Here is a 72,089-nt window from a genome sequence, read left to right as displayed (position 1 = left end):
GACCATGACAAACCTATGAACTATGAAGAAGCGATGGTGAGCCCAGATTCCGCAAAATGGTTTGAGGCCATGAAATCTGAGATGGGATCCATATATGAGAACAAAGTGTGGACTTTGGTTGACTTGCCCGATGACCGGCAAGCCATAGAAAATAAATGGATCTTCAAGAGGAAGACGGACGTTGATAGTAGTGTTACTATCTACAAAGCTAGAATTGTCGCAAAAGGTTTTCGACAAGTTCAAGGTGTTGACTATGATGAGAGTTTCTCTCTCGTATCTATGCTTAAGTCTGTCCGAATCATGTTAGCAATTGCCGCATTTTATGAAATCTGGCAAATGGATAAACAAAACTGCATTCCTTAATGAATTTATTAAAGAAGAGTTGTATATGATGCAACCAGAAGGTTTTGTCAATCCTAAAGGTGCTAACAAAATATGCAAGCTCCAGCGATCCATCTATGGACTGGTGCAAGCATCTCGGAGTTGGAATACACGCTTTGATAAGTTGATCAAAGCATATAGTTTTATACAGACTTGCGGTGAAGCCTGTATTTACAAGAAAGTGAGTGGAAGCACTACAACATTTCTGATAAGTATATGTGAATGACATACTGTTGATCGGAAATAATGTAGAATTATTCTGCAAAGCATAAAGGAGTGTTTGAAAGGAGTTTTTTAAAGAAAGACCTCGGTGAAGCTGCTTACATATTGAGCATCAAGATCTATAGAGATAGATCAAAACGCTTGATAAGTTTTTTCAATGAGTACATACCTTGACAAGATTTTGAAGTAGTTCAAAATGGAACAGTCAAAGAAAGAGTTCTTGCCTGTTTTACAAGGTGTGAAATTGAGTAAGACTCAAAGCCCCACCACGGCAGAAGATAGAAAGAGAATGAAAGTCATTCCCTATGCCTCAGCCATAGATTCTATAAAGTATGTCATGCTGTGTACCAGATCTATTGTATACCCTGCACTATGTTAAGAAAGGGAGTACAATAGTGATCTAGGAAGTAGATCACTGGACAACGGTCAAAATTATCCTTAGTGGAATAAGGATATGTTTCTCGATTATGGAGGTGACAAAAAGGTTCACCGTAAAGGGTTACGTCGATGCAAGTTTTTACACTGATCTGGATGACTCTAAGTCTCAATCTAGATACATATTGAAAGTGGGAGCAATTAGTTAGAGTAGCTCCGTGCAGAGCATTGTTGACATAGAAATTTGCAAAATACTTATGGATCTGAAGGTGACAGACCCGTTGACTAAAATTATCCCACAAGCAAAACATGATCACACCTTAGTACTCTTTGGGTATTAATCACATAGCGATGTGAACTAGATTACTGACTCTAGTAAACCCTTTGGGTGTTGATCACATATCGATGTGAACTATGGGTGTTAATCACATGGTGATGTGAACTATTGCTGTTAAATCACATGGAGATGTGAACTAGATTATTGACTCTAGTGCAAGTGGGAGACTGAAGGAAATATGCCCTAGAGGCAATAATAAAGTTATAATTTATTTCCTTATTTCATGATAAATTTTTATATTCATGCTAGAATTGTATTAACTGGAAACATAATACATGTGTGAATACATAGACAAACAGAGTGTCACTAGTATGCCTCTACTTGACTAGCTCATTGATCAAAGATGGTTAAGTTTCCTAGCCATAGACATGAGTTGTCATTTGATTAACGGGATCACATCATTAGGAGAATGATGTGATTGACATGACCCATTCCGTTAGCTTAGCACTCGATCGTTTAGTATGTTGCTATTGCTTTCTTCATGACTTATACATGTTCCTATGACTATGAGATTATGTAACTCCCGTGTGCCAGAGGAACACTTTGTGTGCTACCAAACGTCACAACGTAACTGGGTGATTATAAAGGTGCTCTACAGGTGTCTCCAAAGGTACATGTTGGGTTGACGTATTTCAAGATTAGGATTTGTCACTCCGATCGTCGGAGAGGTATCTCTGGGCCCTCTCGGTAATGCACATCACTTAAGCCTTGCAAGCATTGCAACTAATGAGTTAGTTGCGGGATGATGTATTACGGAACGAGTAAAGAGACTTGCCGGTAACGAGATTGAACTAGGTATTGGATACCGAAGATCGAATCTCGGGCAAGTAACATACCGATGACAAAGGGAACAACGTATGTTGTTATGCGGTCTGACCGATAAAGATCTTCGTAGAATATGTAGGAGCCAATATGGGCATCCAGGTCCCGCTACTGGTTATTGACCGGAGACGTATCTCGGTCATGTCTACATTGTTCTCGAACCCGTAGGGTCCGCATGCTTAAGGTTTCGATGACAGTTATATTATGAGTTTATACGTTTTGATGTACCGAAAGTTGTTCGGAGTCCCGGATGTGATCACGGACATGACGAGGAGTCTCGAAATGGTCGAGACATAAAGATTGATATATTGGAAGCCTATGTTTGGATATCGAAAGTGTTCCGGGTGAAATTGGGATTTTACCGGAGTACCGGGAGGTTACCGGAACCCCCCGGGAGCTATATGGGCCTTAGTGGGCCTTAGTGGAAAAGAGAAGAGGCAGCCAGAGATGGGCCGCGCGCCCCTCCCCTTCCTTGGTCCGAATAGGACAAGGAGAGGGGGCCGGCCCCCTTCCTCTTTTCCCCCCTCCGCGAATCCTATTCCAACTAGGAAAGGGGGGGGAGTCCTACTCCCAGAGGGAGTAGGACTCCTCCTGGCGCGCCTCTCCTGGCCGGCCGCACCCCCCCCCTTTGAGCCTTTATATACGGAGGCAGGGGCACCCCCTAGAGACACAAGTTGATCCACATGATCATATTCTTAGCCGTGTGCGGTGCCCCCTTCCACCATAGTCCTCGATAATATTGTAGCAGTGCTTAGGTGAAGCCCTACGACATTAGTACATCAAGATCGTCACCACGCCGTCGTGCTGACGGAACTCTTCCCCGACACTTTGCTGGATCGGAGTCCGGGGATCGTCATCGAGCTGAACGTGTGCTAGAACTCGGAGGTGCCGTAGTTTCGGTGCTTGATCGGTCGGGCCGTGAAGATGTACGACTACATCAACCAAGTTAATGCTTCCGTTGTCGATCTACAAGGGTACGTAGATCACACTCTCCCCTCGTTGTTATGCACCACCATGATCTTGCGTGTGCATAGGAATTTTTTTGAAATTACTACTTTCGAGAGAAACTCCTTCTCTAGAAAGGATCCATTCTTAGAAACGAATGTCTTTCCTTCGGATCTGTGATAGAAGGTGTACCCAACAGTCTCCTTTGGGTATCCTATGAAGACACATTTCTCCGATTTGGGTTCGAGCTTATTAGGTTGAAGCTTTTTCACATAAGCATCGCAGCCCCAAACTTTAAGAAAACGACAACTTTGGTTTCTTGCCAAACCATAGTTCATAAGGCGTCGTCTCAACGGATTTTGATGGTGCCCTATTTAACGTGAATGCAGCCGTCTCTAAAGCATAACCCCAAAACGATAGCGGTAAATCAGTAAGAGACATCATGGATCGTAGCATATCTAGTAAAGTACGATTACGACGTTCGGACACACCATTACGCTGTGGTGTTCCGGGTGGCGTGAGTTGCGAAACTATTCCGCATTGCTTCAAATGTACACCAAACTCGTAACTCAAATATTCTCCTCCACGATCAGATCGTAGAAACTTTATTTTCTTGTTACGATGATTTTCAACTTCACTCTGAAATTCTTTGAACTTTTCAAATGTTTCAGACTTATGTTTCATTAAGTAGATATACCCATATCTGCTTAAGTCATCTGTGAAGGTGAGAAAATAACGATATCCGCCACGAGCCTCAATATTCATCGGACCACATACAACTGTATGTATGATTTCCAACAAATTTGTTGCTCTCTCCATAGTGCCGGAGAATGGTGTTTTAGTCATCTTGCCCATGAGGCATGGTTCGCAAGTACCAAGTGATTCATAATCAAGTGGTTCCAAAAGCCCATCAGTATGGAGTTTCTTCATGCGCTTTATACCGATATGACCTAAACGGCAGCGCCACAAATAAGTTGCACTATCATTATCAACTCTGCATCTTTTGGCTTCAACATTATGAATATGTGTGTTACTACTATCGAGATTCATCAAAAATAGACCACTCTTCAGAGGTGCATGACCATAAAAGATATTACTCATATAAATAGAACAACCATTATTCTCTGATTTAAATGAATAACCGTCTCGCATTAAACAAGATCCAGATATAATGTTCATGCTCAACGCTGGCACCAAATAACAATTATTTAGGTATAATATTAATCCCGAAGGTAGATGTAGAGGTAGCGTGCCGACCGCGATCACATCGACTTTGGAACCGTTTCCCACGCGCATCGTCACCTCGTCCTTTGCCAGTGTTCGCTTAATCCGTAGTCCCTGTTTCGAGTTGCAAATATTAGCAACAGAACCAGTATCAAATACCCAGGTGCTACTGCGAGCTATAGTAAGGTACACATCAATAACATGTATATCACATATACCTTTGTTCACCTTGCCATCCTTCTTATCCGCCAAATACTTGGGGCAGTTCCGCTTCCAGTGACCAGTCTGCTTGCAGTAGAAGCACTCAGTTTCAGGCTTAGGTCCAGACTTGTGTTTCTTCTCTTGAGCAGCAACTTGCTTGCTGTTCTTCTTGAAGTTCCCCTTCTTCTTCCATTTACCTTTTTTATTGAAACTAGTGGTCTTGTTGACCATCAACACTTGATGCTCCTTCTTGATTTCTACCTCCGCAGCTTTCAGCATTGCAAAGAGCTCGGGAATAGTCTTGTTCATCCCTTGCATATTATAGTTCATCACGAAGCTCTTGTAGCTTGGCGGAAGTGATTGAACAATTCTGTCAATGACGCAATCATCTGGAAGATTAACTCCCATCTGAATCAAGTGATTATTATACCCAGACATTTTGAGTATATGCTCACTGACAGAACTGTTCTCCTCCATCTTGCAGCTATAGAACTTATTGGAGACTTCATATCTCTAAATCCGGGCATTTGCTTGAAATATTAACTTCAACTCCTGGAACATCTCATATGCTCCATGATGTTCAAAACGTCGTTGAAGTCTCGTTTCTAAGCCGTAAAGCATGGCACACTGAACTATCGAGTAGTCATCAGCTTTGCTCTGCCAGACGTTCATAACATCTGGTGTTGCTCCAGCAGCAGGCCTGGCACCCAGCGGTGCTTCCAGGACATAATTCTTCTGTGCAGCAATGAGGATAATCCTCAAGTTACGGACCCAGTCTGTGTAATTGCTACCATCATCTTTCAACTTTGCTTTCTCAAGGAACGCATTAAAATTCAACGGAACAACAGCACGGGCCATCTATCTACAATCAAACATACATAAGCAAGATACTATCAGGTACTAAGTTCATGACAAATTTAAGTTCAATTAATCATATTACTTAAGAACTCACACTTAGAAAGACATCCCTCTAATCTTCTAAGTGATCACGTGATCCAAATCAACTAAACCATAACTGATCATCACGTGAAATGGAGTAGTTTTCAATGGTGAACATCACTATGTTGATCATATCTACTATATGACTCACGCTCGATCTTTCGATCTCAGTGTTCCGAGGCCATATCTGCATATGCTAGGCTCGTCAAGTTTAACCTGAGTATTCTGCGTGTGCAAAACTGGCTTGCACCCGTTGTAGATAGACGTAGAGCTTATCACACCCTATCATCACGTGGTGTCTGGGCACGACGAACTTTGGCAACGGTGCATACTCAGGGAGAACACTTTTATCTTGATAATTTAGTGAGAGATCATCTTATAATGCTACCGTCAATCAAAGCAAGATAAGATGCATAAAAGATAAACATCACATGCAATCAATATAAGTGATATGATATGGCCATCATCATCTTGTGCTTGTGATCTCCATCTCCGAAGCACCGTGTGATCACCATCGTCACCGGCACGACACCTTGATCTCCATCGTAGCATCGTTGTTGTCTCGCCAATCTTATGCTTCCACGACTATCGCTACCACTTAGTGATAAAGTAAAGCATTACAGCGCGGTTGCATTGCATACAATAAAGCGACAACCATATGGCTCCTGCCGGTTGCCGATAACTCGGTTAAAAAACATGATCATCTCATACAAGAAAATTTAGCACCATGTCTTGACCATATCACATCACAACATGCCCTGCAAAAACAAGTTAGACGTCCTCTACTTTGTTGTTGCAAGTTTTACGTGGCTGCTACGGGCTTAAGCAAGAACCAATCTTACCTACGCATCAAAACCACAACGATAGTTTGTCAAGTTGGTGCTGTTTTAACCTTCGCAAGGACCGGGCGTAGCCACACTCGGTTCAACTAAAGTTGGAGAAACTGTCACACGCAAGCCACCTATGTGCAAAGCACGTCGGGAGAACTGGTCTCGCGTAAGCGTACGCGTAATGTCGGTCCGGGCCGCTTCGTCCAACAATACCGCCGAACCAAAGTATGACATGCTGGTCAGCAGTATGACTTATATCGCCCACAACTCACTTGTGTTCTACTCGTGCATATAACATCAACATATAAAACCTAGGCTCGGATGCCACTGATGGGGAACGTAGTAATTTCAAAAAAAATTCTACGCACACGCAAGATCATGGCGATGCATAGCAACGAGAGGGGAGAGTGTGATCTACGTACCCTTGTAGGTCGACAATGGAAGCGTTTGGTTGATGTAGTCGTACGTCTCCACGGCCCGACCGGTCAAGCACCGAAACTACGGCACCTCCGAGTTCTAGCACACGTTCAGCTCGATGACGATCCCCGGACTCCGATCCAGCAAAGTGTCGGGGAAGAGTTCCGTCAGCATGACGGCGTGGTGACGATCTTGATGTACTACTCTCGCAGGGCTTCGCCTAAGCACCGCTACAATATTATCGAGGACTATGGTGGAAGGGGGCACCGCACACGGCTAAGGATATGATCACGTGGATCAACTTGTGTCTCTAGGGGGTGCCCCTGCCTCCGTATATAAAGGTTCAAAGGGGGGGTGCGGCCGGCCTAGAGGTGGCGCGCCAGGAGGAGTCCTACTCCCTCCGGGAGTAGGACTCCCCCCCCCAATCCTAGTTGGAATAGGATTCGTGAGGTGGAAAAGAGGGAGAGAGAAGGAGGGGGCGCCGGCCCCCTCTCTCCTTGTCCTATTCGGACTAGGGGGGAGGGGCGCGCGGCCCAGCCCTGGCCGCCTCTCCTCTTCTTCCACTATGGCCCACTAAGGCCCATATAGCTCCCGGGGGGTTCCGGTAACCTCCCGGTACTCCGGTAAAATCCTGATTTCACCCGGAACACTTCCGATATCCAAATATAGGCTTCCAATATATCAATATTTATGTCTGGACCATTTCGAGACTCCTCGTCATGTCCATGATCTCATCCGGGACTCCGAACAACCTTCGGTACATCAAAATGCATAAACTCATAATATAACTGTCATCGTAACCTCAAGCGTGCGGACCCTACGGGTTCGAGAACAATGTAGACATGACCGAGACATGTCTCCGGTAAATAACCAATAGCGGAACCTGGATGCTCATATTGGTTCCTACATATTCTACGAAGATCTTTTATCGGTCAGACCGCATAACAACATACGTTGTTCCCTTTGTCATTGGTATGTTACTTGCCCGAGATTCGATCATCGGTATCCAATACCTTGTTCAATCTCGTTACCGGCAAGTCTCTTTACTCGTTCTGTAATACATCATCCTGCAACTAACTCATTAGTTGCAATGCTTGCAAGGCTTAAGTGATGTGCATTACCGAGAGGGCCCAGAGATACCTCTCCGACGATCGGAGTGACAAATCCTAATCTCGAAATACGTCAACCCAACATGTACCTTTGGAGACACCTGTAGAGCACCTTTATAATCACCCAGTTACGTTGTGACGTTTGGTAGCACACAAAGTGTTCCTCCGGCATACGGGTTACATAATCTCATAGTTATAGGAACATGTATAAGTCATGAAGAAAGCAATAGCAACATACTAAACGATCAGATGCTAAGCTAAGGAATGGGTCATGTCAATCAGATCATTCAACTAATGATGTGATCCCGTTAATCAAATGACAAGTCTTTGTCTATGGTTAGGAAACATAACCATCTTTGATTAACGAGCTAGTCAAGTAGAGGCATACTAGTGACACTTTGTTTGTCTATGTATTCACACATGTATTATGTTTCCGGTTAATACAATTCTAGCATGAATAATAAACTTTTATCATGATATAAGGAAATAAATAATAACTTTATTATTGCCTCTAGGGCATATTTCTTTCAGTCACACCGATCACACGACCAAGGGGATACTTAAAATAGAAGCAGCAGAAGATAATTCAGCCATGTATTCTAACTGTGTTTCCGCTTTACAAATAACCCGCACATTATTAAATTATTCAGCTGTCTGTGAGGCTCTTACCATGTCCTATCATCAAACCAGTTCCAGAACTCGTAGATTCCATTCTTGACAGAAACTGCACAAGTAGGGGTAATTCAGAACCAATATAGTACATAACTGCATCAAGCCAGCTTTTAAGTTCCTAATGTAAGCACTTGTTTGCTACATACTTCCACTAATCATCCATAGTAAGCATGAACTACCAATCACCCTCGTCACTAACCTTGGTGCAGAACCACACGGGGGCTAAATCCTCTCCCAATGTTGCGACTGTGTGGAAGGAGGGAGACAACCTCCGTCGCTCCACGCCCTTGAAGACGGGCAGATCGGGAAACTTTGCGTTGAGATCGCCATCACCCATGGCTCGCCGTCGAGTGGAACGCTCGCCATCCTTCTGCCTACCCCTCTCCTCGAGGTGGATTTCGGCAGCCCCTCCATCCCTAGCGGATGAGAGAGAGTGGAGATGAGAGCTGCGTCCCCGATGGTGACACGTTTACATATTAAATTCAGAAAACCATGATACTTTAGTACAACAAGTAGATGCTAAAAAAATCTATCGTTAAATAAAGTGGCTGGTGCTATAATTCTTTGCTATGGTCTTACAAAAACTATTAAGCTGGTCCAGAAATTATTAGTATGACTAACATACGACAAATTCAAAGTCCAAGCTGTCAATCTTTTCAAGAAAACAATATGTGTTTGCTTCTTTAATAAAAGAAAAGAATTAGGAACTCTCACAAAATATTCTGCAAACAATTATAACTCAAGAAACAAAGAAACATGGCCTGAAGTAGATCAACAACATAAAACTTGACAACCTATATCACTCCTAGGACTAAATTAGGAGACCAAAAAACCCTTGCAGAATTTACATGCCAACAGAGAACAAATTGATGACCAAACAAGACTTAGTTCTGGAGTACTAATAAGAAAGATAGATAAATGGATGATGGTTAAGCGTCATAGATAACTTAGTAGATAAATGGATGATGGATAACTCGTCAGGCCTATGGAGCTATCATAGCATGGATAACTCGTCAGGCATAACATAGCTGCAACCAACACAAGAGAGGTGTTCTACATAGATAGATACATAGGTAGACAGAGATATGAATCAAATAGGGGATCCCATGCACTTACCTAGAATTTGTCTTCAGAAGGTTTGTGCATGGCTGCTGAAGGTTGCGGCTGATGGGGCTATCCACGGCTGCGACTACGGGGCAGGCGGATGGGGTAGGGGGCAGCAGACGGATGGAGCTCGGGGCGGTGGACGGCCGAAGCTCGCTGTCGGGGCCGGCGGATGGATGTCCAGCTGCTACTTGCGGCTCGGCGACTCAGATCTTTGGCTTGGCATCGCCGGAGCCAACGATCAGAAGCCACGCCAGTCCCTTACTGTGCGGTCCCCAGAGACCTCGCCGGCGCACCCGACACCGCGGTGGCTGCCCGGGCCCGAGCCTCCATGCCGGCGTCATCGTGGCGCGGACGGGAGGCCCTGCCCCGCGAGACGGAGGGATCTGACGTTGCCACCACTCGGGGACTTCCTCCCGTGTGCTCCCGAGATCCAAATCGAGAAAATCAGGGGATATGAGGCTGGAGGAGGTGGAGCTCGGGACGGGAGATGAAGAGGGCACGGGCACTGGCGGCGGCACGCAGTGTATTTGTGGAGAAAGAGGCGGCAACGGAGCAGCAGGGAAGAGGCGGGGGTTGGAGGAGAGGAAAGGAAAGAGAGACAGAGGGATCACGTGTGTTGGAAACCTTCATGGGGAAGGAAACGAGAGATATTTTCCTCTCCAGGCTCGATCCCAATTGGCCTCCCAAATAGTGCGAGTGATGAGGTGTCCATCTCCACCGATTGCCATTTGCGCCACCGTTAAAGAGTTGTATTAGCACTGATGCCAAAAGTAAAAAATATCCGACTTTTGCTACAATTTTGCCCCATCAATTTATGCAATGTCCTATAAAAAAGGAAACAGTAACGCCCACACGTGTGGGCGTTTGCATCTCGCCCACACGCGTGGATCCGCGTCCGTTTGTAGGTGCACGAATCTTGGCATGTTTGTGGTGCCACGTAGGACTGGACCGGTGTGTGGGCATTCATCCAGTCGCCCACACGTTCGTTTCACCACACGGAGGGGCCGGTGTGTGGGCGTTTAGCAATTCGCCCACACACCAGTTTTCACTCACACACAAGGGCTGGTGTGTGGGCATTTGCCATCTCACCCACACGCCCGTCTTTCTCTCCCACACCCAAGCTGCCAGTTTGTCAAGACCCCGATTCCAAGTCACATCGATCTAGCCGGTAACACCTCATATCACTTTGCGGCCTCACGCATGGTATTCCCACAGGTGTCGCCTTACCATGGTCCGGGACCGTTTGCGCCTTTTGGCTCACGTATATGATAGTGTCGCTAGCATCCATATGACAGAGAACCTGGACCGACATGGCTAGTCGTGAACCCAAAGCGGCACTAACCTATGGGGACAAGCATACATGAATCACATCGAGCGTGTCAGTCAGCAGCGTGTGAATCCGGGCTGTAGCACTGGGCTAACAGGACTTCGGGAACCCGGGCTGTAGCAGGCTAGGCAGGACTCTGGATGTCACCGCGTGACATTTCCCCGAAGGGACAAACACAGGAACGAAGTGAAACACATGCCGGCCAGTCAAGTGTCCTGAGCAGTAGTGCTGGGCTAACAGGACTCCGGTGAACCGGGCTGTAGCGGACTACTATGGCTCATGGAAGCACTAGACTAGATTTCCCCATAAGAGAGACTTCCAAGGATAAACAACTAGATTGTCGGATCCCACACATACCAAGCATTTCAATCATACACACAATATGCTCGATATGTGTAAATACAACATGGCATCACAACATAACTCTACAACTCAAGTATTTATTCATAAGGCTCCGAGGAGCGAGATATTACAAACATGGGTCTCATGACCCAACAATCATAGCATACAAGTCAAGCACATGCGGAAGCTTAACATGTCTGAGAACAGACATCTACAAATGAAAAAGGCTAAGAAGCCTAACTATCTACCAGATCCTGCCGAGGGCACAAGATCGTAGCTGAGGTATCAAGCTAAACGTCGAAGTCCACGCGGAACTACTAGCGAGACTGAAATCTCTCTACAAAACATAAATTAAGCAAACGTGAGTACAAAGGTACTTAGCAAGACTTACATCAGAACTAAACTACATATGCATCGGTATCAACAAGGGGGGTGGTGGAGTTTAACTGCAGCAAGCCAGCTTTGACTCAGTGGCTAACCTGAACTATGATTGCAAGCAACTCTTTTGAGGTGGCACACACGAGTCCACATATTCACCATTCAATACACCACCATGGATCCGCCCCCGTCTCCCTACGAGAAGGCCATCCATAGCACTCACGCTTATCTTGCGAGTTTTAGAGTATCCACTTTCACTTGTCTATGAACTGTTATAGGCAACCCAGAAGTCCATTACCGCGGACACGGCTATTCGAATAGATGATGTTAACCCTGCAGGGGTGTACTTCTTCACACACGCTCTCACCACTTACCGCCGTTTACATGACATGTACTCGGCAACCTTCAAGCGGAAGCCCAACGAGGGTATCGTCCACGGCCTACCTAAACACTCAAGTCTCTAGTCCAGGTTTATCACCTATCCAGGTTCCATCCGCAGGGAGTCCGGACGAGGTTTCCACATACGGCCCCGGACGATGTGTACAGGGTTCCGAGACACCAAACGGGCGCCCAGCATGCCCGGCCACGGTGTATCTACCGCATCATAGCCTTGTGGTAGGGCATCATTGCCTTGAGGACATGGCCTTTGACGAATGACGGAGGACATGGCCTTGTGGTAGGGCATCATTGCCTTGAGGAATTTGCACTTGATCCAATTGTCATCCGTGTCCTTGCTCCCGTGATCTCGTAGTGAGACTGCGAGTTTGGTTACTCTCCGATAAAGCTCATGAGGTTCTTCATCTTCTTTCATAGCAAACTCATCGGCCTCATCTTGCACCACTTCATAGTTGGAGCGTTGAATGCTTGCGCTTCCCCGGTAGAGAGAGACAACACAATGCCATGCATCTTTGGCCAAGGCGAAGGGACGAAGATGAGGTAGGTCTTCGGGTGGAATTGCATCTTGAATGATGAAGAGAGCATTCTCATTGAATTGATTATCCACAGCTTCTCGAGGAGTGAAGTTGCTTGGATCATGCGGATAAAAACCTTCTTCAATGATTCTCCAAAGGTTAGTGTTCACATGATTTAAATGACGTTTAAAGTGGTAAACCCAAGAATCAAAGTCCTCATTTTTCACAATCTTAGGGGGAGGACCGGCATGATTCAAATGAGTAGAAGGAACCGGTCCACCATAAACAAGTGGTGGTTCCAGATGAGCAAAGATGCCGGTGCCATTTTTACCACTAGAAGATGGAGCCTTTTCACTACTAGCTTCCCCCTTGTCGGGGATAACATCCGTCACCTTGTTGGTGGGATCACCCACTTTCAACGGTGCGGTGGAAAGTTTAAGCCCCTCAAGAAATTTAGTAAACATGCTTTCAACCTCGGTCGTCATGGAGGTCTTGAATGTCTCTAAGGCCACATTGAATTCCTCACGAGAGACCGAGGTTCCCCCATCGCCCGTGGACGAGATCGGATTCACACCGGAGTGTTCCTCCACACCGTCTACGGTATCAACCATACTCTTTGGACGGCAAAGTCCTTAATAAAGAGACGAGGCTCTGATACCAATTGAAAGGATCGATATGGTTGACTAGAGGGGGGTGAATAGGCAACTACCAATTTTTAACTTTTCTTTATCAACTTAAACTTTGCATCAAAGTAGGTTGTCTAGATGTGCAACTATGTGAGCAACCTATATGATGCAATACCAACAAGCAAACAAGCAAGCAAGAGAAGTAACACTAAAGAGCTTGCACAAGTAAAGGTAAGAGATAACCAAGAGTGGATCCGGTGAAGACGAGGATGTGTTACCGAAGTTCCTTCCCTTTGAGGGGAAGTACGTCTCTGTTGGAGCGGTGTGGAGGCACCATGCTCCCCAAGAAGCCACTAGGGCCACCGTATTCTCCTCACGCCCTCACACAATGCCAGATGCCGTGATTCCACTAATGGTGCCCTTGAAGGCGGCGACCGAACCTTTACAAACAAGGTTGGGGCAATCTCCACAACTTAATCGGAGGCTCCCAACAAAACCATGAAGCTTCACCAAAATGGACTATGGCTCCATGGTGACCTCAACCGTCTAGGGTGCTCAAACACCCAAGAGTAACAAGATCCGCTAGGGATGAGTGGGGGAATCGAAAATCCCTTGGTGGAAGTGTAGATCGGGGCCTTCTCAACCACTCCCGAGCAAATCAACAAGTTTGATTGGCTAGAGAGATAGATCGGGCGAAAATGGAGCTTGGAGCATTTAATGGAGCTTGAGCAATAAATGGAGTTTGGGGGAGGAAGAGGTGAGTCAAAGAGAAGAAGGGGACTCCCTATTATAGTGGGGGCAACAATCCAACCGTTGCCCCCCACCAACCAGCCCCGCACAGGGCGGTACTACCGCTAAGAGGGGGCGGTACTACCGCTAGGTCAGCGGTACTACCGCACCAGCCAGCGGCACTGCCGCGCAGAGGAGACTAGTAGGGAAAAGGACCCAACGCGGTACTACAGCGGTGGTAGGGGCGGTACTACCGCTTCTGAAATGGTACTACCGCCTCTACAACCACAACTAGTGCCGCAAAACCCGACACGAGAAAAACACCCCTCGAGTCGAGGCGGTAGGAGCCAGACAGCCCAGCGGTACTACGGCAGCAGGGTCACGGGCGGTACTACCGCTGTGGAGCGGTACCGCCGCTTGTGACCCTTCGGCCGTACTACCGCTGGTAGTGCGGTACTACTGCTGGGACACTGAAGAGAGAGAGAGAGAGAGAATCTCTCCAATGAGGCTGAGGACGAGGCGGTGGTGCCAGGCACCCCAGCGGTACTACTGCTGTGGAGACAAGGGCGGTACTACCGCTGTGGAGCGGTACTGCCGCTTGTGTCTCCTCAGCGGTACTACGGCTGGATTGCGCGGTACTACCGTTGGGACCCAGACAGGACATGGAAAAGTGGAGAGACCTCTTCAAAGAAATGGACAAGCTCGAAGGGTGAGAAGCTGATGTGTACGTGTTGATTCCACCCATGCAAAACCCCAACGGACCCCCTCTTGATAGTACGGTGCCCTCTATGCAACTAGTCCACCGAGAGAGAAACGAAAGAGCTACACCGTCTTGAAGGACACTCCGAAGGGAAGGAAACGTCTCGTGCCAGGGATGAATCTATGAACTATTCAAAGCACATGATTAGTCCGCAAACATGTTGTCATCAATCACCAAAACTACCTTGAGAGAGATATGCCGTAACAGATGGCAACTGTAGTTGAGCAACCATGGCAACTGTAGTTCAGCGACCTGGCAACTGCAGTTAAACGAACATTGAAGAGGGTCCGGACCATGTCAACTGCGGGGACGCGTGGTGACTGTCACGCGGGGCGTGCGAGGCCGTGAGTTAGGTGGCTGAGAGAGGTCGTGTGGGCGTTATGCATTTTGCCCACACGTAGGCATGTGAGAGGGACCGCAAGAAAAAAATGAGGCGTGTGGACGCTAGTTGTTTTGACCACACGTAGGTGTGTGGGCTAGTCTTCTTAGACATCACACAAAACGTGTGGGCAGACCCCTTAACACCCACACGTGTGGCAGTTATCGTCATCCATAAAAAATTGCATCAAAAGTTATTTCCAACTACCTAAAGCTAATAGTGCCAAACATGATATCAGATGAACAATCAGGTTTTTGTTTCTGGGGGATTAATTACTGACAACATTATTGCTGTATATGAATGTCTCCACTTTATGAAAAGGAATAGAGCAAAGAAATTTTGTTTCCGTTTTTCTAATGTACAGAATTTCAATAAATGCTCGCATTATTTTTAAAGCTATAATTTTTTTTGAATAATTCACATGTACAAATATATATTCATTCCGATGTAAAAAACGCACAAAAAACAGGTACGACAATCACTACAGTACCAGTTGTTGTAGCAGAACGCAAAGATTTTTTTTTGAGGTGTAACTACGGATTTATTCAAAGTTCAAAGAGTTTGGAACACAAATAATGTCTGGAACAGTCCCTAGCCACACATGGCAGCCTACGTCGAGAGTTGACGCGGCCTTAGCTAATCTATGAGCCTCACTAATACATTCCCTTGGTTCATGCAGAAAGACAACATGCTCAAAATTCCTCCTGCGAATAGCTATCTCATGCAGAATTGGCGCATAAACTGGAGCTGTATCTCGGCTCATATTGGTGATTACTTAAGCACAATCAGAGGCGATTAGAAGTCGCTGAACATGCAAGTCCTGGCCCAAGGACAAAGCCTCATTGCATGCCCACGCTTCCAAACTGGCTGGATCAGAGAGTCCATCGAACACAATAGCTGATGCTTCAAGGAAGGTTCCATTGCAGTCTCTGCATATAGCTGCTGCTGCACCTTTGTTTCCACTACGAGATAAACCTCCATCCACATTTATTTTCACTTCTGTTTCTGCCGGTGGAAGCCACCCCCGACGCATCCGACGCGGTAGCGCTCATGCTTTAGCTTTCGGTAAAGAAGCAACGGTGATCTCCAGGTCCTACAGGTAGCGATTGATGAAACTCATTGTAGTTAAGGGACTCTCAAATTCATTATCATGGATGGCTTTCCTCCTGGCCCACCAGATAGACCACATTGTGATTAGCACACGAGCTAGGTCATGTCGAGGTAGCATGTCAAACAGCCAAAAGAGCCACTGTCTTGCGTCTTCAGATTGATTTGATATCACATGCTCAAGAATTCCTTCATCCCCCAAAGACCAGACACACCGAGCCATCCGGCAGTTGAGAAGAGAATGACGCCAAGTATCTTCAGTCGCTGAGCAAATCGCGCATACTGGAGATGTAGCCATCTTTCTCTCGTGTCTGGTCGATCCCGTCGGCAAAGACGTGTGGGCCAAACGCCACACAAAAACTCGGACCTTTGATGGTGTTGGGGAACGTAGCAGAAATTCAAAATTTTCCTACGTGTCACCAAGATCTATCTATGGAGAAACTAGCAACGAGGGGAAGGAGAGTGCATCTACATACCCTTGTAGATCGCTAAGAGGAAGCGTTCAAGAGAACGGGGTTGATGGAGTCGTACTCGTCGTGATCCAAATCACCGGAGATCCTAGTGCCGAACAGACGGCACCTCCGCGTTCAACACACGTACAGCCCGACGATGTCTCCCACGCCTTGATCCAGCAAGGAGAGAGGGAGAGGTTGAGGAAGACTCCATCCAGCAGCAGCACAATGGCGTGGAGGTGGTGGAGGAGCGTGGCTATCCTGCAGGGCTTTGCCAAGCACCACAGAAGAGGAGGAAGAAGAGATGCAGGGCTGCACCAACGAGAGATCGAATCACGTGTGTTATGGGCAGCCCCCTAGGCCTCATATATATAGGGGAAGGGGAGGAGGCTGCGCCCCCTCTAGGGTTCCCACCCCTAGAGGGCGGCAGCCCCAAACCCATCTAAGGTTGGCGGCCACAAGGGGGAGGAGAGGGAGGCGCAAGGTATATGGGCCTTAGGGCCCATCTGCCCTTAGGGTTTGCCCCCTCTCCTCTTCTAGGAGCATGGGCCTTAGTGGGACTGGTGCCCTTGGCCCATGTAGACCAAGGAGCATTCCCTACAGCCCATGTGGCCCCCGGGGCAGGTGGCCCCACTTGGTGGACCCCCGGGACCCTCCCGGTGGTCCCGGTACATTACCGATAAACCCCGAAACTCTTCCGGTAACCAAAACAGGACTTCCCATACATAAATCTTTACCTCCGGACCATTCCGGAACTCCTCGTGACGTCCGGGATCTCATCCGGGACTCCGAACAACATTCGGTAACCACATACAAACTTCCTTTATAACCCTAGCGTCATCGAACCTTAAGTGTGTAGACCCTACGGGTTCGGGAGACATGCAGACATGACCGAGACGATCTCCGGTCAATAACCAACAGTGAGATCTGGATACCCATGTTGGCTCCCACATGTTCCACGATGATCTCATCGGATGAACCACGATGTCAAGGACTTAATCAATCCCGTATACAATTCCCTTTGTCTATCGGTACGATACTTGCCCGAGATTCGATCGTCGGTATCCCGATACCTTGTTCAATCTCGTTACCGGCAAGTCTCTTTACTCGTTCCGTAACACATCATCCCGTGATCAACTCCTTGATCACATTGTGCAAATTATGATGATGTCCTACCGAGTGGGCCCAGAGATACCTCTCCGCTTACACGGAGTGACAAATCCCAGTCTCGATTCATGCCAACCCAACAGACACTTTCGGAGATACCTGTAGTGCACCTTTATAGTCACCCAGTTACGTTGTGACGTTTGATACACCCAAAGCACTCCTACGGTATCCGGGAGTTGCACAATCTCATGGTCTAAGGAAATGATACTTGACATTAGAAAAGCTGTAGCATACGAACTACACGATCTAGTGCTATGCTTAGGATTGGGTCTTGTCCATCACATCATTCTCCTAATGATGTGATCCCGTTATCAACGACATCCAATGTCCATGGTTAGGAAACCATAACCATCTATTGATCAACGAGCTAGTCAACTAGAGGCTCACTAGGGACATGGTGTTGTCTATGTATCCGCACATGTATCTGAGTTTCCTATCAATACAATTATAGCATGGATAATAAACGATTATCATGAACAAGGAAATATAATAATAATCAATTTATTATTGCCTCTAGGGCATATTTCCAACAGATGGTACCTCTGTTTTCCACAGTCTTGACCAGTCATTCTTCATCGCCGTTTGATTCGAGTTGCTTGTTCGATTTTCCAACCAGTCTTCTCGCTAAAATTTAATTCCAGATATCATTCTGTAAGTAGAACGTACTGAGAATAAGCCCCTACGATCATAGTGCCACGCCCAGAAATCTTCATGCACTCGCGTACTAAGCGGAATATTCAGAATGACATCTATGTCTGGTGCAATGAAATGATCCTCTAATACTTGCCTATTCCATGTCCTGGTTGATTGATTAATCAGATCAGACACCAACAAGGGCGGGTTAGCTGATCGAGAGCATATCGGTCTCAGCTTGTAATCCCTCGGTAGCCAGTTCACTAGTAGAAAACAAAGCTTTAAAACCGGTTCGTAAGGGCCTTCAGTGCCGGTTCCATAACCGGCACTAAAGGATGGGCACTAAAGGCCCCCCCTTTAGTACCGGTTCAGCACGAACCGGTGCTAAAGTGCCACCACGTGGCATGAGCTCGTGTTACCAACCGGTATACTAAAGGGTTTTTTTTTGAATTTTTTGGAATTTTTTTTGATTTTTTGATTTTTAATTTTTCTAAATTATTTGATGATTTAGTCTCCAATCACCTCTCTTTCCTCTCACTCCCTAGCCTGAGCACGCTTAACTTCGGAGTTCTATTCCCCCTACATTCCAAATCTGCACTTGTTGTTTTCCTGACAAATGTAAGCTGTCAATCCTATTAACCCTCATCAGTTTAGCTTGAACATTAGGTCACACGTTTCACCGTTTGAGTTTGAAACTATTATTCTAAAAAACAGTAATTATTTAGTAACACTAATATTTCTTGAATAAGTTTGACCATAGTTTGACCAGATTTGACCAAAATTCTAAAAATTGAAATAATTATTTAGTAACACTAATATTCTTGAATAATTATGTAGTAACATTAATACTTCTTGAATAAGTAGTTTGACCAGATTTAACCAAAAAAATTTAAAAAAACTGAAATTTGACCATATCATTTTTTCCTTTTGGAATAATGAGGATTCTAAAAAATTGCAAACAGGCCGTAGGCAGTCAAAATCGGATGCGGATTTTCGTGCTGAATTTTTTGATATATTATACATTTTTTCGACATCGTATGCAAAAGTTATAGCCGTTTTACATTTTCCCTACACTTTTTGCAAAACATGTCCAAATTTAAGTTTTCAAATTTTCCTAACTAGTAGATGTAGTAATATAACTACCTCTCGAAGGATTTTATTTTTTGAAGTTTTTATCATTTTCTTTTGATTTTTTTCAAAACTGAAATGGTGATACACCCGGGGGGGGTAGAGTTTGAAAATTGCCCTATAGTCCCGGTTTGTGTCTCCAACCGGGACTATAGGTCAGACCCCTTTAGTCCCGGTTCGTGGCATGAACCGGTACTAAAGGATAGCCCTTTAGTATCGTTTTGTGCCACGAACCGGTACTAAAGGTGATCGTGGGGCCCCGGCCTGACGCCAGCCTGCCACCACCCCTTTAGTACCGGTTTGTGGCATGAACCGGTACTAAAGGTTCAACACGAACCGGCATTAATGCATAGTCGTTCGAACCGGTATTAATGGTACCATTAGTACCGGATCAAAATCAAACCGTGACTAATGTGTCTCACATTAGGTCCTTTTTCTACTAGTGGTTGTGCTGCCAAATTTGAGTGTCTTCTCCCGTACCTATACGCTTAATCAAGCCCAGGGACAGAACTTCTCTTCCTTCCCTTATTGAGCACCACACCTGAGATGGGTTTGGTCCAAGTGGCGCATCCAAGAACTCTCCTTCCGGGAAGTACCTTGATTTCAAGACACGAGCACTCAATGAACTCGGATCTTGTAATATCCTCCAAGCTTGTCTAGCTAATAAAGATAAATTAAAAAGCTCAATATCACGGAAACCCATTCCTCCCATATACTTTGGCTTTGTCATATTTTTCCCAGGAGACCCAGGCTGTCTTCCTTTCACCCCTCTTACTCCCCCGCCAAAATTTCCTCAGAAGCCCATTGATATGGTTGCAAAGACCACGAGGTAGCTTGAAACATGACATCGAATATGTTGGTATTGATTGGGCAACTGATTTAATTAAGACCTCCTTTCCTCCTGCAGAGAGGCACTTCTCCATCCACCCTTGCACATGTTTTCAAATCCTATCCTTCAAATATCGAAAGCATCCCTCCATGGATTTGCCAACATCCGTTGGAAGACCCAAGTATTTCTCCGAAAGAGATTCAGTATGAACTGCTAGGGTCTCCTTGATTTCACCTCTCAAACTGTCTGGAACTCCCTTACTGAAATAAATAGAGCTCTTGTCAGCATTGATTCTTTGGCCGGAGGCGTTGCAATAAACCTGCAGCAAGTCGCGGACTCTCCTTGCTTCTTCATTTGATGCCTCAAAAAATAGTAAACTATCGTCTGCAAAGAGAAGATGATTGACCTCCGGGGCCGTCGGTGCCACCTTGATGCCGCGGATGCCATTTTTCAGCAAACAAGATAGGCCCTCTGCTGCAATGACGAACAGATAGGGGGGTATTGGATCCTCTTGCCTAACTCCGCAAGAAGGCCTGAAATCATCCAACACACCTCCATTAAAAAGCACCGAAAAATACACCGACGACACGCACCTCATAATAGTATCAATGAACCTCGGGCTAATACCCAACTTCGTCATGACCGCCTTCAAGTATGGCCATTCCAGTCGATCATACGCTTTCATCATATCCAGTTTTAATGCACAAAACCGGTTACTCTTTACTCTTCTTGTTTTCATATAGTGTAGACTCTCATAGGCAGTTATAAAATTATCCGTGATGAGACGTCCAAGAACGAACGCTGACTGCTCTTCTGAAATCACCTCTGGAAGAATCATTTTCAGCCTATTGGCTAAGACCTTTGATGCAATCTTGTAGATTACATTACAAAGGCTTATTGGCCGAAATTGTCCTAAAATTTTTGGACTAGCAACTTTCGGAATCATAACAATGAACGTATGATTGATATCCTCCGGTGAGTCAACTCCATTGAGCACTCTTATGATCATACCTGTAATCTCTTCTCCACATAAATCACAATGCCTCTGAAAGAAGTGCGCCGGGAATCCATCAGGTCCCGGAGCTTTTGTTGGAAACATTTGGAATAGCACTTCTTTGACCACCTCTTTGCTGTACGGCTTATTCAGGCGTGTATTCATCTCAGCATCTACCCTTGATGGTATATGGGAGAGCACTTCCTCCATACCAATTGTACCTTCCAAAGTATATAGATTAGAGTAAAACTCAGTAGCCATGCGTGCCATCTCCTCCGGATCAGTGCTGATTGTACCATCGTTTCTTTGTAGAAGAGTTATCTTGTTTTTTGCCCTGCGAGCACTTGCTTAAATGGCCTGGCCCAATACGAAACGCCCCCTGTGCGTCGTTATTCTATAGCTGCCGTGCTAGCGTCGCTGGCCGCCGCCCATCGCCAACGAACGCACCTTATATTGTGGGATTCTAGTTTAAAAAGAAACTTCTTACATAAAGGAACGAAACAGCGGCCACGCGCATCCTGAAACTGTACTGCAGACAACGAGCTCGAACCGAACCGCCGACTGATGATTGCGCCGGGCCCAGGTGTCGGCATTGAATTCGGATAGGAACGGCCTAGGAGTCTGGAGCCGGCGTCACGTGTGCCCCGTGATTCTCTCTCTGTGTATGCATGCTGTGTGCAGGCTCGCCCTCTACATGTACGTACAGAAAAAAAAATGCGTTGATTCTTCATGCTGAGCAGACAATCTGACTACTGATTTGTTATCAAGCCAACTACAGTACACCGAAGAAACTGAAAAAAAATGGACGGTTGAGATCCGCGCAGATAAACTAAAATGCTGCTCCACCATGACTTGGGTAAAATATCCGACTCCATTCATCTCTACTACTAATAAACAATCAAACAATAACTTTCTTACGTGCACCCCACAAATGTACACGGATTCATTATTACTGCATGATTAGACCCGGTAAATTTAATCTAACGGTTAGCCTTAACCTAATCTGTTTCGTGCTGTGCACTTTGCAATTTGCAACGACTGACCGTACTCCACCGCGGAGGAATGTGAAACTCCACGCCCGCAGCCCCTACGATTACGGAAGGCACGTAGAAACAGGAAACTGATCGCAAACGAATCCCTTCACCCTCAATCACGACGATTCCCTGTCATCACCGCGTCAGACAACGAGGGCTCCCTCGCCGCACGACAGCACGGTGTCCTTCCTGTACAGCGAACTCGCCGCTGCGGGAGGTGCTCAGGTGATCAGGTGTGGAGAGGCGACCAGAACGAGGAAGGAAAAGGGATGGTGGAAAGAGGGATGGCCACAACAATCTATCATGGATGGATCACTAACCCGCGCCGCGCGCTTCATCGGATCAGCAGAGAGGTTGAGGAGCCATGGGGAACCTCTACGATCCAACGTGAACATAACCAGTAGAAAAGCAAGAATAAATCACCGGAGAAGATGAGAGCGGAGGAGGAGATGGCGGGCGATCCCGAAGAAGAGGAACTGGAAGAAGTTGGGAAGAAGATGGTGGTGCTGCAATGGCTGGATCGTGGACCTGGTGGTGCCCGAGGCGGAGACGAGCCAGTGCGGCGTCCAATTAGAGCACATGATCATCAGGTATGAGTACGACACCTATGCCCCAGCCGGCGGAAGCAGCGGCTAGCGCTACCCCCGCGTCCACCTCTGTGTCGACTCTGCTGCCCTCTCCCTGATCCTCCACTGCTCCAGGCATACCCACGCCGACCCGGGATGGGCCGCCGCCGGCCCGGCCTGGACCACGCCATGCTCCTTGACCTCCAAGGATCTTGGCAATGGGGGCCTGCTTGACCACGTGTGCAACACCGTCGCCGCCATGGTGGACAGGAAGTCGCCCGATGAGATCCGTGCCATGTTTGGCATCAGGCCCGCCTGCGGCTCTGCTACTCGACCGGACCCAAAGGTAGAGAAAGCGCTGCTAGCTCTCCACTTCGTCCGCTACCACGGCGATGGCGTCTCCGCGTACGACTCCAAGCTCCGTCGGTTCGTGGCCACCCGTTACTGTCGCAACTCACACCGGCATCACAGGATAAACAGTGTAAGTCCTCCCCACACAAACTAAGGGCCTCTTTGATTCACAGGATTTTAAAAATGTAGGAATAGGAAAAGTATAGGATTGCAGTGGCATGTCAACTTGAATCCTATAGGATTAGCAAAGAGTGTTTGATGCCACATGAAAAACAAAGGAATTGTAAAAAGAGGTTGGAGTGGATGTTAGATTTCCTATGAAATGTAGTACAAAAGATTCCATAGGATAAATTCCTATGGGATCCAATCCTATGAATCAAAGGGCCGACATAGGAAAAACTCCTAAGAATTTCAATCCTCCAAAAATCCTAAAGAATTCCTTTGAATCAAAGGAGCCCTAAATAGGGAGGAGAACAAGTAGGCGACGTGACGGCGGTGATTGTGACTGCAACGGCGTCGCAGGTGAGTCCCGCCAGCCCCTGAATCCTTCTTCCTCTCTTCCCCTTCTCCATGCCGAACACCTGTACACCCGCCTGCAGTAACTCCTCTATTCTTCGCATGTTCAGTTGCTCCTTTACTCACGACTCTTTCTTTGTGTTTTTCATTGTATGTCTACTAAGTACAATAGGTGTACTAAGTACTGTTCTATCCTTTTACTGTTTTCTTCAGCCATCTTTTGTTCTATATACTTCGTTAGTAAATGCCCTAATATTTCTTGTCTAGCCAACAAGTATTTCGTACTACAGTGAGTTGATGTGAAATCCTGCAATATTTTGTAATGATCATCTAATTAATTTTGAGTGCCATTTACTTGCAGGTTTTTTAAAGGAACTTTTGGCAAGAAATACACAACCGTGTCATTCAGTGCTGGACCTCTGTTATTGGCAAGAAATACACTAATGTGTAGCTCACTGCTGAGGTAACATCAAATTCATCTAATACTTGTTCTCGCATGTAGAAGTAAAATGCTCTTTCAGAATTCAGTTATTAGTGTCAGTTGATATTCTTCAGTTTAACAAACTACGATTGATTGCTCTTTATGCTAATCTGCAGAAGTTCAGAACCATATGTATTCTGAACATTGGCAAGTCCGCTTACATAAATTCTTCTATTTTTCCATTGCAATGAGAGAGAAAAAAATATACATACAGTGCCAATGGAGAACTTGGACCAATTGATAATATACCCATCTTGGGCACTATACATCTATTTCATATCAATGTTTGCTACTGACGTTGTGATAGTTAATGTTTCATACTCCACATTTTTTTCTTCTTCAGACAAATCGAAACCATCTATCATATTATTCACCTTCTTGCAAATTTCAGTTATTTCTTTTTTAGAAAAGCTACTTTCTGTCTTTGAGTGCCGGTAAATCTAATTGAATTTTTTAAATCCACTTACGTCTTTCTAACACCGCAGATTTTTTTAAGCTATCCGGTATATGACATTTCTTGGCCGTTCATATTTCAAACTCCAGTTTTTAACTTCATATTGAATCAATTATTGTAAGTCAAAGCTAAAAGTGTGTATTGATATATTTGATTCCCAAATTAGGTTTCTCACCGCCGTAAGCTCATAATCTATGCACGGGAATTCTCATATAGGGTTCTAATATTTGTCAAGACGTGCGTTGCACATGCACACTTACTAATTTATTAATAAACTAACCACATCAAAACAGAGTGTACCACGTAAAAAAAAACAGAGTGACCATCACGTACTGAGGATCTTTTGCCTCTCGACTATAACCCTCTCAATATGGAATAAAACTCTTTTTCCCCCGCAAAGAAAAACCCACATCAAAGAAACGGAAAAGAGAAAATGGACGCTACAGATCCACGCGAAAAACTAAAAGTACAAGGTTAGTGTTCGAAAACATCTTTTGCATCTCAATGTTGTTCCACCATGACTTGGAGTAAACAAAAATAGTTCAAAAAACCATACATGCACAAGTTGAAGTAATCTCAAAGGTTTTGGAGACCCAAATGAACCGTCCATCCAATGGGTGCCAACATAAGACTGACAAACACATTGCGGCCAGGCAGGGGGCGAATCTGCCTCCAATACTTTAAAATAAATTTTACTATTGGTTGAGATGCAATGATGTTTAATGTAAATTTTGAATGGTGGCACCCCGGATTCTAGGTCTGCCACTGCGGCCTGAGACATGCTCCGTGCACGACAAGTTGTCAAACTACTGGTTTGCAGATAAACCATTGGCAAAGAAGGTTGCGGGCATAAAAGATAAAAAGATTAAGAACCTCCAAACAAACACGCCTGTTCATTGTTGTCACCATTTCGCATATAGGCTCGAGGTTTGGCATCCTGTGCATTTCTTCAGGTCCACCATGACACAAGCATTATCTACTTGTCTCCAACCAACATTATGTTTTCGTGCACGTCTGCATTATGCCGGACAACGTTTCTAGAAAAGGCGACAACCGCACCTTTTCCTCATCGAAAAATAAATTCTAGTAACGGCGTCAACTTTAGATATTTTTATCTTGTGGTTTATCACGACCCGTCGTTTCTCTTTACGTCTATGAGCTATAACTCCGGAGAATGTTCGGAGATGTAATTAACCGTAAACATTACAACCATTAATCAGCCTTACAATAACGATTGTGCTACGTAAGCAATGTCATTGATGGAAGATTTGATGCGCAAATCCTCCACTTCAAAGAGTTGTACCCCAAAATATATATTGAGAAAGAGAGGGTCAGCATATCTGCACTGAGTGCTGACTATTGATTTGTCATTAAGCCAACTACAGTACATCGAAGAAACTGAAAAAAAAATGGACGGTTAAGATCCGCGCAGAAAAACTAAAATGCTGCTCCACCATGACTTGGGTAAAAATTTAGTGCGGACAATCTGACTCTATTCATTTATTAATAAACTAACCACATCAAAACAGAGTGTACGCAAAAAAAGAACAGAGTGACCATCACATACTGAGGATCTTTTGCCTCTCGACTATAACTCTCTTAATATGGAATAAAATCTTTTTCCCCTGCAAAGAAAAACCCACATCAAAGAAACGGAAAAGAGAAAATGAACGCTAAAGATCCACATGAAAAACTAGAAGTACAAGGTTAGTATTTGAAAACATCTTTTGCATCTCAATGTTGTTCCACCATGACTTGGAGTAAAAAAAAATAGTTCAAAAAACCATACATGCACAAGTTGAAGTAATCTCAAAGGTTTTGGAGAGCCAAATGAACCGTCCATCCAATGGGTGTGAATGGGTGCCAACATAAGACTGACAAACACATTGCGGCCAGGCAGGGGGCGAATCCGCCTCCAATACTTTAAAATAAATTTTACTATTAGTTGAGATGCAATGATGTTTACTGTAAATTTTGAATGGTGGCACCCCGGATTCTAGGTCTGCCATTGCGGCCTGAGACATGCTCCTTGCACGATAAGTTGTCAAACTACTGGTTTGCAGATAAACCATGGGCAGAGAAGGTTACGGGCATAAAAGATAAAAAGATCAGGAACCTCCAAACAAACACGCATGATCATTGTTGTCACCATTTCGCAGATAGACTCGAGCAGGGTTTGGCATCCTGTGCATTTCTTCAGGTCCACCATGACACAAGCATTATCTACTTGTCTCCAACCAACATTATGTTTTCATGCACGTCTGCATTATGCCGGACAACGTTTCTAGAAAAGGCGACAGCCGCACCTTTTCCTCATCGAAAAATAAATTATAGTAACGGCGTCAACTTTACATATTTTTATCTTGTGGTTTATCACGACCCGTCGTTTCGCTTTACGTCTATGAGCTATAACTCGGGAGAATGTTCGGAGCTGTAATTAACCGTAAACATTATTACAACCATTAATCAGCCTTACAATAACAATTTTTGCTACTTGAGCAATGTCATTGATGGAAGATTTGATGTCCAAATCCTAAACTTCAATGAGTTGTACCCCCAAAATGTATGTTGAGAAAGAGAGGGTATCTCAGATACTATCATGGACACTCTTTTTTTTTTTCCTTTCATATATACCGTTTGCCTGGAAGAAACGTAGTACTATGAGATTGTCTCCAAAAAAAACTCGCCTTGCTTATGCTAACATCGGTTACCATAAAAACCTCAACAAAGCCCCAGAGTAGCAGCAGCAAGAAACAGGTCTGCCACGAAACAAAACCCCCTGAATCCAAGCCGAGGAAAACAGAGCAGGCGGCGTGGCGTGGCGTGTGCGTGGGTCAGCACAGCACACAGGACCCACGCCCACAGAGGATATACACCACCACCCCACCACCGTACTGTACCCCGCACGCGAGCGAGCCGGGCATTCAAAATCTCGCCACCTCCCCCAAAGAACCCAACCAAACGCATCGATCCACGCCGGCCGCCTCCCCACCTCCGAGTTCCGACTTCCGAGTCCGTCCGGCGGAATCGAATCCAGCCCATCGCCATCTTGCCCTCACGCCGCAATCAAAACCTTCCTTTCCTTGCCTGCCTCTCTGCCGCCAGGATCATCACAGCCCCGAACCAACCCCAATCTCCACCTTTCTTTCCTTTCTTGGCCGCCGCCGCCGCCGCCCGCCATGGTGCACTGCAAGCAGCCGCGCACGAGGCCCCAAGACGCCGTCGGTGTCCCCGGGACCGCCGGTCGCGCGCGCGCCGGGGGCGGGGGCCAGGCCGTGGCGGCGGACCCCGGCTACATGCGGCCGACCAGCAGCTCCGGCGCCAGGGCCGGCCAGGAGGTTGCATCTGCGGCTGCGGTGGCCTCCGCACCCGCCGCGCAGCCGGTGGTGGCCAAGGCGGCGGGCCTCGGCTTGCCCACGCCGCGCGCGGCCAGGCCGACGTGCGCCTCCGCCCAGAAGAGCGCCCGCGGCGGCGGCGGCGGCGGGGGCTGCGAGGGGCACCGCGCCTGCCGGTACGCCTACTGCTCCTTCAAGGGCCACGCGCCCGCGGCGCCGCCGCTGGGGGCCTTCCTGGCGTCCCGCAGGGGCCTGATCAAGACGGAGCAGAGCATGAAGCACCGGGGCGTCTCCGCCTTCCGCGACCCCAAGACCAATCCCAGCAGCAATGCTGTCGCCGGCAAAGGGGCCGGGCTCTTCGTCCAGGTGGCGTGTCCCGGCGCCGGCGCCCGCCCCAAGACGGCGAGCTCGGGCTCCTGCTGCAGCGGCCTCTCCGCCGAGGAGGTGGAGTCTCCCTACGTCAACTTCGGTCGCCGGAGTCTCCGGGGTGGGAAGACGGACAAGTGGGCCGACCCGGGCTTCTCGGTGGACGGCTCCTGCGGGTCCAGCGACGTCATCTCCGATGGCTTCGCCGAGCTGCCGGGGACGACGAGCTCTCCCAGAGGCAAAGGGGACATTGGTCAGGAGGGGAAGGCTTCTTGGGTCCATCAAGAAGAAGCAGAGGAGGACTCTGTTGACTGCAGGTCTGATATCTCAGAGGAGCTGGGCGCTAGATACGAATGCAACAACATGTCTAAAGGTGAAATTTCTCTTCCTGAAATTGCTTGTTCCTTTCTAGTTTCCACCACATTGAATGAATTCCAGAAACATAATTTTTTGATCGACGGCGAATGATGTTGCAATTCTGCAGCTTGCGGCGGTGGTGGTGGCTCTTCAGTGGAATCCTCAATGGATGACATATCCAGTGCGTTTGGTGGGATGAATTTCGAGGATGTAGGTGCTGATGCCGCGGCAACCAGCCAGGGGAACAAGTTGACCATGTCCAGGAGAAGAACACCTAGAGGCGGGGAGCGAATCCGGGCATTCAACCCCAGGGCCCCGAACTTTCTTCCGGTGGTGCCTGATCCAGATGCTGAAAAGGTTGATCTCAGGCATCAGATGACCGATGATCGCAAGAATGCCGAGGAGTGGATGGTCGATTATGCGCTTCGGAGGACAGTGAACAAGTTGGCCCGTGCTCAGAAGAGGAAGGTGGAGATGCTTGTCCAGGCCTTTGAAACTGTTCTGCCGCCACACCTGGGCGAGAAGAAGTCCGACGACAAGAAAAGCTTTGCCTGCAACTGATAGGTTTTAGAGGTAAGAACAGTTAGGGGTTAAAATCATTTTAAGTAGTAGAATTCATTCATTCATGTGGCCCAAATTGTTTGTATGCTGAAGATTTCACTCACGATGCGGTGTCGAATCTATACTTGCAGTTTGGGGTTCAAGCTGGAGCAGATGATGGTTATTGGGGTTCTAACTTGGTGGTCACTGCGATATTTGTGCCAGAGACCTGCTCAGCGAGGGTAGAGAGCTGCTCACCAGCACCTGAGATCTTGTGCTCATAGCGCAGTTGTACTCGAGAGCCGCTAGGGGTCTCGCTCACAGGGTCAGCTGTTCTTCATAGTGTAGTGGCGTAGTGCATGTGTACATAGGTCTGCTGTGCTCATGCTGATATTTTAGTGATGAGAAACTGGCAAGAACATTCAGATGTATTCCTTGCTTGGACAAAGATCAATAAAACTCTTATTGACAGCATGTTTGGCCAGAGCGTGTCTTGGCAATCTTGTGTGATCCTTTCGTGTTTGTTTGCATTCTCTGTGATAATAATCAGCAAAATGGAGGTTCCACATCTTTGTGTCCATGTCACAGATGTACAATGTTTCCATATGCTGCCTATTTGCATTGTGTTAAGTAGTAACTCTAGAAACACAATAAGCAATTAAAACACCTAGTAACTGATGATTGCTGAGACTCTACCTGTGTTATCAATGCAAGTAACTGTTGGTTGCAGTTCTGATCTGGTGCCTAACTGAGACAGTAGAACAGATGGTTCAGACCTGCTGGGGCGTACAATGCAGAACAGGCGTGATCGAATGCCATGTCAGGTAACAAGAAACAGCAGCAGAATTTTCAAATATTCGACGGTTTGGTCCAGAGTTTTCTGGTGCGCACCAAAAAATTCATGTCCTGGCAAACAAATAAACAAGATTTAGCACGCCTGGCACTTCATTCATCTCAGGTGCAACGAAAACATAGTCCCAGATAAATGGCACTGAATAGAAGCAGCAAGAAACGCTCCGAACAGATATGACAATAAATGGCACTGAATAGAAACAACAAGAAACGCTCCAAACGGGTACGGGAAGAAGGCAGATGGATCAAGCATGAGTCATCATGAATAGATGGCATTAACACTGGAAACCAACAGTCACAAGCCACAACGGGTAGAAGGTTTGATGCTCTCACCAACCTGAAGGATGGATGCTCATGCTCAGCTTGATATGCTCCAATCACACCAACCGGCTGTAACTGAAACAGAGCAGACAATTTACTGCCATGGTGCAGAATGTTTCAAAACTTGCGACTAGCAAAAGCAGAATATCTAATGTTATCTTCACTGAGTACAGCAACGAAACTAACTGTTGGTCGCTGGTCTACTTTGGTGCCAAATTGAGAGGAGTAGAACAGATGGTGCAAACCTGCTGGGCTAACGGACTAACCGAATGCCATATCAGGTAACAAGAGATGGCGGAAGAATCTCCGAATGTTCAATCATTTCGTCCAGGGATTTCTGGTGCTGCGTACAAACCATTTCAAATTATGTCCCCTGCAATGCCATGACTGTAAGATGCAGCCTTGAACAATGCAGACAGACAAAAAGAGTTTGCATGCGGGCCTGGTACTCATTCAACTCATGAGCAACCAAGAAAATAGTCCCACATGAAACCAAATAAATGGCACTGAATAGAAACAACAAGAAACACTCCAAACGGATATGTGAAGAAGGCAGATGGATCAAGCATGAATCACCATGAATATAACACTCGAAACCAACAGTCACAAGTCACAACGGATACACGGTTTGATGCTCTCACCAACCTGAGGCATGCATCACCATGAATAGATGGCATTAACACTCAAAACCAACAGCTTGATGTTCCAATCACACCACCCCCTGTAACAGAAATAGAAGCAGACAATTTACTGACATGGTGTGCAGTCCAATAACTACCATGGACCATCAAAGGGCATATCAGCATGCAGTTAACATCCCATTAACAGCAGTAGGTCATAGCAACTCTGAGGAGTGGATCAGGCCCTTCGGTTGAGCAGATTTGAGTGCATCTGCTGAAGCCAGCCGATGCAAACTAGCATTTTCTGTCTGCACAGAACATGAAAAAGGAAAAAGTTGATAAATGCTACCAAGATATGATAAACAATGAGACGAGAGGTTTCATCAAATATGCAGTGTGCCATTTTCAACAAGTATACCTCTACAATACTTAGCATAATTGTCAGTATAACGAAATGCCAGAAATTATCAGAACCTATACACTATCAAAAGTACAATAACTAGTGATATCTGCACTGAGTGCTGAGTGTAACAATTATTCATACTTTCTCAAGAATATAACAAATGGTTCAAATCAATGAAGAATACCAATACACTTCATTAGCAATTGCAAATGCCAAAGGGTTAAGTAGACCAGAGCAACGGTTGGGAAAGGAAGAACAGAAAGATGCAACACTCACAAAGAAATATATTACTATGGTCATTCATAATGTGAATTTACAGGAGTTTCGTAGCGAAGAAGGGGTGACATGATAAAGAAAATCTTAGTATCACAGGGTTTACAACCGCATCCTTAGAAGAACTCGGTCTAAGTGATTCTACCAGAGTCCAAAATCAGTGGTGCTTGCAATTTCACTTTCGACCTTGCTTACGGAGCTTGTTTCAACTCTTCAGGAACTTGAACATCTGGGAATTCGCGCAAGAACAGCAGAAGATCATTTGGAATGGTTTGAAGCCTGCTTTCCACTAGCGGAGCATTATCCTGAATAATACTCTCATGAAACATCCGCAGTGCAGCCTCTGGTGAAATTTCTTGCACAGAGTTGCGCAAATCTTCAAGTTTCCCTCTACACTGGGCGTCTAGCAGCAACTTTTCTTTTAGACTGTCAGGAAAACTAGCCAATGCACTGCTTTTTTTAAGGACAACAACAACAAAAAAAAAGAATAGTATATAAAGAAAACTGTAGTTGCCATGACCAGCAATCCAATTCACCTAGTAATTCCCCGAACGAGACCCCACTTGTATCCTTCAGGCGCAGATTGCCTATGCCCAAGATTGAAGCCCTCTTGGGCAGCGTCCTTCCGCCTTCGGTTATGCCTTCCCTGTAGCCCATCTACAGAGAAACCAAAAGAGCCTTACCGTCAAACTTCTTTGGTATCAACGCAAATTCATGATTCATGATTAACCAACAACCATGGAACTCAAAATAATTATATATTACCTTATGAAGCCGGTCCTGCAAGTGGGCCCATTCTGTTTGTAAGCTGGAACCATGTCCTGGAGAATCTGAAGCATCACACCAGGAGGAGTCATCGTCCGCAGCGGCATCTTCACCATTGCCTGAATCGAAATTGGTGGGGAAAAGACTAGCTGTGATGACATGGAGTGCTAGTAATTTTGAAGTTAAAACAGAACCTACATTGTTTCATTAAGCAGAAACTGTATCTAAGTAACATATATATACATGGCAACAAAAGACAGACGACGGAAGGTTGCAAAATCTAGTGATACTACATCAGAACAAGGCTAGGGCAGTACCATGCCAATAGGTTCCTTCCTGCCTCGACGGTGGTGCCTCCATCGAGAAACCAATCTACACCTGAAACAAACATGGAGCACCAAGGAGAATGGTGTCAGTTGACAGGCATCAACTTGATTTTCTGTTTAGTTCGTTGGCCTCGTGTCATATAATACACTCTTATTTTGATCTGTCAATTGCTAATTTTTCCTACCTCTATCATCTATCGAAGAGAGTAAATTCTAAATTTGCATTCAAAAGTATGCAAAATCTCGACGATATCTAGAAGACAGCATGAGCATCACAGCTCACACCAAACCTTCCCCTCCGCCCCCATCCATCCCGAAGCCTAGAGCCAGGCTTGCTGAAGTTGCACAGCTCGTGCAGCGGGATCAGCAAGCAAGAGGAAGACGGGAGTCCGGGAGAGGACGGAGCCTTACCTGGCGGCCGGCGGATTCAGTGCTCAACCGGGACGGCGGGGCCGGGGGTGGAGGGGGCGCGTGGGCTGTACGGGGAAGGCGGCGACGGAGATCCGCGGGAAGGACGACGTCAGGCGGGGGGCTGGCCGGCGTGGGGCTACACGAGGAGGCGGCGGCGGCGACGGCCGACGGGACAGAAGGAGAGGGGAAGGCTGCTGTTTTTTTCCACTTCCTTTTTTTTTCGTACTAGCTTCGAAAGATAGACCAACACAGACACGAATCGGATGTTTATTTGTGATGGACTAGTAAATGTACACGTGCAACGCACGTCTATTTAAATTAATAAGTGTGTACATGTAATATGTATCTATTTGGATTAATATATTATACTAAACTTAATACAAGACAATTTATTCATAAATTTGAATTTTTTTTATAAATTACACGATCTCTTATTTCCAATTTATACAAATAATTTGAAATATCGTTTCTCCTTAATCAATATGTCTCCTGTATTAAAAGACCACCCACTTTTCTCGATGTATAAAATTCAAAATTAGTTAGAAGATTCATCATGATTCTTCATATGCACACATTTATGCAAGTATAGTCACACATGAAAATGTCATTTAGGACAAGCTAAGGAACCATTTTAGTGCCAACAAATTCTAGTCAAGAATTACACAAGATCGTCATGAACATATACAGAGAGAAGTGACGTCTCTTTCTCCGAGATTGATCGAACAACAAGTTTTTGTATATATCTATCCGACACTACTACATATATACAATATAACATCTCTTATAATCCCTAACATCTAAAATCAATTTCAACTTCCACATGGCATTCTCCGTCTTTATGTATGACATGGTCAAGAAAGAATCCCGCCAATTCCTCTTGAATTGCTCGTATGCGATCATGTGGTATGAGTTCATTCCGCATCTGTCACATCTAATTTAAAGAAGAGGGTCAATACATATATATGAAAGAAACTCAACACAATTGATGGTAATAAAATAAAATTGTGAATATTATTTATGTACTAAATGATATGAAATTTACCATGACCACAAAATATCCTACATTCATCATCATCATAATCAACATGCAGTTTTTGTTTCTCTTGTATGTAGTCCAAGTTTTCTACCAGGAAAACATGTTAACTCAACTGTAGATAAGGACGGTATAAAAATGCTCGTGTAAAATTAAATTGCCATGTATCTGCTGGACAAACAAATACACTTATGCAAACTTCAGGGTTTTTTAGTAAAACTTATGCGAATTTTAGTTTTTTTCATTAAAACTTATGCAAACTTCTGGGTTTTTTAGTGAAATGTAATTTCATAACTGCAAGTAAGGTCTTGGTTCAGCGAATTTGTCTGTGAGTTCACTATTAGTCGTGAGTTGGCCATGTAATAACCGGCAGTCAGTACTTAAAAAAACACGGATGTCTGTTGCAGGTACACGAAAATCAGTGAAAAAATAAAGAAAGAAAGAAGGCGGACGTCTCTTTGTGTGCTCCAGCGCTCCTCTATTTCTCATTGCCTCATCTCTAGTTCTTGTACTTCTAGATGTGTCACCACCGGCGAGGTAGTGATGACAGTAAAAAAAAACACTCGATACTTACTTGATTAATGCGTATGTGTGGTGCGTTCGCGTGAAGGCGAGCGTCTCCGTCGTTCAGGCCTGCGAACGGCCGCGGCGACCGTGTCCTCTCACCAGCTGGGCGGCATTGTCGACGCAGGTGAGTCAGTCGTCCAGCTTTGAGGCGGCGGCTTCCACGCATCGGGATTAGCTTTGGACGACGTCGTCCACGCGCGAGTACCGGACAAGCGTGTCCAACGGAGCAGCACACGTCAGAGCTGAGGGAGTCGGCGGTGGCTTCGGGCGAGTGAGATGGGACCGTGATTAGCTTCACCTGCTGCACAATGGCCGAGACCTGCACCGCCCTGGGGACGATGATGGTTGGCGACCAGGCGAATCTACATGCATGGCTGTGGGGCAGACTTTTTTGGCCCACTTATACTGGTCCAAGATACTCAGTGTTGCCCCCACTTGAAGGACCTCGGCGGTGGGTGGTTGTCAGCGTGGGTGTTGTGGATGGAGCTGAAGTCGACGCGGATGCCGGTGGTCCCCGGAGAGCATGCCCAGGATGTGGACGAAGTCGTTGCAGTCAGTAGAAGTGTGTTCAGAGGAAGCCGCAGTTCCTCCTCGCGTGTCTCTCATTGTGGCTCGCATGGGTGGTGGGCTGGTGACGGCTGGCGACTCGCGATCACGATTCCCTGATAGGAGACGATAGGATGCGCTCGCGATTAGTTTCCTAATAATTAGATGCGTTCGTGATTAGTTATCTAATAGGATGCATCCATGATTAGTTTCTCGATAATTAGATATATCCGTGATTAATTTCTTAATAGGATGGCTCGTAATTATTTTCCTAATATTAGGATGCGTGCGTGATTTTTTTCCTAATAATAGGATGAGTTTGTGATTAGTTTCCTAATAATTAGATGTGTCCGTGATTAGTTTCTTAATAGGATGTGTCCGTGATTATAGTTTCCTAATTGACCAGGTATGGACTTTCATATTTTCCTCCGCGGTGGAGTACGGTCAGTCAATGTAAATTGCTAAGTGCACACAGAGAACAGATTCGGTTAAGGCTAGCCGTTAGATTGAGTTTAGTGGGACTAATCATGCGATGGTAAGAAGATAATGTTTGCTCTTTTATAAGTAGTATAGATATAGATATAGATACGGATTTTGTACTCCCTTGTTCTATACTTCTGTCTAAACTTTTTTTTAGAATAAAAATATGCCTAACGTTTATCATTATTTTGTAAATAAAATATGGGTTATATGCCACAAAAAGGTATGCCATTGAATGCACATTTTAAACAATTTGCTAATAATATATTTTTGGTAACATATAATCCATATTTTATTGACCGAAATTATAAGTACAAATTTTGAAAAAACGCCCTTGCATAAAACAGAAGAAATATAATCCTTTTTCCGTTTTGTATTTTGTACTTCCTCCGACCGGAAATACTTGTCGGAGAAATGGATGTATCTAGATTTTTTTAGTGCTAAATACATCCATTTTTATCCATTTCTTCGACAAGTATTTTCGGATAAAGGGGATGCAACTTTGACACAGTGTGCCTAGGAACTCTGCAAAAAAAACGTATCTATGTTTTATTTTAGACTAACCACACGTTTAATTTATCGGGATGTTACACGTCAGCCGATAGATCTTTTAAAGATCCACCGTCTCGCGAGCCATGCTCATCGTATTTTTTATCATTGCAACAAGATCTTCGTTGCCCCTCGAAAAAACCCTTACTGTAAAAAAAAACATCAAGGCTGCACATATGACTTTTTTTGCAACGAGAACCTTGTTGCAACTGCAAATGGGTATTGCAAAACATTGTTTTGTGAGGCAGCACAAAGGAATTTTTTCCAACAAGAACCTTGTTGCAACTGCAGCAGAAACCTTATTTCAAGAGCATCCCCGACTCGCGGTGGTGTCCATCCGTCGTCGAAACAAGACCTATGTTGCAATTGCAACATGACATTTGTTGCAAAAAGCATCTCCCCTAGTGGATCTAAGATCTGGAGGTCGCCACCGTCGGGAACCTACATCGTTGTCGTTGCCACCAACCGCAAGCCCATCCAACATGAGGTCCCGTCCCGAGCGACGCCAACCTCCGCTGCCTGTTGCGTTGGCTGGCGACCTTGCCGGAGCAACAACCTTGTACATTGCCGTCTCTTGGAGCATCGGTGCCTAGGACCCGCAACACCGCCAGTCAGGCACCCTTATCGACCTTACAACACTCCCGCCTTGGAGGTAGAGGAGGAGATGTGTAACGGCAGCGCGAGAGATCACATGAGAGACTGGGATAGACAACATGCCATGGAGATTGAGGATGCGAAGTTTAACGAGAGCTTAAGGATTGGGTTGTTTTAGAGGAATCCAGAGAGCACTTCTACACCGTGCGATCAAATTAGATCAGATGGTAGCGAAACCGGCTGGCGCTGCCGTGGGTTTGAGATGGTTGAGCCTAATCATTTCCCTTTATTTATTGACGAGGCGGTTTGTGGCTTTTTGAAGATGGAATAAGGTCCTTCCGGCCAAGCCCCCATCCCGGTGATGTTTCAAGCATCATCAGAAGGCGTGCGGAGGTTTATCTACGACGGATCTCGTGGGATCTGTTTGACATTTATTTCTAATGGATCCGACTGGATCTAGTCTACAGGTTGGATGCTTCCAATTTACGCTTCTCTTCCTCGGCTTTGTTGCTGTTCTGGTGTGTTGGTCCTATGAGGCCTTAGCACGATGATTTTCCCGACTGACTACTACAACAATGTTTGCCCGGCTTCAACTAAGGAGGGGTGATGACGGCGGCACGCCTTCGGCTCACTCGAGTGCCCATAGTCGTTGCTAGGTAGTCTACGGACCTGGATGTAAATTTTATTTCTAGTGTTCTTTGTACTACCTTGACAGTTGAATAGATCAAAAGTTTTCTCACAAAAAAAGAGGTTACTACAAGGTTTCAAAATTGGTTTTTTCCCTTTCATTGGTTTCTTTGTTTTTAAAATTTTTCTATTCATTCTTTTCTTTTTCTTTTTTTTCCTTTTTGTAAGTTTACAACTTTATAAAAAAATCAAAATCATAAGAAAATGTTCATAATTTCAAAGTTTATTCAATATTATAAAAAATAGTCGAAATTTTAAATTTTTGATGGTTTCCAACATTTTTCATGCTTTTAAGGATTTAAAAACTGTTTGTTGTTTCGAAAAAATGTTCAAAAATATTCTTAATTTCAAAAACATTGTATGTTTTAAAAAATATAATGAATTTAAAAAATGCTATTTTTTCAAAAAAATGAGTTCAGAATTTTGAAAATTGCTTACAATTTCAAGAAATATTCGGAAATCCAAAAATCTTGGAATATTTTTGCTCATTTTCCAAAAAATGTTTAAAATTTCAAATGATGTTTGTGTTTTGAAAAAATGTTGATTAACTTTAAAAACAGGTTTTCAAAAAAGACAAGTTCATCTTTTTCGAACACTTGTTCGCAGATCTGTCCCCAACCTCATTTCCCCCCAGGATCATGAGCGGTTGTAGCACCTCTAGTCGTTTGTTCCAGTAAAAACGGCATTGTTGTTCTATCACCTAAAAGTCGTTGCAGCACCCAACATCGCTAGTTCCAGGTTCTGAATCTCCGGTTCCAGTAAACAAAGATGCCTGTTGCAACAAATATCGCGACGTACGGTCGTCACCGTCCTAGCTTGTGGGCACTTCAGATGCAACTTCTCGCCGTTTGTAGCAATCCGTGTTGCAAGTTCCAACATCCACGCTGACTGGTTCCAGCAAAAAACCGCTGGTACAAATTTCGGTAGTACAACACACCGCTGGTTCCAGCATCTGGTGACACTGGTTCCGGCATCTCGCGCCATCGTTAGTGTAGCATTCTGCACTGCTGGTTCCAAGCTCATCGTTCGCCGGCGCACGTATCCGGTCACCGTGGTTGCCATTGCCGCCGCCCCCAACAAGTGGTCATGCAGCGGGTTGCAGTACATGGCCGCGGTAGTTGTAGCATACAACAGTGTGGGTCATCGTCCCTCCTAGAGCTCAAAGGCCATGGTCGCCTCCTAGAGCTCAAAGGCCATGATCGCTCCCTCCTATGGCAGCGAAGGATGATCGCCAAGGAGGAAGTTCACTCTCAAGAACGAATCGGACTGGCTGTTAATGCCCTGGCAGTGAATTTTGTACAGGCTGAAGGCAAAACCAGCTTGATTCTGCATCTAAACTGAACCGGTGGAAAATGCCACTGCCAGGACAGCTGCTGAATGCTGATAATAATAATTAAAAAAAGGTTGATTGACTCTTGCATGCGGTCCACAAATGTACGCGCGAGGATATGTACAATGATTGATAGGATAATACTCCCTCTGTCCGGAAAAAGTTGTCCGCACCTTAGTTCATTTGTAATTTTGCAAAAAAAACCCTTTCACCTTTTAAACTGTTGCTAATCAGCCCCCCACTACTTCTTCCTCCTTCCTCCGTCGCCCGCCCGTGCCGTGGTCGCCCCAGCCACCGCTGGCACCAGCCGTCGGGCCCAGAGCTCGACGACGGCCAACCTGCACCGGCCACACGGAGGCTGCTCAAGCTCCTGCTGCTCCGTGTTCATTGGGAAGAACTGGAGCCCCCACCAGCGAGGCCCTGGCCCCCGATCCGTACCCCAATCCGCCCCCCGGCAGCGAGGCCCTGGCCGTGCTCTCCCTCCGTGCCTCTCGACTGCCTGCGGTCTTCGCCGCCGCCGGCCACGAGATCACTGAGAAAGACGGCGACGAGGGGTACGTGACGGCCGCGTCCAGGGGCGGGAGCAGAACGGTCGCGTCCCCGAGGAGGGAGGAGTTCCAGGGGCTCGAGGAGGAGGACGGCTGCTGCTACCTCTTGAGCACTGCGTTGGTTTTCCTCGAAGAGGAAGGGATGATGCAGCAAAGTAGCGTAAGTATTTCCCTCAATTTTTGAGAACTAAGGTATCAATCCAGTAGGAGGCTACGCGCCAGTCCCTCGTACCTGCACAAAACAAATAAATCCTCGCAACCAACGCGATAAGGGGTTGTCAATCCCTACACGGCCACTTACGAGAGTGAGATCTGATAGATATGATAAGATAATATTTTTGGTATTTTTGTGATAAAGATGCAAAGTAAAATAAAAGCAAAGTAAAAGCAAATGAAATAACTAAGTATTGGGAGATTAATATGATGAAGATAGACCCGGGGGCCATAGGTTTCACTAGTGGCTTCTCTCGAGAGCATAAGTATTCTACGGTGGGTGAACAAATTACCGTTGAGCAATTGACAGAATTGAGCATAGTTATGAGAATATCTAGGTATGATCATGTATATAGGCATCACGTCCGAGACAAGTAGACCGACTCCTGCCTGCATCTACTACTATTACTCCACTCATCGACCGCTATCCAGCATGCATCTAGAGTATTAAGTTAATGAAAACAGAGTAACGCCTTAAGCAAGATGACATGATGTAGAGGGATAAACTCATGCAATATGATGAAAACCCCATCTTGTTATCCTCGATGGCAACAATACAATACGTGCCTTGCTGCCCCTACTGTCACTGGGAAAGGACACAGCAAGATTGAACCCAAAGCTAAGCACTTCCCCCATTGCAAGAAAGATCAATCTAGTAGGCCAAACCAAACTGATAATTCGAAGAGACTTGCAAAGATAACCAATCATACATAAAAGAATTCAGAGAAGATTCAAATATTGTTCATAGATAGACTTGATCATAAACCCACACTTCATCGGAGGGGCTATGGTGTTGATGTAGAAGCCCTCCGTGATCGATGCCCCCTCCGGTAGAGCTCCTGAACAGGCCCCAAGATGGGATCTCGTGGATACAGAAAGTTACGGCGGTGGAATTAGGGTTTTTGGCTCCGTATCTGATCGTTTGGGGGTACGTAGGTATATATAGGAGGAAGGAGTACGTCGGTGGAGCAACAGGGGGCCCACGAGGGTGGAGGGCGCGCCGGGGGGGGGGGGGTAGGCATGCCCCCTACCTCGTGGCCTCCTCCTTTGTTTCTTGACGTAGGGTCCAAGTCTCCTAGGTCTTGTTCGTTGAGAAAATCACGTTTCCGAAGGTTTCATTCCGTTTGGACTCCGTTTGATATTCCTTTTCTTCGAAACCCTAAAACAGGCAAAAAAAAACAACAATTCTGGGCTGGGCCTCCGGTTAATAGGTTAGTCCCAAAAATAATATAAAAGTGGATAATAAAGCCCAATAATGTCCAAAACAATAGATAATATAGCATGGAGCAATAAAAAAATATAGATACGTTGGAGACGTATCAAGCATCCCCAAGCTTAATTCCTGCTCGTCCTCGAGTAGGTAAATGATAAAAACAGAATTTTTGATGCGGAGTGCTACTTGGCATAATTTTAATGTAATTCTTCTTAATTGTGGTATGAATATTTAGATCCGAAAGATTCAAGATAAAAGTTTAATATTGACATAAAAATAATAATACTTCAAGCATACTAACAAAGCAATAATGTCTTCTCAAAATAACATGGCCAAAGAAAGTTATCCCTACAAAGTCATATAGTCTGGCTATGCTCCATCTTCACCACACAAAATATTTAAATCATGCACAACCACGATGACAAGCCAAGCAATTGTTTCATACTTTTGGTGTTCTCAAACTTTTTTCAATCTTCACGCAATACATGAGCGTGAGCCATGGATATAACACTATAAGTGGAATAGAATGGTGGTTGTGGAGAAGACAAAAGGGGAGAAGATAGTGTCACATCAACTAGGCGTATCAATGGGCTATGGAGATGCCCATCAATATATATCAATGTGAGTGAGTAGGGATTGCCATGCAACGGATGCACTAGAGCTATAAGTATATGAAAGCTCAACAAAAGAAACTAAGTGGGTGTGCATCCAACTTGCTTGCTCATGAAGACCTAGGGTATTTTGAGGAAGCCCATCATTGGAATATACAAGCCAAGTTCTATAATGAAAAATTCCCACTAGTATATGAAAGTGATAACATAGGAGACTCTCTATCATGAATATCATGGTGCTACTTTGAAGCACAAGTGTGGTAAAAGGATAGTAACATTGTCCCTTCTCTCTTTTTTCTCATTTTTTTTATTTGGGCCTCTTCTCCTTTTTTTGGCCTCTTTTTTTTTAATTTTTCGTCCGGAGTTTCATCCCGACTTGTGGGGGAATCATAGTCTCCATCATCCTTTCCTCACTGGGACAATGCTCTAATGATGATCATCACACTTTTATTTTTCTTACAACTCAACAACTACAACTCGATACTTAGAACAAAATATGACTCTATATGAATGCCTCCGGTGGTGTACCGGGATATGCAATGAATCAAGAGTGACATGTATGAAAGAATTATGAATGGTGGCTTTGCCACAAATACGATGTCAACTACATGATCATGCTAAGCAATATGACAATGATGGAGTGTGTCATAATAAACGGAATGGTGGAAAGTTGCATAGCAATATATTTCAGAATGGCTATGGAAATGCCATAATAGGTAGGTATGGTGGCTGTTTTGAGGAAGGTATATGGTGGGTGTATGATACCGGCGAAAGGTGCGTGGTATTAGAGAGGCTAGCAAAGGTGGAAGGGTGAGAAAAGCCCGTATAATCCATGGACTCAACATTAGTCATAAAGAACTCATATATTTATTGCAAAAATCTACAAGTTATCAAAGCAAAGTATTACGCGCATGCCCCTAGGGGGATAGATTGGTAGGAAAAGACCATCGCTCGTCCCCGACCGCCACTCATAAGGAAGACAATCAAAAAATAAATCATGCTCCGACTTCATCACATAACGGTTCACCATACGTGCATGCTACGGGAATTTTAACACAAGTATTTCTCAAATTCACAACTACTCAACTAGCATAACTCTAATATCACCATATTCATATCTCAAACCAATTATCAAGCATCAAACTTCTCATAGCATTCAACACACTCATAAGGAAGTTCTTTTATTATTCTTGAATTCCAAGCATATTAGGATTATTTAAGCAAATTACCATGCTATTTAAGACTCTAAAAATAATCTAAGTGAAGCATGAGAGATCAATAGTTTCTATAAAACAAATCCACCACCGTGCTCTAAAATATATAAGTGAAGTACTAGAGCAAAACTATATAACTCAAAAGATATAAGCAAAGCACATAGAGTATTCTAACAAATTCCAAATCATGTATGGCTCTCTCAAAAGGTGTGCACAGAAAGGATGATTGTGGTAAACTAAAAAGTAAAGACTCAAATCATACAAGATGCTCCAAGCAAAACACATATCATGTGGCGAATAAAAATATAGCTCCAAGTAAAGTTACCGACAGAAGTAGACGAAAGAGGGGATGCCTTCCGGGGCATCCCCAAGCTTTGGCTTTTAGGTGTCCTTAGATTATCTTGGGGGTGACATGGGCATCCCCAATCTTAGGCTCTTGCCACTCCTTGTTCCATAATCCATCAAATCTTTACCCAAAACTTGAAAACTTCACAACACAAAACTCAAAGTAGAAAATCTCGTGAGCTCCGTTAGGGAAAGAAAACAAAAGACCACTTCAAGTTACTGTAATGAACTCATTCTTTATTTATATTGGTTTTAAACCTACTGTATTCCAACTTCTCTATGGTTTATAAACTATTTTACTAGCCATAGATTCATCAAAATAAGCAAACAACACACGAAAAACAGAATCTGTCAAAAACAGAACAGTCTGTAGTAATCTGTAGCTAGCGCAAGATCTGGAACCCCCAAAATTCTAAAATAAATTGCTGGACTTGAGTAATTTATCTATTAATCATCTTAAAAAATAATTAACTAAATATCACTTTCCAAATAAAAATGGCAGCAGTTCTCGTGAGCGCTAAAGTTTCTGTTTTTTACAGCAAGTTTAACAAGACTTTCCCCAAGTCTTCCCAATGGTTCTACTTGGCACAAACACTAATTAAACACAAAAAACACAACCAAAACAGAGGCTAGATAAATTATTTGTTACTAAACAGGAGCAAAAAGCAAGGAATAAAAATAAAATTGGGTTGCCTCCCAACAAGCGCTATCATTTAACGCCCCTAGCTAGGCATAACAAACAAGGATAGATCTAGGTATTGCCATCTTTGGTAGGCAATCCATAAGTGGCTCTCATAATAGATTCATAAGGTAATTTAATTTTCTTTCTAGGAAAGTGTTCCATGCCTTTCCTTAATGGAAATTGGAATCTAATATTTCCTTCCTTCATATCAATAATTGCACCAATCATTCTAAGGAAAGGTCTACCAAGAATAATAGGACATGAAGGATTGCAATCTATGTCAAGAACAATAAAATCTATGGGAAAATAATTCCTATTTGCAATAATAAGAACATCATTAATTCTTCCATAGGTTTCTTAATAGTGGAATCCGCAAGGTGCAAGTTTAGAGAGCAATCATCAAAATCACGGAAACCTAACAAATCACACAAAGTCTTTGGAATCGTGGAAACACTAGCACCCAAATCACATAAAGCATAGCATTCATGATCTTTAATTTTAATTTTAATAGTTGGTTCCCACTCATCATAGAGTTTTCTAGGGATAGAAACTTCCAATTCAAGTTTTTCCTCATAAGATTGCATCAAGGCATCAACAATATGTTTAGAAAACGCTTTATTTTGACTATAAGCGCGAGGAGAATTTAGCATGGATTGCAACAAGGAAATACAATCAATCAAAGAGCAATTTTCGTAGTTAAATTCCTTGAAATCCATAATAGTGGGTTTAGCAACATCTAGGGTTTTAATTTCTTCAATCCCACTTTTATCAATTTTAGCATCAAGATCAAAAAAATTTGAATTCTTGGAACGCCTTCTAGGTAAAGGTGGATAATATTCAGTCCCATCATTATGAATATTCATATTGCAAAACAAAGGTTTAATAGGGGACACATCAATAACTTTTAGATCTTCATCTTTATTTTCATAGGAACTAGAAGAACACGCTCTTATAAAGGCATCTTTCTTAACACGCATCCTAGCGGTTCTTTCTTTGCACTCATCAATGGAAATTCTCATGGATTTGAGAGACTCATTGGTATCATGCTTAGGTGGAATAGATCTAAGTTTCAAAGAATCAACATCAAGAGAAATTCTATCAACGTTCCTAGCCAACTCATCAATCTTAAGTATTTTTTCTTCAATCAAAGCATTGAAATTCTTTTGCAAAGTAATAAATTCTTTAATATTAGATTCAAAATCAGAGGGAATCTTATTATAATTTCCATAAGAATTGTTGTAGGAATTACCATAATTATTAGAGGGATTACTAGGATAAGGCCTAGGATTAAAATTTCCTCTATACGCGTTGTTACCAAAAATTTTCCTACCAACAAAATTCACATCCATAGATTCATTATTATTCTCAATGAAAGTAGACAAGGGCATATCATTAGGATAAGAAGAAACACTCTTACTAGCAAATAATTTCATAAGTTCATCCATCTTTCCACTCAAAACATTAATTTCTTCTTTCGCATGCACCTTTTTATTAGTAGATCTTTCAATATGCCATTGAGAATAATTAACCATAATATTATCTAGTAGTTTAGTAGCTTCTCCTAAAGTGATTTCCATAAAAGTGCCTCCCGCGGTCGAATCTAAAAGATTTCTAGAAGCAAAATTCAATCCGGCATAAAATTTTTGTATAATCATCCACAAATTTAAACCTCGAGTAGGGCAATTACGTATCATTAGTTTCATTCTCTCCCAAGCTTGTGCAACATGTTCATGATCAAGTTGCTTAAAATTCATAATATCGTTTCTAAGAGAGATGATCTTAGCAGGAGGAAAATACTTAGAGATAAAAGCATCTTTGCACTTGTTCCATGAATCAATACTATTTTTAGGCAAAGACGAAAACCAAGATTTAGCACGATCTCTAAGCGAAAAAGGGAATAGCTTCAATTTAACAATATCATTATCCACATCTTTCTTATTTTGCATATCACACAAATCAACGAAGCTATTTAGATGGGTAGCGGCATCTTCACTAGGAAGGCTGGAAAACGGATCTTTCATGACAAGATTTAGCAAAGCGATATTAATTTCACAAGATTCAGCATCGGTAAGAGGAGCAATCGGAGTGCTAATAAAATCATTATTGTTGGTATTGGTGAAGTCACACAATTTAGTGTTATCTTGAGCCATTGTGACAAGCAAGCAAACTAACACACAAGCAAACAAAAAGCAAGCGGGCAAAAAGAGGCAAATAGAGAAAGAGAGGGAGGATAGAGAGAGGGCGAATAAAACGGCAAGGGTGAAGTGGGGGAGAGGAAAACGAGAGGAAAATGGCAAATAAAGTAATGCGGGAGATAAGGGAATGTGATGGGTACTTGGTATATTGACTTTTACGTAGACCTCCCCGGCAACGGCACCAGAAATCCTTCTTGCTACCTCTTGAGCACTGCATTGGTTTTCCCCGAAGAGGAAGGGATGATGCAACAAAGTAGCGTAAGTATTCCCCTCAGTTTTTGAGAACCAAGGTATCAATCCAGTAGGAGGCTATGCGCCAGTCCCTCGTACCTGCACAAAACAAATAAATCCTCTCGCAACCAACGCGATAAGGGGTTGTCAATCCCTACACGGCCACTTACGAGAGTGAGAACTGATAGATATGATAAGATGATATTTTTGGTATTTTTGTGATAAAGATGCAAAGTAAAATAAAAGCAAAGTAAAAGCAATGGAAATAACTAAGTATTGGGAGATTAATATGATGAAGATAGACCCGAGGGCCATAGGTTTCGCTAGTGGCTTCTCTCGAGAGCATAAGTATTCTACGGTGGGTGAAAAAATTACTGTTGAGCAATTGACAGAATTGAGCATAGTTATGAGAATATCTAGGTATGATCATGTATATAGGCATCACGTCCGAGACAAGTAGACCGACTCCTGCCTGCATCTACTACTATTACTCCACTCATCGACCGCTATCCAGCATGCATCTAGAGTATTAAGTTAATGAAAACAGAGTAATGCCTTAAGCAAGATGACATGATGTAGATGGATAAACTCATGCAATATGATGAAAACCCCATCTTGTTATCCTCGATGGCAACAATACAATACGTGCCTTGCTGCCCCTACTGTCACTGGGAAAGGACACAACAAGATTGAACCCAAAGCTAAGCACTTCTCCCATTGCAAGAAAGATCAATCTAGTAGGCCAAACCAAACTGATAATTCGAAGAGACTTGCAAATATAACCAATCATACATAAAAAAATTCAGAGAAGATTCAAATATTGTTCATAGATAGACTTGATCATAAACCCACAATTCATCGGTCTCAACAAACACACCGCAAAAAGAAGATTACATCGAATAGTTCTCCACAAGAGAGGGGGAGAACATTGTATTGAGATCCAAAAAGAGAGAATAAGCCACCTAGCTACTAAGTATGGACCCGTAGGTCTGAGGTAAACTACTCACACTTCATCGGAGGGGCTATGGTGTTGATGTAGAAGCCCTCCGTGATCGATGCCCCCTCTGGCAGAGCTCCGGAACAGGCCCCAAGATGGGATCTCGTGGATATAGAAAGTTACGACGGTGGAATTAGTGTTTTGGCTCCGTATCTGATCGTTTGGGGGTACGTAGGTATATATAGGAGGAAGGAGTACGTCGGTGGAGCAACAGGGGGCCCACGAGGGTGGAGGGCGCGCCTGGGGGGGGGGGGTAGGCATGCCCCCTACCTCGTGGCCTCCTCCTTTGTTTCTTGACGTAAGGTCCAAGTCTCCTGGGTCTTGCTCGTTGACAAAATCACGTTCCCGAAGGTTTCATTCCATTTGGACTCCGTATGATATTCTGTTTCTTAGAAACCCTAAAATAGGCAAAAAACATCAATTCTGGGCTGGGCCTCCGGTTAATAGGTTAGTCCCAAAAATAATATAAAAGTGGATAATAAAGCCCAATAATGTCCAAAACAATAGATAATATAGCATGGAGCGATCAAAAATTATAGATACGTTGGAGACTTATCAGCTGCGGTGACGCCGACCCGCCCAGTCCCAGCAGCAGCGGCTATGCCGGCGAGCAGGGGAAGAAGAAGGTCCTGCTCTTGCTGCCGTTGCTCCTCCGCCCAAAGCTCCTCTGTAGGACCGTCGGCTGGTGGTGGTGGACGCCTCTGCTTCCACCCATCTGCCAGTGCACGTGGCGGTGCTGCTACTCCTCTGCCCTGCTCCTTGTGCTGCCGCCAGAGCTCGTGTTCCTCAGGAAGAAGAAGAAGGATGTAAAATTCAGTTAAAATTTCTGGGTTCAATTAATCTGTACTGCAAAAATTTACTGTGTATTTTCAGGAATGCAACATTGAGCCTGAACCTTTTTAACAATACACAAGTTTGAATTGTGAGTAATATCCTAATCCGTATAGTGACTGTACATTGTCCCAGTGATGCATTCCCAAGTTTCAGAAATCCCAGAAATAGTTAACAGTTTTAGTGAACTGTTTTTCAAACAAAACGGAATTTACCAAGTTGTTGCTGCACCCCTTTCGTCCTATTATCATCACTTGTCACTATATTGTTGAATGGGAATCAATAAGTGTCCATTTTCTGTAGATCTAGTGGTAGATCAAATTTGATTCATGATGTTTATATTAATAAGAAAAGAAAAAGGAGCAAGTCTGTGAGGATGATATCTCTACTGCTTGCTTTACTTCAATGTTTTAAACTTTTGTTAGCTCGCAGCTCCTGAAGGTTCAGACTTTTGTTGGATTAAAAGCTTCTTGCAAAATTATAGGGTTAGATTAATGCCATGAAACTTCTTGGATTAAGAAGTTGACTAAATTATTCAGCTGTAGTAGTTTGATGTTGACCCTCCTCCTACATGACACTGGACAATTTAATTGTTGTTGACCCTCCTCCTACATTACATTGGACAATTGAACATGTACCAAAGGAGTACTCCAGTAGGATTGCATGTACAGGTTTAGTAAAGTGCTATGGTTGTCGAAAGTGTTAGGGAAAAAGTGCTATGGTGATGGACTAAGCAATCAACCGGAAATTAAATATCCTTCTGTGCCTTTTAATGCTCCCTGTGTGCATTCTTTTATAATCTTGATCAATTGATCAATCTTACACACTGAGCACCATACCATTTAGTCAGTTCAGACTTTATGCATTTCCATACTCCATTTGTACAGACACCATTTCCATAATTGCTCCAGGAACAACCATTAGAAAGAAGAAAATGTTTAGGTTCTGTTAACTGAGCATGTTTAGGTAATTTGTTTGAATTACTTGGAATTATTTGGATTTATTTTAATTACTTGGAATTATTTAAAAAGACTAGCCCTACTGCAAAAAATTCATTACATGAGTACACTGTAGAACAACATTAATCAAATTTCATTACATGACCTATCTGATTTTTTCATGGTTTCAGACCTAACTAGCACAACTTGACCCATTCACCACAACTGTCCCAATTCAAACAATTTGGAATTTCTTAATTTATCTACAGAGTGGCCACACTAGGAGTACTTGCTTCTTAATTCTGGCATTTTCTCACTCTGTTACTAGGACTAGTTTCTAATCTAAATTTTTATGTCTTAACTTGGGCTGCTTGAGCCTTCCACCATTTTAACAAAAAAGGATAAATAAATCCTTCGAGGTGTCCAAATTAACATCAGCATCAGTACTGTTAATACATTAATGGCAACACTTTTTTCTTTCTGAAATCAATACTCAAACTTTCGAAGAACAGCCTATATGTTTTGTTCAATACAAAGATCAATATGCATTGACAATTGAAATGCAGATACACAAAATGGTAGAATCTTACTGCACATAATGTTAACATAATGGCAGAATCTTACTGCACATTATTTTTCTTCAGAGACACAAAATGGCAGAATCTTACTGCACATAATGTTAACATAATGGCAGAATCTTACTGAACATTATTTTGCTTCAGAGACAAATGGTTCCAAAAAGATCAAAATTCCAGACTTTGGGCAGGAGGAGAAGGACCTGCAGACTTGCAGAGCACTTGGTCACTTGGACATGGAGGAGGAGTGATGTCTACTACACAACCTTCTTCTTGTAGACGTTGTTGGGCCTCCAAGTGTAGAGGTTTGTAGGACAGTAGCAAATTTCCCTCAAGTGGATGACCTAAGGTTTATCAATCGGTAGGAGGCGTAGGACGAAGATGGTCTCTCTCAAACAACCCTGCAACCAAATAACAAATAGTCTCTTGTGTCCCCAACACACCCAATACAATGGTAAATTGTATAGGTGCACTAGTTCGGCGAAGAGATGGTGATACAAGTAGTATATGGATGGTAGATATAGGTTTTTGTAATCTGAAAATATAAAAACAACAAGGTAACTAATGATAAAAGTGAGCAGCCTAGGGTTCATACTTTCGCTAGTGCAAGTTCCCTCAACAATAATAACATAATTGGATCACATAACTATCCCTCAACATGCAACAAAGAGTCACTCCAAAGTCACTAATAGCGGAGAACGAACGAAGAGATTATGGTAGGGTACGAAACCACCTCAAAGTTATTCTTTCCAATCAATCCGTTGGGTATTCCTATAAGTGTCACAAACAACCCTAGAGTTCGTACTAGAATAATACCTTAAGACACAAATCAACCAAAACCCTAATGTCACCTAGATACTCCAATGTCTCCGCAAGTATCCATGGATATGATTATATGATATGCATCACACAATCTCAGATTCATCTATTCAACCAACACATAGAACCTCAAAGAGTGCCCCAAAGTTTCTACCGAAGTGTCAAGACGAAAAAGTGTGCCTACCCCTATGCATAGATTCCCAAGGTCACGGAACCCGCAAGTTGATCACCAAAACATATATCAAGTGGATCATAGAATACCCCATTGTCACCACAGGTATCCCACACAAGACATACATCAAGTGTTCTCAAATCCTTAAAGACTCAATCCGATAAGATAACTTCAAAGGGAAAACTCAATCCATTACAAGAGAGTAGAGGGGGAGAAACATCATATGATCCAACTATAATAGCAAAGCTCGCGATACATCAAGATCGTATCACATAAAGAACACGAGAGAGAGAGAGAGATCAAACACATAGCTACTGGTACATACCCTCAGCCCCGAGGGAGAACTACTCCCTCCTCGTCATGGAGAGCACCGGGATGATGAAGATGGCCACCGGAGAAGGATTGCCCCCTCCGGCAGGGTGCCGGAGTGGGTCTAGATTGTTTATCGGTGGCTATGGAGACTTCAGGCGGTGGAACTCCCGATCTATTGTGCTCCCTATCGTTTTAGGGTATATGGATATATATAGGCAGAAGAAGTACGTCAGGGGAGCCACGAGGGGCCCATGAGGGTGGAGGGCGCGCCCCCTACCTCGTGGCTTCCTCGAAACTTCCTTGACGTGGACTCCAAGTCTCCCGGGTTGCTTTCCTTCCAAAAATAAGTTCTGTGAAGTTTCAGGTCAATGGGACTCCGTTTCATTTCCCTTTTCTGCAAGACTCTAAAACAAGGAAAAAACAGAAACTGGCACTGGGCTCTAGGTTAATAGGTTAGTCCCAATAATCATATAAAATAGCATATAAATGCATATAAAACATCCAATGTTGATAATATAATAGCATGGAACAATCAAAAATTATAGATACGTTGGAGACGTATCAACATCCCCAAGCTTAATTCCCGCTCGTCCTCGAGTAGGTAAATGATAAAAATAGAATTTTTTGATGTGGAAAGCTACCTAACATATTCATCATGTATTTCTCTTTATTGTGGCAAGAATATTCATATCCATAAGATTCAAGACAAAAGTTTAATATTGACATAAAAATAATAATACTTCAAGCATACTAACTAAGCAATTATGTCTCTTCAAAATAACATGGCCAAAGAAAGTTATCCCTACAAAATCATATAGTCTGGCTATGCTCTATCTTCACCACACAAAATATTTAAATCATGCACAACCCCGATGACAAGCCAAGCAATTGTTTCATACTTTTGATGTCCTCAAACTTTTTCAATCTTCACGTAATCAAGCAATTGTTCCCTTCCCACTCCAGCCCATAGGGCCCTCCGGGATAGGTGGCCCCACCCGGTGGACCCCCGGAAACCTTCCGGTGGTCCCGGTACAATACCGGTGACCCCCGAAACTTTCCCGGTGGCCGAAACTAGACTTCCTATATATAAATCTTTACCTCCGGACCATTCCAGAACTCCTCGTGACGTCCGGGATCTCATCCGGGACTCCAAAAAACTTTCGGGTTACCGCATACTAATATCTCTACAACCCTAGCATCACCGAACCTTAAGTGTGTAGACCCTACGGGTTCGGGAACCATGCAGACATGACCGAGACAACTCTCCGGCTAATAACCAACAGCGGGATCTGGATACCCATGTTGGATCCCACATGTTCCACGATGATCTCATCGGATGAACCACGACTTCGAGGATTCAATCAACCCCGTATTCAATTCCCTTTGTCAATTGGTACGTTACTTGCCCGAGATTCGATCGTCGGTATCCCAATACCTCGTTCAATCTCGTTACCGGCAAGTCACTTTACTCGTTCCGTAACACATCATCCCGTGACCAACCCTTAGTCACATTGACCTCATTACGATGATGTCTTACCGAGTGGGCCCAGAGATACCTCTCCGTCATACGGAGTGACAAATCCCAGTCTCGATTCATGCGAACCCAACAGATATTTTTGGAGATACCCGTAGTGCACCTTTATAGTCACCCAGTTATGTTGTGACATTTGGCACACCCAAAGTATTCCTACAGTATCCGGGAGTTGCACAATCTCATGGTCTAAGGAAAAGATACTTGACACAAGAAAAGTTTTAGCAGACGAACTACACGATCTTGCGCTATGCTTAGGATTGGGTCTTGTCCGTCACATCATTCTCCTAACACTACTGGAATCAGAGGATTTACCATCAGCCCCTTCTTTGCCGTCTGCTAGCGGACGACAAAGGAGGTCTTTGCTGTCCGTTTCCAAAAAACAGACAGCAAAGAACTGGCTGATGGCCAAGATCATATTTGCCATCAGCCAGTTCTTTGCCGTCTGCTAGCGGATGGCAAAGAAGCTTTGCCGTCGGCTAGCAGACGGCAAAGAGGGAGGGGGCCCCACTGACGAGCTGCTTAAAAAAACTTAACGACCCCCTCTTTGCCATTTGCTAGCAGACGACAAAGAGCAAAAAAGCGGACGACAAAGGGGGGCGGACGGCAAAGAATTAACTTATCTAACGGCCACGCCCCACCCCGCCCCTCTCTCTGTTTCTCTCCCTCTTAACATGCGCGCCGCCGCCCCCACTACTCGCCGCGGCCCCGTCGCCCCACCACCCCGCCGCCCCACCGGCCCCCCGCCCCGGTGCCACCGCGGCCCCGTCGCCCCCGCCGCCCTGCCGTCTCAGCGCCATCGCGCCCCGCCCCCTCCCCCCCGCGCCCCACCGCCCCGGCCCCGTCGCCACTGCCGCCCGGCGCCGTCGCCCCACCACCCGGCGCCCCACCTGCCCCCTGCCCCCAGGTGAGCTCCCTCCTCTTTTTCCTTTTTTTCTGTTTTTTTTTTTTATGTTTTAGTTTAGATTTAGTTTTAGTTTTAGTTTTAGGTTTAGTTTTAGTTTAGTTTTAGGTTTAGATTTAGTTTTTTCCTTTTTTCTGTTTTATTAGTTTTAGGTTTATGTTTAGTTTAGATTTAGTTTTAGTTTGTTTTAGTTTTAGTTTTAGTTTTAGGTTTAGGTTTAGTTTAGTTTAGGAAAGAAGAAGAAGAAAAAAAAGAGGAGAGGAGGAGAAGAAGAAGAGGAAAAAGGAAAGGAAGAAGAAGAAGAGGAGGAGGAGAAGAAAAAAGAAGAAGAGGAAGAAGAAGAAGAAGAAAAAAAGAGGAGAGGAGGAGAAGAAGAAGAGGAAAAAGGAAAGGAGAAGAAAGAAGAAGAAGAAGAAGAAGAAGAAGAAGAAAAAAAGGAAGAAAAGGAAGAAAAGGAAGAAAAGGAAGAAGAAGAAAGGAAAAAAGGAAAAAACCCCGACCCGACACGGTACCCCGACCCCGACCCGGCACCCCGACACGACACCCCGACCCCGAGACCCCGACCCCGACACCCACCCCGACCCCGACCCCGACCCCGACACCCCGACCCCGAGCCTGACCCGACACCCCCCCCGACACCGACACGCACACCCCGACCCCGACCCGGCACCCCGACCCCCGACACCCAACCCACCTACACCCGACACCCCGACCCCGAGCCCGACCGACCCCGACCACACCGACACCCGACACCCCCTGACCCCGACACCCCGACCCCGACACGATACCCCGACCCCGAAACAGCACCCCGACTCCGACACGGCACCCCGACACCGACACGACACCCCGACCCCTCGACCCCGACACGGCACCCCGACACCCCGACCCCCGACACCTCCCGAAAAGGTGTTCTTTGGCCTTCCAGTGGTCGACGGGGTCATATATTTGTGAATTATTAGTTAGGTCATATATTTTTTGATTTTGTTATGAAAAACATCATATATAATTGTGTTGATCGGGTAGTTTTAAATGTGCAGTTGTTTCATCGCTGCGAGGTTTGGTGTTCAACGACCTCGCCGTGCGTTTGACGAGCTCCGCCCCTTCATTTGTGGGTGAGCACAAATGACATGTTCTCCTCCCCCATCAATTATTTGATCTATTCCGATGAAACTTGATAGCTAGCTATATATGTGTCTTGAATCATCAGTATGCGTAACCAATATGTGTCTCCCGTTCCAAAGTGTCATAGTTATAAATATGCATGCATTTGCATATTTATAACCTTGATTCTTTCGAATTGTCCAACGCTATCCATGGACAGCCCGAGTATGTGTAGATTGGGTTCATTTTCCCATATGCTTTGCTCCGGATCCGACGCATAAATTTCGTCAGTGCCTCCCCTGTTGTTCTCCGGGTACACATCCTCTCTGTTTATTGCAGAGACGTGTATCAGGAGAACAGCGGGGAGGTGCTGCCGAAATTTTGCGTCGGATCCGGAGCATAGCATGGGAAAATGAACCCAATCTACACATACACGGGTGGGATTAGGACCTATCATTACCTATTAGAGTGTAGATTGCATGGACGTAATAAACTTGACAAAGTAGATCAACTGATGAATATATACATGGTGAATTACATATAAAATTTTTGTGTGTCCAGTAGCTCTAAAAGTCAAGATGAGTGATCGTGCGTGGATGTATACCGGTCACACTGGTCAGAACAAATGGAGCGCTGAATGGTTCACAAAAACCAAGGGGTTTGTGCAAGCCGCATTTGCAAATGGCCAGAGGAAAACCTGGTGCCCCTGTTTCCGGTGCGGCAATTGGGAAAAGAGGACAGAGGCTGAAATGGGCAAACACCTGCAGAAGAGTGGTTTTACGCCCGATTATACGGTGTGGACATTTCATGGTGAGTCTGCCCAACGTGACCGAGCTGAGGTGGATCGTCACACCGACGAGCATGGTACCGGGATGGAAAACATGGTGCAAGACTATGATGATGCTCGGGATTCGGACGAGGAGATGGAGGAATCTGCAAAGGCCTTCAATGAAATGTTGGAGTCTTCAAAACGTCTGCTCCACGAGCACACTGAGCTTTGTCAGTTGGATGCCATCTCACAAGTAATGGCTCTGAAGGCTCAGTTCAACTTGGGCAGAGAATGCTATGACGCAATTATGACAGTATTTGGGCGCTTTCTACCCAAAGGCCATGTAATGCCTGCAAACCTGCACCAGTCGGACAAAATCCTCCGTGCACTGAAGATGCCCTATGAGAAGATACATGCCTATGAGAAAGGATGTGCCTTATTTAGGCTTGACTATGCGGACTTGAACTATTGTCCCATTTGCAAGTCTTCTAGGTATATTGTGGTAGACAACAGTATGGGTGAGAAGACACAGACCAAAATCCCTGTTAGTGTTATTCGGTATATGCCAATCATACCAAGACTTCAATGTCTTTTCATGGCCGAAGAGACGGCCAGACAGATGACATGGCACAAAACAGGCAAAACAACCGAACTAGATGCAGATGGGAATCTGATGATGGTACACACATCGGATGGTGTTGCGTGGAAAAAGTTTGATGAATTACATGCTGACAAAGCGGCAGATCCGAGGCATCCTCGAGTCGGCATCAGCACGGATGGGTTTAGTGTGTTTGGTATGACGGCAGCCCAATACAGTTGTTGGCCCGTATTTGTCTTTCCACTCAATCTCCCCCCGGACAGATTATGCAAAGAAAGAACATTTTCCTGACGTTGATAATTCTAGGGCCCAACTATCCGGGGGAAAATATGAATGTGTACATGCAGCCGCTTAAGGACGAATTGCAAGAAGCCTGGGATAATGGGTTCAAGACATACGACGCCTATAGCAAACAGAACTTCATAATGCGTGTCTGTTACATGTACTCGACGCATGACTTGCCGGCGTATGCGCTATTCGTTGGCTGGTGTGTGCATGGAAGGTTCCCGTGCCCCACATGCAAGGGAGCTCTTGAGTTTCGTTGGCTTCAGGCCGGTCGCAAGTTTTCTTGCTTCGACATGCATAGAGAGTTCCTGGATCCTCGCCATAAGTTCAAGAAAGACAAGAAGAACATCAGAGGTAGAGTTGTCAAAAACTCTGCACCACCTGCATTGACAGGCCAACAGACCCTGGATTAGTTAAACGCTCTCAAGCTAGATCCACAGCGTCTAGGGTACTTCAAGGGGTATAATACTAAGCACACGTGGACTCACAAAACATGCTTATGGGATCTGCCTTACTTCAAAGACCTCCTTTGCCCACACAACATCGACGTGATGCACACTGAGAAGAATATCGCCGAGGCACTTTTTGGTACATTGTTCGGCATAGATGGGAAGTCAAAGGATAATACTAAGGCTAGAGCCGATCTAGAGGCGCTATGTGATAGGCTGTTACAAAACATGAAAGAACCGAAAGGAAAGCAGAACTGGACGAAGCCAAAGGCATGGTTCAATCTTGGAAGGCCAACTATGAGGGAAATTATCTTGTGGGTGCAACAGCAGTTGATGTTCCCCGATGGGTATGCAGCGAATCTAAAGAGGGGAGCGAATCTTGATAAATTGAAGATATTTGGTCTCAAGAGTCATGATTAGCACATATGGATTGAGCGGGTAATGCCAGTGATGTTGCGTGGCTTCATCCCTGAGGATGAATGGCTAGTATTGGCAGAACTCAAATATTTCTTCCATGTTCTTTGTGCGAAAGAACTATCGCCTAGCGTGCTAGAAGAAATGGAAGAGTTGGCGCCGGAGTTGATCTGCAAGTTAGAGAAGATCTTTCCACCGGGCTTCTTTAATCCAATGCAGCATTTGATTTTGCATCTCCCGACCGAGGCAAGATTGGGGGGGCCGTGCAAAATCGTTGGTGCTACCCAACTGAGAGGATGCAGAAGACGCTTCAAGAAAAATGTAAAAATAAACGTAGAATTGAAGCATCGATGGTTGAGGCATTCATCACAGAGGAGGCGGCAAACTTCGTAACAGCACACTACGAAGCCAAAAATCATCATTTGCATAATCTGAAGCCTCAGTACAATGCTGACGGCCCTAAAAAGGGTGGATCCAACCTCAGCCTATTCAAAGGGAATCTCGCACCAGCTAGTGTTTCACATCCAGTATCTTTGGATAACGAAGAATGGCGGACCATTTCGTTGTATATCTTCAACAACCTGATAGAAGTGCGGCCGTACATCGAGTAAGTTCTCGGTACATTGTTTCGCAACTTCTATTTCCTTTGAACTGCTCTTATTCCTGGATATGTCATACAGTCGATACGTCGCCATATTCTCGTATGGAGCGGAGATCCAAAAGGATTCCGTCGAAGAGTAGAGCTTCTCGCAAAGCAAGGAGGCGGCTATCCCGGTTTCATCTCTTGGTTCAAACAAATGGTAATTTCTATTAGACAATTTCATTTCATTCGCTAATTTGTGCGTAATGCAACAATCCTTTCATATTAAACTTGTAGGCTAATTCAGAGTCTATGGACGCCGAATTGAGACAAGTCGCTAATGGTTTTGACTATAAGGTCCGTTCATTTGACAAGTACGACATCAACGGGTATCGCTTTCGTACCTATGGCAAAGAGCTATCTATGGCCGACCGAAAGTGTACAAATTGTTGTGTATCTGCTATCGGCGAAGGAGGTACCGAGTATTATGGGAGAGTTGAAGCAATTTATGAACTTCTGTTCTATGGTGAAAACCCACTGAATGTCGCAGTCTTCAAATGTTATTGGTTTCAGCTGAAGGAGACTAGAAGGACTCATGAACATATAGGGCTAGTTGAAATCAACCAAAGCACCCATTTAGATGTTCCTGATGTCTATAATACGGCTCAACAGGTGACCCAAGTATTCTATCTACCGTGGGCCTGCCAAACTAATCCAAATCTGAAAGGTTGGGATGTCGTTTATGAAGTGCCGCCACGTGCTAGACTTTCTCCCCCAAAGGAAGAGGATTATGAACCTCACATTAACCCAGACACATATGAAGGAGAATTCTTCCAAGAGACACGTCTTTCCAAAAAGCGTTTCAAGAACTGCTATACTTCACCCCAAAACATTGAAGTAGACAGCGATAGTGAATCCGACATCACCCCAAAGGAGGAACAAGAAGAGCCGGAACAAGAAGAGGTTACTACTGCGGATGACCTGTCAATGCTTGACCGATTACGTCAAGGTGGCCTTGCACATGTTGATGCCAATGAACCCTATGAGCCCATCATTGATTATAGTGATGATGATGATTATGCATTTATTGATGATACTGATCGAGATTATTAGTAGTGTCAGGTATTCAATTTTTTATGCTGTACTTGATGATGATACACTTAAGTGATATACATATTATTATTCATGTTGGTACTTTTTTTTATGTTGTACTAATTTCGTTTATTCTTTGTCATGGCAGGTGTTGAAAGATGGTGGGCGCTGGTCGGGAGCGCGCCGAGGCCCCTTCTTCGTCGGCGCGTGGTGCGAGGTCTTCCATTCCACACGCACCTCTCCGCCGAGCGTTGCTGGACAGTATGGCGACACGGCCGGGCCCTTCTTCGTCAACCGCGGTGCCCAGCAGGGGACGAGGTAAGAAGAAGAGAGGAGGTGGAGCACGTGGTTGCGGGAAAGGAGGTAGGGTGACTCTTACGGCGCCTTCCTTGCCGCCACCCCTAGCTGTTTCACCCGAGCATGTGACTGCTAGAGTGGACTCGTCCAAGGAGGAGGATACACGGACTCTGGTCCACGAGCCTCCGGTCCACGGGTCTTTGGCCCACTAGCCTTGGGTCGACGGGCCTCCGGCCCACGAGACCCCGGAGGAGCACACGTCTGGATGGGGTACCTGGTTGGGTCAGCCTGAGGAGCCGAGTGGCCATGCTGATGATGGCGGGGAGCCGACTGATATTGAGGAGGAGGGGGGCAACGTCTACCAGCATGGTGCTACATGGCTCCCGTCCGTGCCGGCAACCCGCGAGCAGAGGTGGTTGATTTTCCCTAATGGGGAGAGGTAAGTGCATTTAATCTTTTTGTACCTTTTGCATTCACGTTTCTTCAAATAACTAATGCGTTGGCCTTGTCATGCTGCAGGGGTTGGGACCACCATGAAAGTGTCCGCCGGCCCAACTCCGTCCTTGGACTTCTGATTCGGCAAAAGTTCCCGGGGTTTTTCATGTTGCCTGGTGAGGGTCGGCTTCCAGAGGTTGGATTGAGTTGGGAGCACTACTTGGCTGCCCCGGCCCCACCGGGTGAGATTATCGACGATGTCTTGTGCAAGACGAGGGCAGACGTGGTGATCAGAAAGTTCTGGGTAATTTCTCCTTTACACAATTAAAAATCTTCAACTAGCTAGTTATTAATTTTACTAATAAAAATTGTCTCATTTGATTGCAGACATTCTACAGGTGTGAGGAGGGATACGAGGAGGAGGCGGCAGATGTTATCGACAAGGAGTGCAAGCGCCTACTTCAGAACTTACGGCATGAGGTTCGGGTGCAGGCTGTTCGAGACTACTACGCCGGGCGTGGTATCAAGAAGCCCAAGCAGGAGTGCCGCGATAAGTTCTTGAGTAAGGAGCAGTACATGAAGGTAATTCTTAAGGCCTTGTACTTCCTTCATTTAGTAATTCATAGCCGTAGCACTCAAGTTTCTATTTGCTAACTTAGGCCCCTCCGAGATGGTATGCGGATCAGATGGATTGTTGGGAGGTGTTGGTCAATGCGTGGTGCTCAAAAGAATGGCGGGCCACCCACAACGAGGCCAAGGACAAACGTGCCCAAATGGACGGTGTGCCACACCATCAAGGCAGCTCCAACTTATTTCAGTACGGGTGGAACTGGGTATGTGGTTTGCTTCATGATTCATGCAATTCATTCATCATGCTAGATTTAGCCCTTTAATTACTAATTTACTTTGTTTCTCTCTTTCAGGCATGCTACAATAAGGCGGATAAGGTGCCAGAGGTGTACGACCTGTATGCCATGGCCCACACTAGCCCTTACGAGAAAGTCAAGGCATTCTCTGCGTCTGACCTCGATGATCCAAAGAACTTCACCAACATCTCCGCCCACGACAAGCTCGTGCAATATAGAGATCAGGGGAAGGCAAGGAAAGGGGAGGACTTTAACCCGAGCCAGGGTCCCATTGATACAGAGCTGCTGATGATATCTGGTGGCGGGAGGTCCCATGGCTCCATAGCCATGGGAGATGGACTTATCCGTTGTCCTAGCACTCTCCCGGAGATCAAGGCGTGCCAGTCGAGCTCCGCTCCAGAGATAAGGCCTCGTGAACGGCCAGTCCAACTCGCCTTCAAGGTTAGTTATACGTACTCAACTATCTTTCTCCATTACATTGTGTGCGCTTCCATCAATGATTACAAATGGTCATGTGAGTGGTGTTGCAGGCTGCTATACAGAGTGAGAGAGATAGAACGGAGAAACTTCTGGCGGAGGCGGCGGAGAGGCAGCGGGAGTTGGAGGAGAGGACGACAAAGATGTTGGAGGAGGAGAGGGCACGGAATGACATGCAGGCAAGGGCCATGTACGAGCTCCTTGTGGTAAGTTTCTTCTGCAGATTACTTGCTAGTCCTAACATTTGAGTCTCATTACTAACTAGTATGACTCTGTTGTGAAAACCAAATATGCAGTCTGTGTGCGAGAAGTCTGGTCAGACCGCTCCGCCGATGCCAGTGATTGCTCCTGGGAGCACGGTGAGTTTAATTTGAATGGACATTACTTGCTAGTCTTAACATTTGAGTGTCATAATGCTAACGAGACATTGGAAATGATCTTTGGTGGAGCTTAACTCCAGAAACACATCGCACGATCCTTCTCCAGCTACCGGCGCGAGCCAGCCTGCTCCTACACCTCCCTGATCACGGTAAGTTTCTCTAGTGTTTTGCTTAACAAATGCATAAAGACCTAGACTTAGCTTTATTTCCTCCAATATGCTTACCATAATGACCTAGAGTTAGCTTCTTTTCCTCCAAAATGACTTAATAAGCTTACTGACCTCATAAACCATCCATTTTACCTAAGTTAGCTCTAAAACGATATGTGCTTAGCTTACTTATGTCAAAAATTGCATAATTAGCTTAGTTAGCTCATAAACGATCCATTTTACCTAAGTTAGCTCTAACATGACTCATTTTACCTTAGTTAGCTTATAAGTGATCCAATTTATCCAAGTTAGCTCTAAAATGACCCATTTTATGTAGATTAGCTCCTAAATGATCCATTTTACCTACGTTAGCTTTAAAATGACCCATTTCACCTAGGTTAGCTCCAAAATGACCCATTTCACCTAGGTTAGCTCCAAATTGACCCATCTTACGTAGGTTAGCTTATAAATGATCCAGTTTATCCAAGTTAGCTCTAAAATGACCCAATTTACCTAGAGTACCATTTCACCTAAGTTAGCTAAAACGAATCCATTTTCAACCTAAATTAGCTCTTAAATGATCCATTTCACCTAGTTAGCTCAAAAACGATCCATTTCACCTAGTAAGCTCAAAAACGTGGCATTCCTTAGCTCATAAACGACCCATTTCAACTAAGTTAGCTCAAAAACGATCCATTTTACCTTAGTTAGCTCAAAAACGATCCATTTCACCTTAATTAGCTCAAAAACGATCCATTTCACCTTAGTTAGCTCATAAACGACCCATTTCAACTAAGTTAGCTCATAAATGATCCATTTCACCTAAGTTAGCTCATAAATGATCCATTTCACCTAAGTTAGCTCATAAATGATCCATTTCACCTAAGTGATCCATTTCACCTTACTTAGCTAAAAAATGATGCCCTTCACCTTATTAGCTCATAAATGACCCATTTCAACTAAGTTAGCTCATAAATGATCCATTTCAACTAAGTTAGCTCATAAACAACCCATTTCAACTTAGTTAGCTCATATATGATCCATTTCACCTAAGTTAGCTCATAAATGACATATACCTCTTGTTCTAGTCTTCTTCTTGTTCTAGTCACCTATTTCTAACTTTCTTATTTACCATTTTGCAGATTTCATTCACTTCATGGAAGCTAGCTTGCTATGATGGAGTGCTTGCTTTTCCTTTGATGAAACTTTGCATTGTATCTAGCTTGCTATGATGGAACTTGCTATCTTGATGAAACTTTGCATTGTAATATGCATATGGATGGAACAATGTGTATGGATGGAACTTGCTTATGTATGAACAATGTATATGGATGAAACTGATGTGATATGTGATATGAAACTTATGTGCTGGATATGTGATATGGAAATATATCTATATATGTCATATATATTTGCTGTGAAAATTGTTGGATTAAAAAAACAGAAAAAAGAGCCAATATGCAGGCTCTTTTCCCGCCTGCCACCGACGGCAAAGGGCTCTTTGCCATCAGCAGCGGATGGCAAAGAGGCCACGTGGCAGGCAACTGTGCTTCTTGGGAAGCTGACCAATTTGGTCAGTTTGCCTACAGTGGCTGATGGCAAAGGCTTTGCCATCCGCGGTGGACGACAAAGAGTAAAAACTTTGCCTACAGCGGCGGACGGCAAAGGCCTGCCGTGTAGTGATGTCGGCTGACATCATTCGGCGGATGGCAAAGGCCTTCCGAAGTTTGCCGTCAGCGGCAGACGGCAAAGGCCTGCCGTTAACCACCTAACGGAGTAACAACGCATTTATTGCCGTCTGCATTCTTTGCCGTTCACTGCTGATGGCAAAGGCCCCTTTGCCATCAGCCGCCCGAAGCAGACGACAAAGTAGCTCTTTGCCGGACCTTACTTTGTCGTCCCCTTTTGCCGTCCGCGGTGGACGGCAAAGACCTTTGCCGTCCGCCATCCACGCCTTTGCGTCTGCCGTGGCAGATGGCAAAGTAGCTGATTCCTGTAGTGTAATGATGTGATCCCGTTATCAATGACATCCAATGTCCATGGTCAGGAAACCGTAACCATCTATTGATCAACGAGCTAGTCAACTAGAGGCTTACTAGGGACATGTTGTGGTCTATGTATTCACACATGTATTACGATTTCCGGATAACACAATTATAGCATGAACAATAGACAATTATCATGAACAAGGGATTTCCGGATAACACAATTATAGCATGAACAATAGACAATTATCATGAACAAGGAAATATAATAATAACCATTTTATTATTTCCTCTAGGGCATATTTCCAACAGTCTCCCACTTGCACCAGAGTCAATAATCTAGTTACATTGTGATGAATCGAACACCCATAGAGTTCTGGTGTTGATCATGTTTTGCTCAAGGAAGAGGTTTAGTCGACGGATCTGCGACATTTAGGTCCGTATGCACTTTACAAATATCTATGTCTCCATTTTGAACATTTTCACGAATGGAGTTGAAGCGACGCTTGATATGCATGGTCTTCCTGTGAAACCTGGGCTCCTTGGCAAGGGCAATAGCTCCAGTGTTGTCACATAAGAGAGTCATCGGGCCCGACGCATTGGGAATAACTCCTAGGTTGGTAATGAACTCCTTCAGCCAGATTGCTTCTTGTGCTGCCTCTGAGGCTGCCATGTACTCCGCTTCACATGTAGATCCCGCCACGACGCTTTGCTTGCAACTGCACCAGCTGACTGCCCCACCATTCAAAATATACACGTATCCGATTTGTGACTTAGAGTCATCCAGATCTGTGTCGAAGCTAGCATCGACGTAACCCTTTACGACGAGCTCTTCGTCACCTCCATAGACGAGAAACATATCCTTAGTCCTTTTTAGGTACTTCAGGATATTCTTGACCGCTGTCCATTGTTCCATGCCGGGATTACTTTGGTACCTTCCTACCAAACTTACGGCAAGGTTTACATCAGGTCTGGTACACAGCATGGCATACATAATACACCCTATAGCCGAGGCATAGGGGACGACACTCATCTTTTCTCTATCTTCTGCCGTGGTCGGGCATTGAGCCGTGCTCAATCTCATACCTTGCAATACATGCAAGAACCCCTTCTTGGACTGATCCACATTGAAGCGTACTTTGTGAAAGACCAATGAGGCGTCTCGATCTATCTCTATAGATCTTGATGCCTAATATATAAGAAGCTCCTCCAAGTTCCTTCATTGAAAAACACTTGTTCAAGTAGGCCTTTATGCTTTCCAAGAATTCTATATCATTTCCCATCAATAGTATGTCATCCACATATAATATGAGAAATGCTACAGAGCTCCCACTCACTTTCTTGTAAACACAGGCTTCTCCATAAGTCTGCGTAAACCCAAACGCTTTGATCATCTCATCAAATCAAATATTCCAACTCCGAGATGCTTGCACCAGCCCATAGATTGAGCGTTGGAGCTTGCACACCTTGTCAGCATTCTTAGGACCGACAAAACCTTCCGGCTGCATCATATACAATTCTTCCTTAAGGAAACCATTAAGGAATGCCGTTTTGACTTCCATTTGCCATATCTCATAATCATAGAATGCGGCAATTACTAACATGATTCGGACGGACTTCAGCTTCGCTACGGGTGAGAAAGTCTCATCGTAGTCAACCCCTTGAACTTTTCGATAACCCTTAGCGACAAGCCGAGCCTTATAGATGGTCACATTACCATCCGCGTCTGTCTTCTTCTTAAAGATCCATTTACTTTCTCTGGCTCGCCGATCATCGGGCAAGTCAGTCAAAGTCCATACTTGGTTTTCATACATGGATCCTATCTCGGATTTCATGGCTTCCAGCCATTTGTCGGAATCTGGGCCCGCCATCGCTTCTTCATAGTTCGAAGGTTCACCATTGTCTAACAGCATGATTTCCAGGACAGGGTTGCCGTACCACTCTGATGCGGAACGTGTCCTTGTGGACCTTCGAAGTTCAGTAGCAACTTGATCTGAAGTTTCATGATCATCATCATTAACTTCCTCCCTAGTCGGTGCAGGCACCTCAGGAACATTTTCTTGAGCTGGGCCACTCTCCGGTTCAAGATGCAATACTTCATCCAGTTCTACTTTCCTCCCACTTACTTCTTTCTAGAGAAACTCTTTCTCTAGAAAGGATCCATTCTTGGCAACAAAGATCTTGCCTTCGGATCTGAGGTAGAAGGTATACCCAATGGTTTATTTAGGGTATCCTATGAAGACACATTTTTCCGATTTGGGTTCGAGCTTTTCAGGTTGAAGTTTCTTGACATAAGCATCGCATCCTCAAACTTTCAGAAACGACAACTTAGGTTTCTTACCAAACCACAATAGATATGGTGTCGTCTCAACGGATAGCGGTAGATCGGTAAGAGACATCATAGATCACACCATATCTAACAGAGTGCGATTACGATGTTCGGACACACCATTACGCTGAGGTGTTCTAGGTGGCGTGAGTTGTGAAACTATTCCACATTTCCTTAAGTGCGTGCCAAATTCATGACTCAAATATTCTCCCCCACGATCTGATCGTAAGAACTTGATTTTCCTGTCACGTTGATTCTCAACCTCACCCTGAAATTCCTTGAACTTTTCAAAGGTCTCAGACTTGTGTTTCATTAAGTAGACATACCCATATCTACTTAAGTCATCAGTGAGGGTGAGAACATAACGATAGCCACCGCGAGCCTCAACACTCATTGGACCGCACACATCAGTATGTATGATTTCCAATAAGTTGGTTGCTCGCTCCATTGTTCTGGAGAACGGAGTCTTGGTCATTTTGTCCATGAGGCATGGTTCGCACGTGTCAAATGATTCATAATCAAGAGAGTCCAAAAGTCCATCTGCATGGAGTTTCTTCATGCGTTTGACACCAATGTGACCAAGGCAGCAGTGCCACAAGTATGTGGAACTATCATTATCAACCTTACATCTTTTGGCATTCACACTATGAATATGTGTAACATCACGTTCGAGATTAAATAAGAATAAACCATTGACCAGCGGGGCATGACCATAAAACATGTCTCTCATATAAATAGAACAACCATTATTCTCAAATTTAAATGAGTAGCCATCTCGCATTAAACGAGATCTAGATACAATGTTCATGCTCAAAGCTGGTACTAAATAAAAATTATTGAGGTTTAAAACTAATCCCATAGGTAAATGTAGAGGTAGCGTGCCGACGGCGATCACATCGACCTTGGAACCATTCCCGACGCGCATCGTCACCTCGTCCTTCGCCAGTCTCCGTTTATTCCGCAGTTCCTGTTTTGAGTTACAAATATGAGCAACTGCACCGGTATCAAATACCCAGGAGCTAATACAAGCGCTGGTTAGGTACACATCAATAACATGTATATCACATATACCTTTGGTATTGCCGGCCTTCTTATCCGCTAAGTACTTGGGGCAGTTCCGCTTCCAGTGACCGTTTCCCTTGCAATAAAAGCACTCAGTCTCAGGCTTGGGTCCACTCTTTGGATTCTTCCCGGCAGCTTGCTTACCGGGCGCGGCAACTCCCTTGCCATCCTTCTTGAAGTTCTTTTTACCCTTGCCTTTCTTGAACTTAGTGGTTTTATTCACCATCAACACTTGATGTTCCTTTTTGATTTCCACCTCCGCTGATTTCAGCATTGAATATACCTCAGGAATGGCCTTTTCCATCCCCTGCATATTGAAGTTCATCACAAAGCTCTTGTAGCTAGGTGGGAGCGACTGAAGGATTCTGTTAACGACCGCATCATCTGGGAGATTAACTCCTAGCTGAGGCAAGCGGTTGTGCAACCCAGACATTTTGAGTATGTGCTCGCTGACGGAACTATTCTCCTCCATCTTACAACTGTAGAACTTGTTAGAGACTTCATATCTCTCGACCCGGGCATGAGCTTGGAAAACCATTTTCAGCTCTTGGAACATCTAATATGCTCCGTGTTGCTCAAAACGCTTTTGGAGCCCCGATTCTAAGCTGTAAAGCATGCCGCACTAAACCAGGGAGTAATCATCACTACGTGTCTGCCAAGCGTTCATAACATCTTGTTCAGTAGGGAAAACAGGTGCTTCACCTAGCGGTGCATCAAGGACATATGCTTTCCTGTCAACTATGAGGATAATCCTCAGGTTACGGACCCAGTCCGTGTAGTTGCTGCCATCGTCTTTCAGCTTGGTTTTCTCTAGGAACGCGTTGAAGTTGAGGGCAACATTAGCGTGGGCCATTTGATCTACAAGACATATTGCAAAGATTTTTAGACTATGTTCATGATAATTAAGTTCATCTAATCAAATTATTAAATGAACTCCCACTCAGATAGACATCCGTCTAGTCATCTAAGTGATACATGATCCGAGTCAACTAGGACGTGTCCGATCATCACATGAGACGGACTAGTCATCATCGGTGAACATTTTCATGTTGATCGTATCTTCTATACGACTCATGTTTGACCTTTCGGTCTTCCGTGTTCCGAGGCCATGTCTGTACATGCTAGGCTCGTCAAGTCAACCTAAGTGTATTGCATGTGTAAATCTGGCTTACACCCGTTGTATGCGAACGTTAGAACCTATCACACCCGATCATCACGTGGTGCTTCGGAACAACGGACCTTAGCAACGATGCACATTTAGGGGGAACACTTTCTTGAAATTATTGCGAGGGATCATCTTATTTATGCTACCGTCGTTCTAAGCAAATAAGATGTAAACCATGATAAACATCACATGCAATCAAATATTGACATGATATGGCCAATATCATTTTGCTCCTTTTGATCTCCATCTTCGGGGCGCCATGATCCTCATCGTCACAGGCATGACATCATGACCTCCATCATCATGATCTCCATCATCGTGTCTTCATGAAGTTGTCTCGCCAACTATTACTTCTACTACTATGGCCAACGGTTAGCAATAAAGTAAAGTAATTACATGATGTTTATGTTGACACGCAGGTCATAAATAAATTAAGACAACTCCTATGGCTCCTTCCGGTTGTCATACTCATCGACATGTAAGTTGTGATTCCTATTACAAGAACATGATCAATCTCATACATCACATATATCATTCATCACATCCTTTTGGCCATATCACATCACACGGCATATGCTGCAAAAACAAGTTAGACGTCCTCTAATTGTTGTTGCAAGTTTTTACGTGGCTGCTATAGGTCTCTAGCAAGAACGTTTCCTACCTACGCCAAAACCACAACGTGATATGCCAATTTCTATTTACCCTTCATAAGGACCCTTTTCATCGAATCCGATCCGACTAAAGTGGGAGAGACAGACACCCGCTAGCCACCTTATGCAACTAGTGCATGTCAGTCGGTGGAACCAGTCTCACGTAAGCATACGTGTAAGGTCGGTCCGGGCCGCTTCATCCCACGATGCTGCCGAATCAAGATAAGACTAGTAACGGCAAGTAAATTGACAAAATCGACGCCCACAACAATTTGTGTTCTACTCGTGCATAGAAACTACGCATAGACCTAGCTCATGATGCCACTGTTGGGGAACGTAGCAGAATTTTAAAATTTTCTACGCATCACTAAGATCAATCTATGGAGTCATCTAGCAACGAGGGAGAGGGGAGTGCATCTACATACCCTTGTAGATCACGAGCGGAAGCGTTCAAGAGAACGGGGTTGATGGACTCGTACTCGTCGTGATCCAAATCACCGATGACCGAGCGCCGAACGGACGACACCTCCGCGTTCAACACACATATGGTTGGAAGAGACGTCTCCTCCTTCTTGATCCAGCAAGGGAAGGAGAGGTTGATGGAGATCCAGCAGCACGACGGCGTGGTGGTGGAAGTAGCGGGATCCCGGCAGGGCTTCGCCAAGCGCAAGCGGGGAGGAAGAGGTGTCACGGGAGGGAGGGAGACGCCAGGGAATTGGGTGCGGATGCCCTCCCTCCCCTCCACTATATATAGGGGGCCTGGGGGGGCGGCCCCTAGAAATCCCATCTAATGGGGGGGGGGGGGCTAGGGGGTGGCTTGGCCCCCAAGCCAGGTGGAGGCGCCCCACCCCCTTAGGGTTTCCATCCCTAGGCGCAAGGGAGGCCCAAGGGGGGCGCACCAGCCCACCAGAGGCTGGTTCCCTTCCCACTTCAGCCCATGCCCCCCCCCCCCCCCCCCCCCCCCGGGATAGGTGGCCCCACCCGGTGGACCCCCGAAACCCTTCCGGTGGTCCCGGTACAATACCGTTGACCCCCGAAACTTTCCCGGTGGCCGAAACTGGACTTCATATATATAAATCTTTACCTCCGGACCATTCTGGAACTCCTCGTGACGTCCGGGATCTCATCCGGGACTCCGAACAACTTTCGGGTTACCGCATACTAATATCTCTACAACCCTAGCATCACCGAACCTTAAGTGTGTAGACCCTACGGGTTCGGGAACCATGCAGACATGACCGAGACAACTCTCCGGCCAATAACCAACAGCGGGATATGGATACCCATGTTGGCTCCCACATGTTCCACGATGATCTCATCGGATGAACCACGATGTCGAGGATTCAATCAATCCCATATTCAATTCCCTTTGTCAATCGGTATGTTACTTGCCCGAGATTCGATCGTCGGTATTCCAATACCTCGTTCAATCTCGTTACCAGCAAGTCACTTTACTTGTTCCGTAACACATCATCCTATGACCAACCCTTAGTCACATTGAGCTCATTACGATGATGTCTTACCGAGTGGGCCCAGAGATACCTCTCCGTTTACGGAGTGACAAATCCCAGTCTCGATTCTTGCCAACCCAACAGATATTTTCGGAGATACCCGTAGTGCACCTTTATAGTCACCCAGTTACATTGTGAAGTTTGGCACACCCAAAGTATTCCTACAGTATCCGGGAGTTGCACAATCTCATGGTCTAAGGAAAAGATACTTGACATAAGAAAAGCTTTAGCAGACGAACTACACGATCTTGCGCTATGCTTAGGATTGGGTCTTGTCCATCACATCATTCTCCTAATGATGTGATCCCGTTATCAATGACATCCAATGTCCATGGTCAGGAAACCGTAACCATCTATTGATCAACGAGCTAGTCAACTAGAGGCTTACTAGGGACATGTTGTGGTCTATGTATTCACACATGTATTGCGATTTCCGGATAACACAATTATAGCATGAATAATAGACAATTATCATGAACAAGGAAATATAATAATAACCATTTTATTATTGCCTCTAGGGCATATTTCCAACATTGTCTCCTGCATTGCAAGGCGGGTTCCTCCTCCGAATACACCACGGAAGAGTTTGAATACAAGGATAGTGTCCGACCCTGCAAAATAAGTTCCACATACCATCGTAGAGAGAATAATATTTCCACAAATCTAATCTGATGACGCATTTTGATAGTATGACATCACTTCATGGCCCGGTTATTATTCGAACCGCTTTTCTCAACCAGCTCCGCACACATCGCGAGACGGGTTTCTCGATATGTCTTGTCAAAGTAGAGATCGTGCTCCCCTTATTGTGGGATTCTCATCAATACGGACGTGGGTAACCCAACCGCGCCATCAATTACGGCACCTGGGGAATAAGCGGTTTTCCCAGGCAAGTGGGGAGACTCATCGCCTCCTCCGCCCTTATAAAAGGGACAAAGATCTACTTTTTTTACCCACGCCTTCTTCCTTCTCGCTTTCCCATTCCCGCACACTCGAGCTCCAGCGCCCAAGCCCGCGTTCTTCTTCTCAAACCACTCCAAGCATGTCTGGAGTAGGAGGCAAGTGGATGGCTTCCTCCATCACGGAGGAAGACTTCAAAAAGTTACGGGAGGCCGGATACCTAGCTGCGAATATCATGCACCGGCTGCCGAATGCGGGGCAGGTCATTCCTACGCCCTAACCGTCCGCGGACTGGGATTTCCACTCCACCCGTTCGTCTGCGGGCTCATGTTCTACTACGCGCTGGATTTTCATGATCTGGCCCCCAACTTCATCCTCAACATCTCGGCGTTTATCGTCGTGTGTGAGGCCTTCCTCCGCATCAAGCCCCATTTCGGCCTGTGGCTGAAGACTTTTAATGTCAAACCGAAGGTGGTGGTCGGCCAGCAGGCGGAGTGCGGAGGAGCCATGGTGGGCAAGATGCCAAACGTCACCTGGCTCGAAGGCTCCTATGTGGAGACCATAAAGGGGTGGCAATCGGGGTGGTTCTACATCACCGAGTCACGCGACACCAACTGGGTGGCGGCCCCCAAATTTCGATCCGGAATCCCCACGCGGCTCACCTCCTTGAAAGAGAAGGGCCTGTCCTGGGGTTCTTCGGCAGAGCTAACCGGACTCCAAACCTGTATCCAGAACATGATGAACAAGAAAATTAAACTTGTCAACGTGGTCCAGGTTATGCTCGTCCGCCGGATCCTTCCGTGCCAACGACGGGCATTCAACTTGTGGGAGTCCGACTCGGCCAAGCACCATATGCTGCGAGAGCTCTACGACACGACGCACAAAGACGTCTGGAGGGTGCTGTTCAAGAGCGCCGAGATCCCTCCCCCTCTCACCGAAGACCGCGGACTCAGCGCAAAGCGCCATGCCTGTCCGGTAAGCATTTATATTTCTCGGGGTATTTATTTACCCAGGTATAGTCATGCGTAGGATCTAAGCTCCCATGTCACTAAAAGGACTGGTTAAAGATGGCGGAGCAGCTTGACAGCCCAGCCCCGCTGCCCGAAGATCCTGCGGACGCTCTTCTAACGAAGATGCTGACTCCGGCACCTTACGAGGTGCCGG

At 45.0% G+C, this 72,089-nt stretch overlaps 1 protein-coding gene, 1 long non-coding RNA gene and 1 pseudogene across 2 annotated transcripts; 1 reads left to right on the top strand and 2 right to left on the bottom strand.

Annotated features, from left to right (window-relative positions):
- Positions 1-26,131: 26,131 nt before the first annotated feature.
- On the top strand, positions 26,132-29,758 carry LOC125546097. The gene is made up of 3 exons (XM_048710240.1): positions 26,132-28,819; positions 28,931-29,376; positions 29,496-29,758. Exons 1-2 carry the CDS (start codon positions 27,925-27,927, stop codon positions 29,362-29,364), a joined length of 1,329 nt encoding a protein of 442 aa, XP_048566197.1. The 5' UTR covers positions 26,132-27,924; the 3' UTR covers positions 29,365-29,376; positions 29,496-29,758.
- Positions 28,815-29,607, bottom strand: LOC125546099. The gene is made up of 2 exons (XR_007300437.1): positions 29,469-29,607; positions 28,815-29,360 (listed from the first exon to the last, which is right to left on the bottom strand). It is a non-coding gene; the product is annotated as an uncharacterized LOC125546099 (long non-coding RNA).
- A 2,053-nt stretch (positions 29,759-31,811) lies between the features above and the next one.
- LOC125546098 lies at positions 31,812-33,550 on the bottom strand (annotated as a pseudogene).
- Positions 33,551-72,089: the final 38,539 nt, after the last annotated feature.

The sequence above is a fragment of the Triticum urartu genome, chromosome 3 (genome assembly GCF_003073215.2).
Source record: "Triticum urartu cultivar G1812 chromosome 3, Tu2.1, whole genome shotgun sequence".
In the NCBI taxonomy this organism is placed as follows: Eukaryota; Viridiplantae; Streptophyta; class Magnoliopsida; order Poales; family Poaceae; genus Triticum; species Triticum urartu.
Note: the sequence above shows the minus strand (reverse complement) of the source record. Positions and strands in the feature narration are given on the sequence as shown.

Excerpts from the sequence above, each read along its gene's own strand:
- LOC125546097 (XM_048710240.1), top strand. The coding sequence starts at position 27,925 with ATGGTGCACTGCAAGCAGCCGCGCACGAGGCCCCAAGACGCCGTCGGT. Across the intron at positions 28,820-28,930 it reads ATGCAACAACATGTCTAAAG|CTTGCGGCGGTGGTGGTGGC; the intron begins GTGAAATTTCTC and ends GCAATTCTGCAG.